This window comes from Amborella trichopoda, chromosome 9 (assembly GCF_054954075.1).
Source record: "Amborella trichopoda isolate Santa Cruz 75 chromosome 9, AtrichopodaSantaCruz75HAP2 v2.0, whole genome shotgun sequence".
In the NCBI taxonomy this organism is placed as follows: domain Eukaryota; kingdom Viridiplantae; phylum Streptophyta; class Magnoliopsida; order Amborellales; family Amborellaceae; genus Amborella; species Amborella trichopoda.
Genome location: NC_142344.1, coordinates 55,179,765 through 55,251,853, shown reverse-complemented (window position 1 = coordinate 55,251,853; position 72,089 = coordinate 55,179,765). Strand labels below are relative to the sequence as shown.

Here is a 72,089-nt window from a genome sequence, read left to right as displayed (position 1 = left end):
AGTTAGATTTTATTTTAAGGTGGGAGAAGTCTGTATCCCTAAAATATAAAATGCTCTATTTTATTGCAGGTAGTGGATTCATAAATTTTGTAATTTATTTTATGATACTCCGTATTTCTTATCTTTGATGCCATGCAACTGTTTTGGTTGATTTGTTTTTGCTAGAGGTGATGGATACCATGGGGATGTGATTATTGTGATATCATCTGGAGTAATTGATAATTGCTTTCATAATTTTATATGAAACTATTTTGAGGGTTAAATGGTGGCGCAAATTGTTATTAGTGTCAACTATTAATGCTGAATATCTTATAGCTTAGTGCATTGATGCTTGTTATTTAATTCTCGTGCTTACATCTTACTGGTTCAACACTTGTGGGGAGTATGTGGTTTCCTCGTCTCTGCAAGTATCTTCATGGCTTTGCTCTTTCCTTATATGCAATCACTAAATTTGAAGGACCATGAAGGGTGGTTTGTATGTGTTGACCATTGTTGGTGCTTTCTTAATCTCTTGCTCTACCTGCCTTGTTTATAGGCATTGTTTTTAATTGTTTTATAATTCCTTCTTGTCATGGCTTGAGTGCTAAAATTGTGCTGCTGCACTTTCTATAACTGGTTGAGTTGAGGTTCTTATTTGGTTTGAAAACTTAGATTGGAATTAGTGCCCAATATGTTGGGCTGCTGGCATGTGTTGTGCTAAATGATGGTACTTCGTTTGGAATAAAGGACTTGAAATGCATTTATAAATGGGACACATAAATGTGATTATCCTTTGTAATGATTTTTCTGATATCTAAATTTCATAGACACGGAGACCCAACCTTCAACTATACCTCCAATTTCACAACTTAGGAATAGTACCCACAAAAATTCTCAGTCGAGTACTCACCCAGTTTGTCCAACTTGTGCAGGAAAATACATCTTATGAATGGGGGCTATCCAACCATGCGGGGTTTGTTGATGATTGATGTCTTGTATTCTGAGAAAAAATATATGTCAAAGGTGGAGTCAAAGAGACGACTCCGGAGGGCCGTTAAAAGCTAGAAGGGCTTGAGGTCAAGAGGAATCGTCCTGTCAGGTCGACACGGTGGACTCGGCCCCTGCAGGGATTTGGGGGCGGCAGCCCCTGAAGGAAATTTTTGTATTCGTACATGTTGTATTTTGATAATTTGTGCCATCTATCTAGGACTCGATATATATTGTAGCGATGGGGGTTCTTTTTAGGGTTAAGGGAAAAATACAGTTTTCTTTGTAATCAGAGAGAACAGAGAGGTGTGAGGAAAAAAGCTATTGTAACTCTATTCTCCATTGACAGTAAAGAAGGTATCATCTCCCACGGACGTAAGCACATTGTCGAACCACGTATATTTTTGCGTTATGGTTGGTTGTCTCTATCTTTTGTGTTTGTCTTTTCGTGGATTGTTTTTAGGTTTTTCTACCGTGTTTCCTTGCTCCCTACATATTAGTTCGCTACCGTATAAGTAATTTCGCGACCGGCAATGGAGCACCTCACGATGCCTAAGAATTTTTTTAATAATATCCATTTATCTCTGAGAAATACTGTGGAGTGAAGTTTTAGGTTATGGAAATCACGCTTTTCAATTCTAAAGAAGCAATTTCAATACCTATTTAACACACAAGTCAAAATAGCACTTGCAACAATTGTTTTGCACAACTTTATTATGATGATGGGAGGAGTGGATGGTGTAGATGAGCTGCAATTTCGAGAAAGAATTTTTGAGATCATAACTAGTGAGGTAGATGACGGTGATCCAGTAGCAACTCAAAATAATGAGGACCTTGTCGAAGGAGTACAACTGCGAGATCAAATTGCATCCCAATTATGGCACGACCATGTGAATCACTAAAAAAAAATGTATATTCATTGCAAATAAAGTCTCTCATTATCTTTGTACAGTTGATAAACATATATTGGTGATATGTGACCTTAATAGCCCATTTGATTAATAGTTAGTAACAAAGTATTTTGTAGAATGGTTTACCATGGAATTTGGGATATTAAATCTATGTGTTCCTCTTAATTTGGAATATATGATGCATGAAATTAATATTGCTATTAACAAATGAAGCAAATATTTCCTCATACTTTAACCCAATCTCTCATGTATGGATTCTAGTTCCTTTTCTCTAAAGCCTAAACAAATCCAATTTGATGCGTATACCATCAACTTACAAATCCAATTGACCCTAAGAATTATATTTTGTATATAAGGAGCTTGGATAGAATAGGTTTTTTTGATAGAATTAATTAGAAAACATAAATAATAATATAATGAAATCTTTATAAAACATTATTAACTTTCAAATCCATTCTTCTTGCTTGATCTATGGTGGACGACCCATTCTTCCATGTATAGATTAAATTGGTTAATTATAAAGTCTTCAGGTTTGATAACTTCTAGGTGGTACCAAATACAAGTTTCCAGGTTCCGTTTAAATTTTAGACTAGTTAACAAATATAATACCTTTCAATACTAGGAGCTAGAACATTCAGCTTCATAGGGAGAAGGAACTTCCAAGTTCCAAATAACAACCAACTTCCCGTTGTCAAACAAACTCTTAACTATTTGTGTACTTCGCAAGTATGCGATATCAATGTTTGTGTTTCTTTGGTACATGAGAATAGTGATTACCCTTAACAATCAGGAGGGGGCAAGGGACCCAGACCCAACTCGGGACTCGAGGGGTAGACCCGATTTGGGTTTAGGTATGGGTCCAAAAATTGGACCCGGTGGGTCAACATTTTACACTTGAACACTATTTGGGTCAGGGACTGTATTCAGGTCTAGTAATATTTTTCGAGTCCCAATTTATGAAATATACTTAAATATAGTGAAATATACAAATATTTTTATTTTTGAATAAGATCCGATCGGGTTTGAGTCCCACACTATCTTTTCGAGTCCAAGTCCCGTGACATTTTCTCGATCCAAATCTGGGTCCAATCGGACCCGTAGCCATCCCTAACTATTAGATATAAAATTGGGTGGCCGGTGGTGTTCCATCGATACTCAGAAAATTTTCTCACACTTTGTGCAGAGAAATGACCCACCCCATTTTCGAATTATACATGTGAGGACTTGACATTTTTGTCGCTTTAAATGTAAGAAAATTTTGGAATTTCAAAAATCATTTATATTGTCCATCAAGTACAAGGAAACGTTTTTGTGTGCACACAATGTGCTTTCAACCACTTAATCCTGTCTCTACATATTCAGCTAAGAAAGGTATATGTTTCCATGAGAGAAATGGACACTTATTTGTTGGGACCTTAATAAATTTTTGTATCAACTCGTCCTAGCAACCAATCTAAATAGAAAATTAAAATATGTATCTTAAAGTTGCCTAAAAAAATAAGGAAAAAGTTTATATAAGGTGTAAACCTTGTACTGTACGAGTACGGTGCACCTAAAAAACCCATTAGAGAAGGTTGTTCCTATCTTGGAAAACCCTCAGATCGATCATCTCTACCTCAAGATTCATAGATATGAAAAAAAAGAGGGATTTCTAATCCTAATAATAGTTCATCTTCTAACATATTATTTGGACCGTCAATTTTCAAGTGTTTATGGATCTGCTTGATTGTCACTATTTCTAAAACTTGTAAATTTCATAATTTGGGGCAACAATAGATTTTCATATCAACGCAAAGCTTTGCAATACCAAAAATATATAAAGTTGCACCTTATACAAACCTCACCCAAAAAAATGACCTTCTAAGATTAGACCTAGGCTGGAGATCCTCTCCTAGATGCTTTGGAAGCCTATACTTTGATATTAAAGTTAAAAAAGAGAGAGGGGATTGGAGAAAGAAAGGAGCTAGAGAGAGAGAGCATATGAGAGAGAGAGAAAATGACATTGTTAGGGATTGATGAGTTAGCCAGACAAAAACGAGTTAAAGAACCAAAAAAAAAAAGGGTGTGATTACAAAGAGAGATGAGTTGGAGAAATAATGGGTGTAGAGAAAGAAGGCCACATGCCTAAAAAAAAGATTTAAAGAAAAAAAGGCATGGTTTCTAAAAAGGGCATGATCAAAGGAGTGAGAGAAAGAACCCGCCGCACAATCATCACAAACGTCCATCTTTAAGGTGAACACCCACAAACTATCCAATGGATAGGAAAATATTCCAACAAAAATGTTTTGGATTTTTATTTTATTAAATTTTGTTTTTTATATTCATAATCATCATAGTTTAGTCCATGGATCACTACAAATTTGGATCCAAGACCAATACAAATAATGGGTGGGATCCCGCATGAAAATAGTATGAGATGGGGGGACTCATAAAAACTGGGTCCATTAAATAAAGGAGATTGAGGGCGAGAAAGGAGCTAGGGTGCTTAGTGGGTTTAACTTTCAATGGCAAAAAAATTATGCTTTTTTTTTTTCAAAATTAAAAAAATAAAAAAAATCTTCCAAGAAAAAAGTCATTGTATAATATAACGATAAATACGTTTTTAAAAAGAATAAAATAAACTTAAGTTACGAAAATAACCAACACCTCTCCTTGTTCTAAGTTCAAAATCAAGAACAAGATTTTTCAAATAAAAATACATGTTTAGGGTTTGGAATCTAAAATAAGTAAGGTATCTCAGATAATTTAAGTGAGACAAATTACCAAATATGCTTACTTGTTGAAGATAACAAACCTAGACTTACATTTATGGGCATTTTTTAGCCAAAGTCTCTAGTAGGTGCTTAAATGAAAGGATTCTTAGAAAGTAAATTCTACTTAACAATTTTTTGATTTAATTGTTTCTTTGTGTTTATTTGGTTAATGATAGTTTTGAAAACCAAAAAAGTTTCAATATCTCTACTTAAAAACTCCCTTTGTCTAGATTATTATTATTACTATTATTATTATTATTGCCTTTTTGTCATCACTACAGGCAATTCGTGTTCAGATTATTCTCCACAGTTTAGGAAATGGGATTGGGGCATTGGTGGTTAAGGGGATAAATGCCTCAACATTATGTTTCACCTTCCATTTCCATCATTAACAATCAATAATAATAATAATAATAATAATAATAATAATAATAATAATAATAATAATAATAATAATAATAATAATAATAATATATTTTCCACGGATCTTCAAAATTTTATTTAAGAGCGCCAAAACCGTGAACTGTATATTCAATGGCCAAAATGCCCATTATTGAATGTGAGAATTTGTGGGCAATTTCTTTTCTATCTAATTCACCCATTATTTATGAGCACACAGGGGGTTGCAGTGCTCATTAATATTTCCCAACAACGGGTACCACAAAATAACACAAGCCATTGCTAAGGTTCAAAGATCCAACAAAGTTTTCCTAGTTTTAGGTGGTGTATTAAATGGCCCAACCAAACCAACATTCAATGTGGCTTCTTTTTTGCTTTTTTTTTTTTCTTTTTTTTTTTCAATTATGGTATTTTTCCAATCAAGGCTAATAATTTAAGGACGGGGTTTCTATGAGTCAGCCGAGTCATATTGTGCATATGCAGGCCCCCACTTAAACCTATCTTTGAAATGGATTTTTAATCCAAAGTTTTAGAGCTTCATGATCTAGGTTAAGATGATCATGAATATGAAAAATAAAAAAAATTTCAGTATATATAGTGTGATTTTTTGTTGGAAAATTTCGAAACCGTCTAATTTCATTTTAGCCTTGTGAGCTTTTTACAATGTCCATCTTAGAGATCGATGTTAATGAGTTAGCAAGCTCTTGCACCCCACTTGCTCATGAATGACTTTTCCATAATTTAATCCCCATATTCTAATTATTTTGAAAAAAAAAAAATTGAAAAAGAAACCAAACATTTATGGGCTCAACCATACCAACATTCAATACAGGTTCCCTTTTTTTCTTTCTTTTTTTAGTGGTATTTTTCCAAGGAAAATGGTTTGATAGGGTTGCAGCTCTATCAAAATAAGTAAAGCCTCACTTCATAAGTAAGTGAAAAGTGCATTGGAAAACCTTTGCATTGATCATCTCGGCTTGAACATTACAATTGTAAAAAAATTAAGATTTTAAGCTTTACAAATAGTGTATAGTGTAATAAATTATCTAGACGGTTCATTTCACCATAAAAATAAGTGTTCACATTTTAATTTTATTGTTGATGTTAAAAATTGATTTTAGAGCCATCATGGAGATTTTCGTTGCCAAGAATATTTTTCAGATGAAGATTTAAGGTGAGGCTTTATTTTGATTTCATAAAGCCCAGGCTTTATAAAAACTTCATCATTTTCTATAAAAAATACTTTATAAAAGGCTTTGTAGAAGACTAATCATTTAATCTCCATTATTCCAATTATTTAAAAAAAAGAAGAAAAGAAACAAAACTATTTCAAGCTATAAAGCAGGCAAACCCAGTGTTCTCTCTCTCATGAGCTGTGCATTTCATGTTCTCTTGGGGAGGAGCTCTCTTTCTGAGGCCCCTTTCGTAGGTTTCGGAAAACATTTCGCCGAAATTATTGCTCATACGGGGAGAGGGGATCATTCTACGTGTGTGAGCCCATAAAATTTCGCGAATTTCGGCTTATATAAACCGCTATTTTCAGTGAAATTTTCAGTGCTGGCGTTTGTGACAAGCAATGGCCTTTTGGGGGGGAGCGTTGCTCTTTGTTTTGGTCCCTTGGCTTTGTTTTCAAGGAGTTAGCTGCTTACAACGAGGTAAGCATGAGTATTATAACTTTTTTTTATTTTTTTTAAGAGCGATTTTGTGGCTTCAATTATGTGGGTAATTTGAGGATTTGAGGGAAATTAAGGGTGTGTTAGTCAGTTATTAAGGTTAAGATTGTAAAGCAATAGGCACCAATTGTGATGATAAATTAGGGAATTTTGATGAGATTAGTGGCAGTGTAGTTATTTTGTAGTGTTAAAGACTTGAAATTTTTGTGAATTTTATTTGGGTGGCTGAACTAGTCAAGCATCTGGTTCAGTTAAAATTGGTACGATTGCTCATTGAATTGGTTTGGCCGAAATTTTTTTTGTAAAAAAAAAAAGTGGGAAGAACAATTTTGAAAAATGTAGAATATTATACTAAAAAGTTGATGAATGTTATTTAGTGAGTCTTCTAATGAATTTTTATTTTGAATTAGACAGGCTAAAACATTAGTTAACTAGTTAGACGAGCCCCTCGGTCTAGTCTTGGTAACATTTATGGCCCTCGTCTATCGATAAATGGCAGATGAGGGTAATTTAGCCACTTCTTAAAAGTTTGAGAATTTCATTCCCACCGACACCACTTCAATATACTTTAAAAAACCTAAACTCTGCAACTATTTGAAAGAACGGGTAGCGGTTTGTCTTCCCCACTAAATAACCAAAAAAAAAAAACTTATATTTTTAACTTTTAATTGGATCTCCAAAAATTTAAATAATTATGTCCTTTCTTTAGAAAACCAGGTTCAGTTTATGGGAAATAAAATTAGTGTATATTTTGAAAAAGACCCGGTTTCTATGTGATCAAGCCCGCATATGTATAAATGCGGGCTTATTAATAAATCTATTTTTGAGATGGATTTTTTGACTTAATTTTTAAGGATATGTAATCTCTAACCTAGAGATCATGAATATGAAAAAATAAATAAATTTTATAAACTAAAAATAATAGTTCTAGTAAGAAAATATTTGTACAGTTAGTTTCTATTGTTTTTAGATGAAACACCTACTTGTATCCATCTTTAAGACAGATGCTTTACACCTTTTGGACCGCACATGTAGTCATGCGGTCCTGCCCGCATGAAAAGATTTTCCTTTTGAAAAACAGTCATATTTTCAACATTCATACAACTATGAACACTGAGGAGGCAATTTCCCGTATTGGCCCTACACATTTATATTATTTTCTCTCTGTGGCTAGGTAACATTTATTCATGTTGAAAGTAACACAGGCCATCCAGAGAAGGGTAGTTTAGTCATAAAGTAAAATTCATTGTCTAGAGAGTACTCAACTTGGAAATAGGCATTTGGATTCTTACAAACTTATAACAATAGGTCAAATTGGACCATATGCTTTTCCATAGTCACTTTTATTCAAGAAAATTTTTCAAATTACTAACAAGATGAACTATTTAATAATTTACCTTTTTAGGATTATTCCAGACATGTGGTGTTTTATGGGATATTTGAAATTAAATCAAAAGATGTGGATAAAGTGTTAAATTGTTAATATTTCATAGGGAATGTGATTAATTTCTTTTTAAAAAATTACCGAGCTGACAAGGAAACGCTCAAGTCAGCGTTGAGGGGGAGCTAGGGAATCCTAGCCATGAAAACCCGAAATTGCCTCACTCTATTGGTTCATTACTCTTTTTTTGTTTTTTGGTTAGATATTGTCTTATCACTTGAGAATCGCCTAAGCTGGACCAGCACGTCAAACTTTGACATTAGGACCTAATTCTGGCTTTTAAATGATTTCTTCTCATCAGAAGGAAAAAAAAAAAATACCAATAGATTTTATTTTTATTTTTATTATCTTGTCAATACTGTTTTTCTTGGTGGCAACCCACAATCACATTTGTTTCATAGTGAGGCGTCAAATACTCTTCCAATTTCAGAGCCCTGTCTCTCTCTCTCTCTTTCAAAAATAGATCGTGAAGAGGTGACTCATTTTTACATGGACTCATAAAAACTGTCTTAATTATATAGACAACATAAGAAATGGTGTAATCTGATGCTTTTTCGTCACTCAATCAATAAAAGTTCTTAACCTTATATATATAAATTACAACATAAAAAATATGTAGGGGTATTTTGGTCATTTATGTCGAACTGTCGACCACGATTTCTTGATACTAACTATGAATCATGCTCGCAGCCCCGAGCTACACTTTTGTTCACGAGGCCACAAGAGCTCCTCCATTGTCGCACTATGACTACATAATCGTGGGCGGGGGCACCGCAGGGTGCCCTCTTGCAGCCACCCTGTCCCATTCTGCCAAAGTACTACTACTAGAGCGTGGGGGCTCACCATATGGCAACCCCAACATCACCAACCTAGCCACCTTTGCAGACACCTTGGCCGACCTCGCTCCGGACTCCCCTTCTCAGCGCTTCATTTCAGAAGATGGTGTCATAAGTGCCAGAGCCCGGGTTCTCGGTGGAGGAAGTTGCTTGAATGCAGGATTCTATACCAGAGCTAGTCCTAACTACGTGAGGGATGTCGGATGGGATGGACCGCTTGTAAACCAGTCATATCAGTGGGTCGAGCGCATCGTCGCCTTTAAGCCCCCAATGCTCCAATGGCAGAGCGCGGTGCGCGATGGATTGGTGGAAGTAGGGGTTGGTCCTTACAATGGCTTCACTTACGATCATATGTACGGGACCAAGGTTGGCGGCACCATCTTTGATGTGGACGGGCACCGGCACACCGCAGCCGACTTGCTCGAGTATGCGAACCCGACGGGGCTCACAGTGTTGTTGAGGGCGGTTGTTCATCGTGTGATGTTCAGGACCAAAGGTAGTGAGCCGGGCTTTGTTTTGTTTTCCTTTCTCTTTTTGTTCTACTTTTGGAGCCAAGCTTTATTTGTGGTTCATGGGAAGATAAATGAGCCATGTATTTTTTTTCAACAAAATTTCCTAATTACCATATAGGGAAGTTTGTGTAAGGTGCCCACCTTATATTATACAAGTAAGGGGTACCTTTTCAAAAAGATGCATTCCGGCATCGAAAACCACATGATGCTTTGAAAATCTATGTTACACCCTTATTATGAAATTTAAATTTTTAAAAAAAATCCAGATTGAGGAGATCTATAAATACTTCAAAATCTTCAAAATGGAAGATTGAGATAACTTGTTACAAAATAACTATTTCTAAGACTTGAAATTTTTGTTCTTTTATTTATATTATATCTCTTGAGGGCGAGATGATAAATCACAAAGTTTTTCAACTCTAGAACACTCTAATGTTTAAATTTTCGAAATACCCATCATATTGCAATTACTCTAACATCCTCGTATATTTCTTAAAATTCTCAAATAAGTGTGTGATTAGCGTGGAAGCCATATCTCCTCCCAGAAGGGGTTGCTTCCATGGAGAAGCATGGAAGCGCACACTTCCTTTTTTTTATGCTATTTTAGTTGGGGTGGCAGGACCTGGACCCAGACCCAACCCGACTAGGTTACTCATTTGGTCCTAGACCTAGGTCTAGAAATTAAAAAGAATAGTTATTTCTTGACATTTTGTATCTATATATTTTTATATATTTTATATTGGGTCCGGTCGGGTTGGGTCGAGTTGACTCCAATCTGAGCCGAGCCGTCTTGATAGGGTCCAAGCTAGATCCAGACCCTACCCGACCCGATAAAGGCCCAAGCGGGACCCAGACCTAACCCACTGGGTCCAACACATAGACCCAGACTCAGGACTAATTCGAGTCAACCAGCCGGGTTAACCCGACCCGATTGACGCCCCTATATTTTAGAAAGCCTAAAAATACAATTCCACCCATGGTTTCTGGTGGTGGAATAAACATTGATTGTTGAACTATTAAAACTGCGTGTGGCCAAATTTGCCCACATATAAATCCTTTTCCACTTTTTTTTTTAAAAAATGTTTTCCCATTTAATATTGCAATTACCAGAATACCTTCATGTATTTTATAAAATTCCCATATCATCCTTTGTGGGAAAATTACCATAATATCCTCATCTTCAACCCGAAGCAGGGAAATCCAAGCCTGTAGCCCATGGCGTGGTGTTCAGGGATGCCAATGGCTTTAAGCATAAAGCCTACCTCAACAAGGGATCGAAGAACGAGATCATCATCTCAGCCGGAGCTCTCGGGAGCCCTCAGTTGTTGATGCTTAGCGGCATCGGCCCACAAGATCAACTAAGATCGCTAGGCATCAAGGTTCTGATCAACCAGCCGATGGTGGGGCAAGGCATGTCCGATAACCCTATGAATGCCATATACGTACCATCCCCATTGCCGGTCGAAATCTCTCTTATACAGGTTGTGGGCATCACGCGTTTGGGAACGTACATTGAGGCTGCGAGCGGCTCGAATTTTGCATATTCGACCACTGGTGCTGAGCAAAGCCGTCCGCAACGCATGAACTTTGGCATGTTCTCGCCTCAGGTTGGTTACTATCGTGGTTTTTTTTGGGGGATTTGCAGTGATAATAGGAAAAAAAAGAAGCTCATTTATGTTTTGTTATGTTCTTTCTTATTTGGGAACTGAAATCCAAATACTAAGGGTGTCTAAAGGTTAAAGGTTTGACATTATCAGCTCATCATACAACCTTTTCTAAATTACAAATTTTAGGAGTTCAATGCCCATTATTTCGCCGATATTCCATAGTGGACATTGAACTGTCAAAATTAGCATAAAATGACTGAAAACATTGGGAAAATAGAGTATATATTATTCTCATTTTTCTGCATAGCCCAATAATGATTTTCATATTTGAAATCGGAAAATGTTTATACAAGACGACATCTTACTTGTAGAAGTAAGGTTGTAGAAATCTACTCCTTTCATTTTAGTTGGAGTTATAGATTCTACCTTCAAAAAAATATTAGAGATTTTTATTCTACCTGTCAAATCTACACCATTTAATTGAAATAGACATCGAGTAATGCTACACCTTGTGCAAACCGTACCCTTTGAAATTTGGCCTACATCCATTAATATGTTCTAATGACAAAATTATTCTCAAGCATTACTTGCATATATCACAAAAATATCAAACATCAGTCAATGTTCCTCCTTAATTTGCAGACAGGGCAATTAGGCATTGTTCCTCCGAAGCAACGCACTCCTGAGGCCATAGCCAAAGCAGTGGCCGCCATGGATAGCTTAGATGAAGGTGCTTTCAGGGGCGGCTTTATCCTTGAAAAGATCTTGGGCCCGGTCTCGAAAGGAGAACTAAGACTAAGGAATAGGAACCCATCAGACAACCCACAAGTGACCTTCAATTACTTCAAGGAGCCCGAGGACCTCAGGCGGTGCGTAAATGGGATACGAATAATCGAGAAAGTAATTAGTTCAAGAGCATTTTCAAAGTTCAAGTACCCGTACCTTAGCCCCAACACTCTCATCAACATGACTGCAAGTTTCCCTGTGAACTTGGTACCGCACCACAGTAACGACTCGACGTCTCTAGAGCAGTTTTGCAAGGATACAGTGATGACTATATGGCATTACCATGGAGGTTGTCATGTTAACCGGGTTGTGGACCGAGATTATCATGTGCTCGGTGTCGATGCGCTTAGGGTGATCGATGGCTCGACATTTAATTACTCTCCGGGGACCAATCCCCAAGCCACTGTTATGATGCTTGGGAGGTGAGCTAAGTATTTGCTTCTTTTTTCCACCCCATTTTGGGGTCATTCATGTGGGGATATAATGGTCTTAGAAAAATCTGGTATGGTTTTAGAAATGGAGGTATACTGTTTGTGTGTTTGTTTTGATTTTTTTTATCTTTTCTGGTAGTTATCGATTCCAAACCGGAACTAAGATTGCATTGACAAGAATTGTGGTCTTGGATTTGCATTCTTTAAATTTAAGTTTTGTTAAATGTCGTATGGTTTGAATTTGCATACTTTAAATTTAAGTTTTGTTTTTCTGATTTGTGCTCTTTGTTACATACAGGTACATGGGACTGAAGATTCAAAGAGAGAGATTGCATGCAAATGAGAGTGAAGATTTAAAGATGGAGAAGGGAGTATAAATGATGACATTTTATGCAATAAAATAATAATGGGCACTTAAAAAGTACATAAATTAATGTATCAATTGTGAAAATGTGCTCCTATTAGGCTAGTCATTGATGTAGATTGAACTCATGAATTTATTTTCTCTGAGTGCTTGGATTATTGGAAGGTACTATTCTTAGATCTCAAAGTTTTATGTTGTTTCTATGCATTTTTGTCCAATCTACCTTATGGCAATTTATTTGAGTGAAAATTTCTTACAAAATTTTAAGGCACACTCTTCGGAAATGACATGTAGAATATAAATTGGCAAAAAAAAAAAAATACACAGAAAAAGATCACGCAATTAATATTTTTTGTTCTACATAATATGGGTATTTATGGTTTTTTGTGTATTTCTACATGCTAAGGGGATAGTTGTGTCTGATATTTACCTAATCACTTCTTCTGAATCTTCTCTTGAAATCTTTATGCAGAAATGCTTGATGTCACCGACAATTCGACAACCTCCTCACCCTTTCTCCTTTTAAATGGTTTACAGACGTACATATCTGTTTCTATATAATATAGTTCTAAAACATTGACAAGTAATATGGGGTTGCAACATTGGCATGACTATAGTTATTTAATCATAAATAATAGTAATTTTAGATACAAATTGAGGTTAAGCATGGTTTAAGAAGTGAGGATCTTAAACTTTCCTTTAACCCGTCTCATGCTTAGGTAAAGGGGCCGCGTTGTGTTAGGTAGGCAGTTGATGTGAAATTTTACCAAAATTTATCATGAATCCTAAATTAATAATATGATGGACCAAGATTCGTGTAGCCGACTTCAATTAATTTGAAAAAACATGATGATTGAGGTTCAAACATTTCGATTTGAGTTCACTTATTCTATCATAAATGATTTATTAAGTTCGATTGAATGAAATTTGACCAATGAAGAGAAAAGCCGATTTGTTTGATAATTTTATTTCTTTTTATAGTGCAGGTTTTTTAACTAGTCGATCCAAAAGTGTTCATATAGATAGGGACGAGCGGTTACATGGTTTAACTTTTTGGTTAATCTAGAGAGAGAAAACATGAAATCTATATTTTAATCCTAAAGGAACCCCTACTGAGAAGATATGAGGAATGAGCCACTTTACAATGTAGCAGAATGACAAAAGTAAATGATAAATGAGTTAAAATAAATGGTAGGTTGGTTGATTGTAGGGGTGGGAACGGATCGGGTCAAGTCCAGGTCGACCCTGACCCTGACCTAGAATCCAACCAACTATTTCTAAGTTAGACCTAGAACCGACCTGAACCTCAGTTGGACCTAAGTCAATTGGACCTTGGTCTTGGATCCAGATCCAGCCCAACTCGGCTCAACATCAAGTGAACCCAAACCCAACTTGTCAGGTTCTTTGTTTGAGCCCAAACCCAGAGCCCGATCGGGTCAATCCATGGGTCCATTGGTCAAGACACATTTCCAACCCTAGTTGATTGTTGAGTATGTGTGAAATGAGAGAGAGAGAGAGAGAGATTGTGATGTAATGTAATGTGTGAGACCAGAAATGCGTGTGAGAGAGAATGTCTTCATATGAAGATGGAGGCCTTGTGCAATATTGCCTATGATATTACAAGGTGGTTACAATCACTTTTAGCCATTAGCTGTCAAATTAGATGGCTTGAGATGTGTCGTTAAGTTTTGGGGGATTTTAGAGAAATTATAAAAAAAACTCCAAAATGAGACTTTATAGACAACCTACCCCCAACAAAAAAATTTTTAGCAACTTGTACCCCAAATTGAGCTTTTCTAACAAATACCCCCGAGCAAAAAAAATCATATTTTTAGACAATAATGCCCATAGTGTCGGACAGCCTGTCAGACCGCATGCTTTCCAGAAGCAAAGTGCCGGACTGCCCCCATTTTGTGCCGAACTGCATGCTCAAAGTGTCAGACTGCCCCTATTTTGTGCTGGAATGCAATGTTTTCTAGAAGTAAAATGTCGGACTACCGAACTACATGCTCAAAGTGTCAGACTGCCCCTATTTTGTGCTGGAATGCAATGTTTTCTAGAAGTAAAATGTCGGACTACCTCTATTTTGTGCTAGACTGCATGCTTTCTTGAGGGTATTTTAATATTCATTTTATCTTTTTTATGACTCGGAGGGGGGGGGGGGGGGGGGGGGGGGGAGAGTTAAATTTAAAGTAAAAAGTGAAAAATTTAAAGTAAAAAGTGAAAATTTTTTGGTTGAGGATAAGTTGTATTCCTAGTTTCTTCATATCAAGGTTAAGGTCTTTTACAATATAGTATATCCGTTGTGTTGTTTAAAAAGTGAATGACATCGAGATTCGAGAGACCGAGAATGATAATATTCATGCCAAGTCACAAATCAGTTATCCATATTTTGGTAACACAAATTTATTATTGCGAAAAGATATTCTATTCTCGTTAGCATATCGATTTACTCTCATAGGTAAGTTAGATTCGTTTTGGAGTCTTCGATTTGTTGAGAAAAAATGAAGCAATTAGGTGTTTCGACGGATTCGGGGAAAGACTTTAGAATTTTTTTAAAAAATTAATATAAATAAATTAGATATTTATATCTAAAATATATAAAAATAGTGGAAAAAATAAAAATTATTTTTTAAAAAAATAAAAAAAAATTTATATAGATATTTCTTTGCTTCGGTCGAATCAGCCCGAAGCAGACCTGAATATGATCGAAGCAGCTCGACCGAAGCAGCAACACGTGGCTTTGCTTCGCTTTGGTCTAAGCCTAAAATCCGATCGACCGAAACGAAGCGAATTTGACAACATTTGATAAAACTCCACCGAGAATTAATTTTAGGATCCCAAAAGTTGGGATGTGACATCTTCAATAAGCATCTTCAATAACCTCAAGCTAATTGTACCCTCTACCATGTGATATTGAGATGGCGAGGTCCCAAGTGTTACAAATCTCGATTCAAACTCATGCTTTGGATAGGGATACTAAAAAAATGTAAAGGAAAAGGAATAGTTTTCTAAGAACATAAAAATGTCAGGAGATCAACATGAATCCTGTTGCATCATGCACCGAGTACCTCCAGCTTGGGGTCTGATCGGTGTGTGTGAGAGAGGTGTATCTCGGATTTAGAGAGGAAAAAACTATCAAAATAAGGCTTAGGCCTTTCCAAAAAAATAAAGCCTCACTCAAAACTCATCCAAAATGGTCTACTGTCTATGCACAAGCATTCACAAATCAACAATATCTATACATTTTCTGAGCGACAAAAATTTACAAAGAAGGTTAAAAATAGATTTTAGAGCGATCACAAAGATTTTATTTATGTCTAAAGTGTTTATGTATATGAGATTTCAATGTGAAAATTTATTTATTTATTTTTTTTGTGAGGCATGGGCCTTATAAAAATTGCATATTTTAAAAGCGAGAATTCTGCCGTCTTGGGAAAGGGGCTAGGGTCGTAGTGGTAACATCCCCATACCCATTTACCACATCGTAGTATCCATTCTCACTGCTAACATTTCCAATTAACACCTTCAAAATGTAACTCCCTAATCTATTGAAAAAATGGGTAGGGGCATTGAAATACCCAAAAAAAAAGAAAAAAAGGATTCTCTTGTCATACCCAAAAAAAAAAAGGGAATTCTCCCGTCTTAGAGAAAGGTAGCCCGGTCAAGTTTGGTAAAAATTTCACAAGTTTTTCTCTCTAAAATTAGATATAGGTTCTCTCTAAAATTTTAATATACTTACTCTCTCTAAAATCTAAAATTTGAGATAGTTTCATTCTTTAAAAATTTTAAGATAGTTTCTCTCTTCGAAAATTTTAAATATTCTCTCTTTAAAATTTAATTAGTTTCTCTCTCTAAAATTCTAAGATATTTTCTCTTTCTAAAATTTAGAATTTGATATAGTTTCATTTTTTGAAAATTTTGAAAAAATTTATACCTCTTAAAATATTTAAGTATTTTATCTCTCTAAAGTTTGATATAGTTTCCCTCTATAAAAATTTAAGATATTCTCTCTTTAAAATTTAAAATTTGAAATGGTTTCTCTCTTTAATGTGTCGGGTGTTTTGATGGAATTAATTATATTTGATAAAATGGGCATATTCAATGTATGAAATTAATGTCACAAAAATACTTTCCCTACTCAAATAATCGGTGCTATTTTCACATGAATTCGTTCAATTTGTGTGGTAAAATTTTTTCCCACATCGAAAAGTTCGGGTGAGGTTTCAATGAGGCCTAGGCTTTATCAAAACCAAATAAAGCCTCACCACAAATCCTAGTCCAGAATGAACTTTATGCAACAAAAATCTCCATAACTCTAAAATTAAATTTCACATTGAAATTCAAAACTTAAAAAATAGTACAGATATTACGAATCTATGAACATTTATTTTCAGGGTGAAATAGCCGATCTAGATGATTTATTGTAAGATACACTATTTTCAGAGTTTAAAATCTTATTTTTTTTTGCATCCATGATGTTCAAAGATATAAAGCTTTTTAAAAAATCGGACAATGATTTCATGCAACCGTTGTATAATAATTTGATGCAACAATTTTAAAAAATTATCTTATGGCCATTTGTTTGATTCAAAATTTAAAATATATTCTCTTTTTATTTTAATGAATAATTATAAAAAAAATAAATTGAAAATACCATCTCAAAAATAATTTTTTAGCCCAATTAAAATAAAGCTAAAGTTGCATCAAGTTATTTTCTATAACATTTAGAAGAATGATTTTAGGAGACCCTCTCGCATTTATATGTGGGTAGGATTTCAAGAATTACCATTAAATTTGTCATATAGCTAAAAAAAAAATTTATTATAAATTAAATTTAATGGTGATCGTTTGGATCGTACACATGCGCGCGTGGAAGGGTTTCACAGGATAATTACTCTAAATATAATCTCGTACAAATATTTCCATGCCTACCAAACCTGCCCTCTGAGAGAAGTTTCCCGATTTTAGAGTGAAGGTGGCGTTCGGGTTTTCAGGGAGGGAGATTTCTAATTGAGAGAGAGAGAGAGAGAGGGTCGTTTTCTGGTTTTCCATAGCGCGATGGTGTCCGATCTGATAGAGAGAGAGGTGTTTTGGCCTTAGAGAGAGAGAGAGGTCTTTGTAAAGTTGAGAGAGAAAGAGAGGTCTTTGTAAAATTGAGAGAGAAAGAGAGAGGTCTTTGTAAAATTGAGAGAGAAAGAGAGAGGTCTTTGTAAAATTCTTCAGAGCTCGAGTGGGTCTTGTTTGTTATAGCATTGAGAGAGAGAGAGAGAGAGAGAGAGAGAGAGAGAGAGAGAGAGAGAGAGAGATGGAAAGTAGTGTGAGAAACATCCTGGAGCAGGAGGAGCTGAAGTGGGTTTTTGTTGGGGGCAAAGGGGGAGTTGGGAAAACGACATGCAGTTCAGTTCTCTCTATTCTTCTCTCTAGGGTTCGATCCTCTGTTCTCATCATCTCCACTGACCCTGCTCATAACCTCAGCGACGCCTTTCAACAAAGATTTACAAAGTCACCCACTCTTGTCCATGGCTTCTCCAATCTCTATGCAATGGTACTATGAATTCTTACTGAGCTGGATCTCTATTGGGCTATGACCTCTGATTGCCTTCTCTTTTTTTGTACTAAAAGCCCATTGAAATTGGATGTAAATTCTTGAGTTTGTGGTTAAATTTAGTTGGGTTTTGGCCTCTAAAATTGGATGAGAACTCTGAAAATTTTAATGGAACTAATATTTTTGTAGTGGGTTTGGAGTTTGGACATTTACTTTCTTTCTGTTTTATTTTTCTTTAAATAAAAATTGAAAAAATTGGATGAAAGCTCTCAATTTGTGATTAAACTAATATTTTTCCATGTTGGATTTAGGCTCTTAATTGCTTGTTTTATTTATTTATTTGCAACTTTTCCCATTATAATTTGATGAGAAGTCTGAAGTTTGTGGTTAACCTGGGGTGATATATATTCATGGGGGATATAATAATGAATTTCTGGTTATATGTATGCTGAAGAGTTGCTTTAATTGCGTAATTCGTAGAAGGGTTTTGTTCAATTTTCTGTTCTCTTTTTTGGTTTTTATTGCAATTTTTTTATCATACACCTTTTTTTCTTGGATTCCTTATCCCCCTTATTTTTGTTTCTTATTCAGTTTCTCTTTCAGTATTATCTTTATACTCTGTTTTCTTATATAGTTTCTCATGCATCCTGTTGCCTAGTTTACTTTAGTGGGCTATTTGAGTCTTTCATATTTGCTCATTTTGATTAAAATTCCCTGTTTTTTGTGTTATTACATTGTTAATAAATTATGCTTGGCACAACATTTTACTATAATGAAGATGATATCGAACTTAGCTTTGAAATAAGGCCTGCTCTCTTGAATTGTGCAGTTTTGATGTTTCTGATTGATTGTGTGATTGGTATCATTGGGGATTCAGGGGTTTGGTCGGGCTGACTATTCTTTTCCTTTAGCAGTTTTTGACTCGAGAAGTATATCCTACAGCATTGGCGTAGGGTATTAAAGGTACATCATGGGCGCATTTGCCATCTGTTACTGTTGATGGTGGTGGAGATTAACCATAGATGCCCATGATGAACACTCACCTGAATACGGTTAATCTCCATTGTCACTCACTGGGAGTGGACGGTGGATTGCGCCATGGTGTAGAAAACACCAACACAATTGGTGTTTGATGCTCCCTTTCAACTATGTCTTTTTTCCTTTCTAGCTGAAATCTGAATGGTCGTGATTGTGCAAAATGTATCTTTAGTTGTTTTTTTGGGTTCAAGATGTCTTTGATATTAGAAAAGATTGCTTATTACTGGGGTTTGAATGCATAGGAAGTGGATCCCAATGTGGAGAAAGATGAGTTGCCCAATGTAGAAGGAATGGACAGCTTTATTTCTGAGTTAACAAATGCGATTCCCGGCATTGATGAGGCTATGAGCTTTGCTGAGATGCTTAAGTAAGTATTTATCTTTCTTGATTTACTCACATGCTTTGAATATGAATATTGCTAGAATCAGTTCTATGGAAATTATGGAGGTGTTCAAAGTTAGGGGTTTGCATGGTAGAGAACAAGTTAGATTTCACATGTTGAATTTTGAGTAACAATGGTATTGGCATTGTGTTTTCCCTGCAGTCTTCTTGTACTTATTTTCCTTTGTAAGACCATGTAGGCCTTCCTATCTTGGATTCAGTTACATGCCTAACTTCATAACCGAGTGTTCCTTAGGTTTTTTTGTTGAAAATTTGTTACTGAAGTTGATTCTATTCTAATTTTGGCACTAGGTTGGAGTCATCATAAGAACATTACATTTTAAATGCATTCCGTGTTGTCAATGTTAAAAAATTCGGCCGCCTGACCGCCTAGGCGAAATTTTTTAAAAAACGCCTAGGTGCAGTCTTTGCGGGGGCATTATGCGTTTTTGCCTCTGGGCGCTTGCCTAGGCGCCGCCCCGTGACCACTTTCGACCAGCGGAAAAAAACCCTTGGGTGAGGGTAAGACATGTAATCCCCCCCCCTAAAAAGGGGGGAAAAAGGGTTTTAGGGGATATTCTAAACCCCTAATAGAAAATTTGTGGCCTTTAAGGTGAGAAAAACCTCTCAAAAACCACTCTTTTGGGATTTATTGAAAGATCGATAAATTTTTTATTTTTTCAATTTCTTCCCAAAACGAAGGCAATAGTTCGTGGGTGGATTTGGGGCTTCAATAGACGAGGTTTGCACCAATTTAAAGAATTATCATATTTGAAAGAGTGTTTTGATTTTATTTTGCTACAACATATTATGTTATGAATCATGCATTTTTTCTTATACATTTTTTTTTCTTTTACGGTATATTTACATGTTTGTAGTTAAAAAATTGATTTTTTTGGTGATTTATTGATTTTTTTCTCATTTGGACAATGAAATTGAGCATATATCGTATTCTTTTATGAATAATTGATTCCTTTTTTGTACAATGTGTCTTATTTTGATATTCTATTTTTTTTGTTTGAGTTTATTTGATAAATAATTGATTATGTGATATCTTAATGGGTTAAGTCTTATGTGAAAGTGAAACTAAAGTCTTAAAATGTCTTATATATTCAGTTATTCATTTAAGCCTTATTGTAAAGTAATAGTTAGTGTCTCATGTTTGGGGTGGGGGTTTGATTTTGGTGAGGGCACCCTGTCCCTGGGGCAGCCGCCTGAATGCCTAGGCGGCCAGGCATCCAAACCTCGTAGGCGCCTAAATCCATTTGTTTGAACATTGCGTGTTGTACAGAGGACTTGAGAATGTTACGGCATTATGAAAATATTACATTTATTTTCATTTCGATAATTGTGGATCTTACATTATCTTCCTTAAAAGAAGAAAAAAGAAAAAAAAAAATAGGGATCTCACATTTCTGTACTTCGTCTTGGAGTACATTTTAAGATACTCTGTAATGTTCACTTCAACCAGCACCCAATTTGCTGAACGACAAACATATAAACCAATATAATGACACACTTTAATTGTTTGGCAACTAATAAAAATAGATTTTTTTTGACAAAAACTAATAAAATTAGATTTGCTTGAGATATTTAACTCTCCTATTGAAAACACGATACTTCACCTGGTATTTTTGGTCCAGCATGTCTTTTCTCTACATGAGCTCTTGAGAATCGGTTTGAGCCTGTTGGAGCATTTTTCTCTTCTAACTTTTTTATTTTTTAAGCCACTTCAAGGGCCTTAATAGGCCTTGTCTATGGTGGATCCATGTAGATTGGCTTTGAGCATTCCTGTGCCCCTTGGAGTCATGGTGTTTGGATCAATGTTATTAAGTCGGGAATGGAAGTTGAACTAATGGGGCACCAGTTCATTGGATAGACCAGTTTAAAATTAGGAAAATACAAATAAATGAAAAATAGAGAAAATAGGAAAAATAACCTGAATATATAGAAAAATAAGAAAAATTCATGAAATTGTTAGGAACAAAAATATATGCAAAATATAAAAAATAAAAGTTGGTCAAAAGAGGTTTGATCCGGCTGGTGCACACCAGTTGAACCGGTCTAAGCTAGCGGTTTAGACCTGTTCAAATCGGTTTGATTGGTTCATACTGTGCAATGCCCAGCTGGTTTGGGACTGCTGAACCGACCTGGTTAGCTAGTTTCCAGTCTGAACTGGCTGGTCTTTTCTGGTCTTAATACCATGGGTTTGGATGGCTTTCCTGCAGAGGTGTGATCCTTACTGTTGATCATCATCAGAGGAGAGGTTTTTCAATAACCAATATGTGCATCATGTGCTGCATTGAAGCTGAAATAGGCATATCATCTTCTGGCTTTTGTCAGGTTGTTGGTAAGGTTTTGGCCTTCTTCCTCCATTTATTTGGTTTCTTATGGATTAGGCCATGATCAATTGCTTCACTTTGGATTCGGTGTGGCTCTTGGTCTATCAATGAGAGAGACATATTCTATGAAGGATCGATGTACTCGGAATCTTGCTGGGGCTTTGGAATGAGAGAAATAGGAGGATCTTCCAAGAATTAAGGATAGATGGCAGGATTCATATGGAAAGAATATGGGGCCGAATCATTTTTGTGAATATATCAAGGCCAGAATTTAGAGGCATGAGCTTTCTAGATATTCTGAGAGAATGGAGACTGGTGGTTCCAGTATCATACAGAACATAAAACATTGGTTGACACTGAAGACAAGATGGATAATGGTGAACTTTGATGGGAGTTCCTGGGGTAATCCTAGTCCGGGGGGGTTATTGGAGATATTCACAGAGATGACAAGGGGTACACCTTGCCGTTCTATGCTCGGCAACTGGGTATATGTTACTCTTCTAATGCTTAAGCTAGGGCCCTTGTCTAAGCTTTGTGAATATAGAAGGGAGGTTCCATTAATTTTCAAGGTAATTGCCTCAATGCCATCATATAGGTGTGGGTGGAGCCCTCCCTTTTGTTAATTATCTATGATTTTTAAGGAAATTTCTGGTCCAGTTAGGGAGAGAGAGGTATGTTGTTTTGTCATGTTTTCTGAGATGCCTAATGGAGATGCAAATACATTGTCAAAGAGTAGTATAAATCGAGATGTAACACTTATTACTAGGGACTAGACCTGTCATTGAGATGTGACCTTGGCATTGTCATAATGCTGGTCTCAATTTGTATTTCTAAAACTTCAACAAAATGAATCAAACAAGAGCTATGTGAAAATAGCACATGTTTTGATCATTTATGAGTTGCATATTACATGTCGCACATAGAGATAGAGCTGGGTGGGCGAAGTGGAGATGTGAGACCAGCTTTGCTTTATGGGGCAGAATGTTGGGCGGACAAAAAACACTATACCACAAAATGAGTGTAGCGGAGATGAAGATGTAGCAAGGCAATAACGGATAGAATCCGAAATGAATCCATTTGGGAAAGTTTAGGTGTGGCACCAATAGGCGATAAAATGAGAAAGAGTAGACTTAGGTGGACTGGCCATATGTGGTGTCGACCTAGTACAACACATGTTAGGAGGTGCGAGTTAGTTCAAGTGGAAGACTTGAAAAGGGAAAGGGGTAGGGGGGTAGGGGCCCAAAAGGACGTGGTTGGAGTCCAAAAAGATATAGGGCCTAATGGCCTCACTGAGGGTATGGTCTTAAATAGAGCAGAATCGTGGACAAGGATTCGTGTAGCCGATCCCAATTAATTGGGAAAAGGCTATGATGATCATGATATTACATGTAACATCGAGTTCCACGTGCCACACAACTGTAAATCCCTGTGTATCTCAATTAAAGTTAAACTTGATAAAATATTGCATCTCTTGCTGCTTCCAATAAAATATTGGTCATGGCGAAGTTCATAACATGCAGAAGTTCTCATAACCTGAAATCTGTGTAGTTCTTCATTTGGAATATTCAAATAGACTTTTCCTATGTTCCTTGTTTTAGTTTATGAAATGGATGTATTACATATAGAAGATAAAGTAGTTTATGCATCAGGGGTGCAGGACATATGACTGCATTTGCATCCCTCGAGGCATCAAGATGGATGTGGGGTTGTAGTATTTCCATAAAAAGGAAAAATCAATGGTTTGAAATGTTTTTCACAAAATTATCAATTTTACTTTTTAAAATTTACTTTTTTTACACATTCGTGTTCTCCATGTTAGATATTATGTATACCTAAAAAATTAGGTCCAAAATCTATCTCAAAAATGGATTATGAAGAAGGGATGCATATCTATATATGAGTCCTAGGATTCATTAAAACCGTGTCCTATATAGAATATCTTATTTATTTTGACTTATGAGTATACAGTTCTATGCACTAATGATTTTATTTTTTCTTCTTTGTGAGTCAATTTGTTTGAGAACACAATAACTTTTGAATAAATTTTTATTAATAGGGAAAAAGGATCCTTATTGGAACATATGAGCAGTGATTGATTATTAGAGATGATATTGTCATATTATTCTGAAAATCTGGGGTTGGTCTGCTGGTTTGATGTTGGCTTTGATAGATGCTTATCAGTGGCGCAAAACTTGCCGCGATCCACTCAGGCCCAAGTGAGTCACTCGGACCTGGCAGGGTGCTGAGTCTGAGTGAAAAAGCCTTGGGAACCGGTCAAGTCTCACTGGTTTCCAAGGTTTTTTTGTTATTTTGTCTAGAGATTTGTCCCAGTCTGACTCTCTGACCACAGTCCTACCCAGTTCCACAGCTACGTCCGAGCTTAAAAACACTTGTGCTTATCAATAAAAATGAAAAAGATCTTATTGTGTGCTTGTTACATTTTTCTTATGTTTCTCTATTATTGGTTTTTATGTTATCTGCTATCTCCATTATTCTGGTTCTTATTGAGACTACCATCCTTTCTTCTACAGATTAGTACAAACAATGGATTATTCAGTTATAGTGTTTGATACTGCGCCTACGGGGCATACACTGCGTTTGTTGCAATTTCCATCTACCTTGGAGAAAGGACTTGCGAAGATGATGAGCTTGAAAAACAAATTTGGAGGCCTCATAAACCAGGTAGTGCTTAGATTTCATGTTCAGTTTACTTTCTTCTTCTTCTTTTCACTGCCCTCAAAGAACAAGAAGTGAAAATTTTCCCTTTGTTAGCTTTTTATTCATTTTATCAGTAGCATAGGATTGAAACGAGCAACTGTGTGTGTGAATTGAGAGCCCCAAGTCCATGAACCAAGTATTGATTGTTTATTGGTTGTTGCTAGTGAATGGTTTTTCTTTGGGGTCTATCATCTTGGCATTAAATTTATAAATCTGTGTTGGGTGGCAAAATGAGTTCTCCATGTTCTTGATAATGCAAAATAGTAATGCAGGAATAGATATTCTACTTTTTTCATGTCTCATAATGACCAAATCTTTTTGCTTGAAAAAATGACTTCATTCTAAGTTTTGTGTTGTTTTAGATGGGTATGGATTTTCAATTTCTTTTTGTAAATTCTGAGAACAAGAAAGAGCTTTCACTCACTATTCCATTGAAGGTTCTCTTGTTATGGAGAAGTTCTCATTTGCTATGGGTGAATTTGAAGCATATGAACTATTGGATTAGTGATACTATGTGATTGAACATCAAATAACTTTTTATTAATGAAACTTGTAAATATAACTCCGATCCGATCCATATGCTTTCATCTTTTTGCTATAAATGAGAATGATGGTGATCGGGTGATGGTACTTTCTTTCTTCATAACACTGCCATGATCGAGATGATGAAGGGCTGGTGGGCAGGACAAGGGAATGCCTTCCAGGCATCTGAGGATTGGAATAGGATTCACTTGGATGTGGAGTGGAAGGAGTACAGGTTTTGATAATGATAAGAGTGGAAGGAATACCAATTGAGTACATTGTCATAGATATCCAGGAATGGTGTTTTTAAACTCAAGACGGCTTAAGTAGCTGTCATGGTGGCATGTGTTCCATGCTTGGAGGTGTCACCGGTTCGATTCTTACACTCTCCGTGCTTGGACGCCAGGCCCCCCTCTCTCTCTCTCTCATGTGGTGAAAGGTATTCTAAAAAAAACTCAAGTGTGCCGGACCAGTTAATATAGGTGGTTTGCTTAGGGATTGATTAGGGCATATATGGTCTTTTGGAGTCCATAGGGATCAATGATTTGACCATAGCTGTGACAGGGGCTCTCCTTGATGACGTATAGATTCTCTTAGGGGTGTAAACTGGTCGGGTGGGCTCGTGTCTAGTCCGACGTGGACGCGGACGTGGATGCTGACACCAATGCCAACCCGACAAGGTGAATGGCTAGACTCGGACTCTGTCTGGTCCAGGTTGATCGCATTGGGGTAGGCTCAGGTTTGGATAAATTATAAAAATTTAAAAATATATTTATATATTTTATAAACTTACATAGAATATTTTGGGTTGGCTCGGGCTTGACTTGGATCCGATCCGGTAAGGTCTAGGATGGACCTGCACCCGACTCAACCTGATTATGGGGTCCAAAGTTCTACACCTAGATCCAACTTACTTGTTCGAGAATTTGGATTGCAATCCCTAACTCATTTGCTTCCCTCTTAGACTAGAAAGCAATGTAACTTAGACGTGTGTTGGTTCTTAGCACATTTGACACACTACGGACATGATCTACATATCTGATACTTTAACAACTTCTTTTTTAGGGTCCCAATAGTAGTACTTAATTTCACTTAGTATTACCTCCTTGTAAATGATGTATGGAATTATAAATGTCTCACACCTGAAAGGCTTGTTTAGGGGTTTGGCATTTCTGATGTGTTTCTTTGACCCCTTAGCCAATTTACCTTATCACCATGCATTTGGCTTTGTGTCACTCCCTGACGTGGGACCTACACTTCATCAAAATGTGTTGGGAGAGGTGTATTTCGATTAATTTCTTATAACGTACTTTATTTTTCTTTGATAAATAAGCCAGCATTCGTTGACGTTTCCCCAGAATTTTACGCATACCTCTTTGGGATAAAAAGTTTCTTTTTGTGCAGTTCCAAATGTGAAGTAAGTTGTAAGTCAATTATTCCTTGCATCATAGGTGTTGCTGCGTCTTGAGATCCTAATTGCCATGGATCCGCAGCATCACAAGGAGCGATTGTGAGGAATAGTCATTCTAGAAAACTCATTTGGGATGTATCGTCATTCAACACTCCTCACAGGTGTCTATATTTCATACACTGGTCTCCGATCATGGCAACCAAAAATGGCTCTACCAAGAATTGATTCCTTGGCCTCTTGAGTTAAAACAGTAACGTCCACCACTATGCTAAGCTTTTGCGATTAAGTATTGATAGATTTATTGTATACAGATTTTGGGCATTGTTTCGCTCATAGAGTAGAAAATTATTCAAGAACTGAGAATAACAAAAATGTTAAGGGCCCGGTTTCTATGCGGCTAACCCCGCATATGTAGAAATGCAGGCTACTTTATAAATCTATTTTTGAGATGGATAATAGTTACCGGGATCTCCTCCATTGCGTGGCGATCCCTTGCAAAACCTCAATTCTCTCGATCTTGGAGTGGATCTCGTCTGAAACTCAATTTAGTGTTTTGGGATCTCCCGCCATCTTATAAGGTAGCAAGTTCCTTACAATTTAATTTCGCGTTTCTGAACATTGCAGGATTTAGTTCCCTAGTCTTGTGGTTCGCGCTCTAGAGTACATTGGGATCTAGATTCCAAAATAACGGAACACAAGCATCGCCATATATGGCATCCAGATCCTACAATATGGGATCACTTTAAAGTTCTGTATTTATTTCATAGAAGGACTAAGCCTACATGTTATTGGTTAACAACGCCGGGAGCTACATTTTAAAGCCACGGACCCTTATTACCTACACGTGGTACTCGTGTTCTAAGAAAATGGAGCTCGCTCCTATAAAAGTTATTCCTCGCTCCATAATATTTTGGATCACTTTTAGTAATGCGCTCCTTGAGTTAAGAAACTGAAAAAAATCCATTGGGAATTTCGTTTCTTACATACAGGGTCTCGCACCTTTATATAATAATTTTTGATCCTATGTAATAAAGGAGCTCGATCCCCAACACACATGGACCTCAATCCTGACCTTTGAGTTTGTACGGGCATTGATCCCTAACACAAGAATCTTCAGTATAGCTTCGATCCGCCAATCCCACCCTCGATCTTGGAACTGTTCCCATACCCAACAACTATGAGATGGATTTTAAGATTTAATTTTTAAGGACATGTAATCTCTAACATGGAGATCATGAATTTGTAAAAATAAATAAATTTTAAAAACTAGAAATGATAATTCTAGTAAGAAAACATTTGGACCGTTAGTTTCCATTGTTTTTAGATGTAACACCTACTTGCATCCATCTTTAAGATGGATGCTTTACACTTTCTGGACCGCATATGTAGAAATGGGGTCTAGCCCGCATGAAACAATTTTCCAAATGTTAAAGCAACATTTAATTTAGAGCCTGCTTGATAACTGGAAGCTGGAACCTCCCTGGGATGTGGAAGCTCTTTCTCCATGGAAGCTACAATGAGTTCTGGAACTGACAAATACTGTTTAATAACTTGTTTGGAATTTAAGGAAGTCTGGAATTGAAGGAAGGTTGGGAACCTATGTTTGATTGAACCTTGAATTCTGGAGGTTTGGAGATTGGGAAATAAGCCAGTCATAACCGTTCCTTAAATTTTTCACTGATGCGAGGTTGATAATTTTTTATGAAGGACATTTTGAATTCATATGATCCTTAGTGTGTCTAACATATGCACTTCAGATCACTAAAAAAGAAGACAGATTGCATATATTTTTGCATGAAAATGAATATGAATATCTTCATATTTTATTGGTAAATTTTTCCCTTTGTTTCTTTTGTCCCATAGCCCATCCATAAAACAATACTCTTCTGTGAACATTGATATATGGTTAACTAATTTGCGGTCTCTCTCTCTCTCTCTGTTACCTTTCTATTTTGGAAACTTTGATTATGACGACCTGTCAATCTACTCACCCTCTGTCATGAAAAATAAAATACGACAAGTGATATGCATCTTCCTTGACATTTCAGGTTAATCAAATTTCAACTGAAATTGCTGATTATCAAATAAGTTCCGATATTCATCCATAATAAGCTACCGATCTCAAGAAGAGTACACCATCATAACCCTCTTCCAATTCTCCATTACATACACAGTACGAGCTATTCCAAATTAGTTCAAGAACATTCAACCATAACCTTCACGTTTCAAAATACTCAAACAATTAGGGGCTAAAGCCATAACCTGTCAATTGGCCATCACGTTTATTGAATTAGAACAAGTTCATAGTTTACCCCTTCCAATAAATAGCCTTACGAAGCTTTCATCACTCCAAGACCAGATCCACCCCCAAAACCTTGATAATGCATTACATAGATACAAAGTTCCCCTTGGTACTAGTTGAAATACTTTAATTCTTAACACATGATGAGAAGACCATAGTATAATTACAAAGGGTAAACACCTTGTACATGATACAATGGTCGGCATTTATTAGTTGCTTTGGTTGTGATCCATGTTCTTTTTTATAAGTATAGAAGTATTCTTCGTCTTGATCTCTAGTGCAAAAACCTTTAAATGATGCTCTACATTATCCGCTCGCTTGATCTCTACAATTCCTTAATGAAGTGTATATCCCAAGCCGTTTGCTCTTAAATACCCTGTAAAAATTTTTACGTGCCATTTCCTATTACACATGTGATGGAGGGAAAAATTATATTTATGTTTAATTTTTATTCAATTTTAAAGGATGTATATTTTGATTTTAGTTTTAGAGTTTAATTTTAGGGTTTTGTAGTTTCTAGGAATTATAGGTTTTTTAGTTTCTAGGAATACTAGGGACTTTTTAGATATTTTAATTAAAGTTAAGGAAATTAGTTTCAAGTTATACTTAACTTAGGACCTTTTGGTCATAAGTTAATTGTATGGACAAAAATTGTCCAAAACAATAATTTTTCAATATAAATAAGGGCATGGATGGGCTGGAGAGGCATTCTTGTATTCATCTTTAAGAAAAACAAGATTTTGTCTTGTAAAAGAAGCTTAAGGCTTGAGCCCTAGGTGGGAGAAAACCTTAGGGTTTCTTCAAAAGTGCTTGTGTCAAGGTGCTTTCGTGCTAAATATCTTATGTTTCATCAAGTTTTCCTACATCAAGTGGTATCAATGCCCATGATTACACGGAATTTACTGTAGCAAGCACATAAGTACTGTAGCAAGTACACAAAAGCTACTGTAGCAAGTCGGGGGAGTTACTGTAGCATCACTATTTTTGGTGCCCTAGGTCAACAACAAAAAGGGGAAGTTATAGTGGGGTCTAGAGTTTGTTGATTTTGGCCAAAGTTTTACCAAAATAACTTAGATTTTTCTGATTTCAGGAGTTTTTTGTTGATTGCTTGCCTAGGGTTTGTGATTTCGACGAACCCATAGCAGCGAGAAGGGGCCATAGAAGGGGGATTTTCGTAGATCCACTCCGTGATCCCATAGATGACAGAGTTGACAACTTGAAAGGCAAGTACAATAGCTGGCGTAATAATTCGTGAGCCTCAATAATGGGCAAGATGGTGATCTTTCAGCCCAAGAGGATCTCGAATACAAGTCTTTTCACTTTTGTGCTCTGCGTGGGGAGTCGAGTGTTGAGGATAACGACAGAAGGCCTAGATGTGGGGAACATCACTCTAGGGTTTTCGATTTAAAGGATGAGATTTTTTATTTTAAGACAGATTGCATGGAAAGTCAACAAATTGTAGATTGGAATTCACCACCAATCTTCGATATATACTTAGATAAACAATAAGATTTCTTAGGAGATTCGATCTATGATAAGGATCACGATGATGGTGAAGATATTTTGGAAGAGGGTGAAGTTGTTGGTTTAATCATTGATCTCAAAGATGCACTTGTGGTGTGTTCTAAGGCTGAGCTTGAGCAAATTCAGCAGGGTTACATGGCTGGAGTAATGCAAATTCAACAAGTTTATTTGATTAAAAATATTCTATCTAGATATAGTGACCCATTCCTTGAGGGTTTCTCAGTTCCAATGCATAAATATCGTGTTTTGATCACTGCAGTAACCCACAAGTCCCAGGATCACGTTTGCATTATTCGAGTTGAAAAATGTAATCGGATTGACGCTAATTCATCTTAGCACACTTCAAAACTCGAGGACTAGTTTTCTCCAACCAGGGGAGAATTATGGAGGGAAAAATTATACTTATTTTTAGTTTTTATTCAATTTTAAAGGATGTATATTTTGATTTTAGTTTTAGGGTTTAATTCTAGGGTTTTTAGTTTATAGGAATTCTGGGGACTTTTTAGATACTTTAGTTGAAGTAAGGGAGTTTAGTTTCAAGTTATACTTAAGTTATAACCTTTTGATCAAAAGTTAATTGTATGAACAATATTGTCTAAAATAATAATTTTTCAATATAAATAAGGGCATTGATGGGTTGGAGAGTCATTCATGTATTCCTCTTTAAGAAACGAAAGACTTTGTCTTACAAAAGAAGCCTAAGGCTTGAGCCCTAGGTGGGAGAAAACCTTAGGGTTTCTCCAACATTGCTTGTGTCAAGGTGTTTTCTTACTGAATTTCAATGTTTCATCAAGTTCTCTTGCATCAACATGTAAAGAAGGATTGGTGATAACTCTATAAAGCACCAATTCATGAATGTCATGAGAAATGATGCGTTGTGAACAATACTAAGTAAAATCTCCTCCTTGTTTCCACATATTTACATTCTTTGGCATATAAAAAATCCAAATTCAATCACAATTAATCCACCCAGCCCATTAAAATCAGGAAACAAATTCAATCCACATGCCATAGATCCCAACTCCAAATACCTTAAATATGGGTCTAATGTAATTTCATCCCGTGAAAAGGAGAAGCATTCAATCCACATGCCAAATAGGGAGTTTAAATACCAGAGAAATACAATATACATAAAGTAATATCGGTCCCATGTCATGCCCACCCATATTGTTTTTAGTTCAACAACATGGACACATCCAAAGAAAAGATTCCACACCAAGAACAAAAAGATTCCACAACAAGCACAATGTATTTCACAAACGAGCAATAAGGCCTCAATAACAAAGTAGAAGCATTGTGAAAACCTCCCCTTCTCTCAATCCAAACAAAGAGAAACCACAACCACCTCATAGTTTTCATCTCAAAAAACAGAAAGCTTAGAAGTCACAAGCACACCATATATCACAAACAACCATTGGGTATTGAAATAGTAGAACTTTAAGTACGAAGTTGTACTTGATAACGACTTCATAGAGCTTTTGCCTTCACAGCTTCTAAGATCTCAGGATCACAATGTTGGGCTTCATAGTGAGAAGGGTCCCAAAATGCTGCACAAAATAGAAGAGGAGTGGAATGGAAGTATTGCTTTGAATGTGAGACAGAGGGAGATAGGGAGAGAGAAAGATGGAGAGATATGCAAAGATAGAAAGAGCAGTGGAGAGAGAAAGAGTGGGGATCAGGGAAGTGAGAACAATGAAAGAGGGGAAAGGAGCAAGGATTAAGGGTTGTCAGGGAGAGAGACTTTGGATGTGAGAGAGGGAAAAAGAAAGATGGAGAGATTTGTAGGGGGAGAGGGTTGTGAATAGAAAACAAGAGAGGAGATAGAGAGAGAAAATGGAGAAGAGAAGAGAGAGAGAGTGGTGATCAGGGAAGAGAGAGGGGAAGAGTAGGGTGGCTAGGGCTCAGAGAGAGAGAAAGAGGAGAATAGAGAGGAAGATTCTAGGGCTGAGAGAGAGAGAGAGGGTGAGTGTGGAGATCAGTGATAGGGGAAGATAGAGTAAGGCAGGTTATGGTTTTTGGGGAACAGTAGGGTGGCTAGGGCTGAGAGAGAGAGAGAAAGAGGAGAAGAGAGAGGAAGATTCTAGGGCTGAGAGAGAGAGAGAAGGTGTGTGTGGAGATCAGTGATAGGGGAAGATAGAGTAAGGCAGGTTATGGTTTTTGGGGAAGAGATAAGTAGCTTTCATCGGGTTTGTTTTTTTTTTCCACTAGTTTTGCCACTTTTTTGGAGCCCCCACATTCTAGTATCTCGGCTTCCATTGGGTTGGGGTATGGAAGCTAGCTATTTGGGGCTTCTTTTGGGGGCAGTATTTCCATATGCTGCAGTACTGTAGCACTTCCCCGTGCCAACAGGGAAGTGTTCCTGTTTGGTGAAACTTGTGGCTACAGTCGAAATTTCCACCAAACAAGCACTCCCGTAGTTCGTCACATACATAGGTTTCCAAATTTTATGCATTTAAGTTAAACAAGATAACTATATCATATGTATACATGACACATTTTATAGTAAAGCATCCACGCGACGTGGATGCTCAATTGGTGCACAACACCCTCCAGGGGTTCAGGGAAGAAAATGGACGACCATAATTGCATTTAGTATTTTAATTTCAAATTTTCCCCACGTATTAGATTGACTTCAAATTTTGGAGGTTTGCACCATACTAGGCAGATCTAAAATAATCTAATAAATAATTCAAAAAATAAATTGAACAATATGCTCTTAAATGTTTCAAGGGTATTTTGGTGAAATGATTTTTTTTTTACAGATTCTTATTTTAAATTTTTAGGTCCGCTTGATTGAGAAGTGTCATCATCAGAGCCTTTTCCCCAATATTTGGGATCGGTTGTATAAATCTTGGTTCGTTATTCTGCTGTATCAAGGACCATACCCTTAGTGAGGCCATAAGTCCCCATATCTTTTTGCCTTACTTTCAACCATGTTCTTTTGGGCTTACCCCTCGCCCTTTTTGAGCCTTCTACTTGGACCAACTCGCACCTCCTAATAGGAGTTGTACTGGGTCTGCTGCACATGGCCAATCCACCTAAGTCTACTTTCTCCCAGTTTCTGTCTTTTGGAGCCATAGCTAAGTTCTTCCTAATGTATTCATTTAGAATTCTATCCCTTCTTGTCTTGCCACTTATCCATCTCAACATCCTCATCTCTGCTACAATCATCTTATGGGTATTGTTATTTCTTGACCGCCCAACATTTCGCCCTATAAAGTAAAACTGGTGTCACAACTGTCCTATAAAACGTCCCTTCAGCCTCATTGTCATTGATATGCAACGATCACATAAAACTCCAGTTGCACATCTCCACTTCGCCCATCCGGCTCTAATTCTTGATTGAGAAGTGTGCGAACGCCAAATTTCAAGTTAATCTAATTGGTATAAACAATCAAATTAAAGTACTAAATAAAATCGTGGTTGTCCATTTTATTCCTTTCTAATATGAATTGTTTTAGGGTGCTTGTTCACCATTTGTGTCCACATATTGTCAATACTATGCTCTCTTTCAAAATTAAGCTAGTAGTATTAATGATAGTTTTGGAAGCAAAGCTTATATATTACATTGAAATTGGACATTGAATATATGATATCTTCTATTCTTGCTTTTCTTTTAATTATTTAAGTTAGTAACTGTGGGTTGCCAATATATAAAAAGCGGTGGGCGGTGCCTAGGCGGCCAAGGGGGGGCTGGCTGTAGGGCATGATGTGAGTGCCTAGGCGGTGCCTCAGGCTTGGGTGCCCTAGCCTTAGAAATATGCATGCATATGTATATAGAACATGTTGTATGCATATATGTTATCTATTATATGTAATAAATTATATTTCTGTGTAATCAATTACATTAAAAATTTGAATAACGGGAAATATACAAAGTTTGAAAATAATTTGATAACTGTTAAATCACTTAACACATCTAACCCAACCAAAAAGACATTTTGAAAGATCTTAAATACAAAGAAATTTAACAAAAGCTCACTGACCTTTGTTGTATTACCTCTGATTCTCTATGTTTCAGATGAATCTTGAGCTTTAAATCATCCAAAATCTCCTCTTGTAACCTCTCTCAGTATTTCATGAACGATCTTCCAAAAAAGGTTTGATTTGATTTGATTTCTCAAAGATAATTGCTTTTCAATCTTAAAAAAGAAAATATGAATTTTTTTATTTCTTTTTCACAAAAAAGAGGAAAAAGTCTAGGGAGCAACAGGTGGGAGGGGGGCTGGGATAACCCCCAATGTCTTCTCCAAAGCCTCTTGCCCTTTATATGGGTGGAAGGATAAAAATGCTGCATTTTGGGCAACTGTGGTGGGAGTCTCTGCTGAGATGCTAGATGCCTGTGGTGCACTCTGAGGTGCGGTCTACGCACTTGGGGCGGGTGCTTTTTGACACATTGTGTGAGCCGTTAACCACAGACCACGTAGTAAACTTAAAGTCAAGATTAACTAATAAAAGACTGAAAGTAGGTCTTTTTTTTTTTTTCATTCTAAGAAAAAACTGAAAATAGGTTTTTAAATGTTCTTGTTAGCTAGAATATCAGTCACTAAGTTTCTCTTTGACATATGGAACATAATATAAGAAAACAGTCGATTATCTGTATATATTGTCTTTCTTTTTTTGTTAGAGAATGTACCACATTATCCTCATTCTCAAAAAATAAGTGTACCACATTATCCTTTATAAGGATGGGATCTAGATTAATTATACTTTATCAATTTTATTGCTCAAAGTAATTTTTTATTTATTCTCCAAATTTTCTTAGACTCATATACATGTGTGTGTTTGTGTAGGGGAGTGATTTAGGCAATGGTTTAATAGTAAAATAGTTAAACGACTCCTTCAAAAACCAAACATACATACATATCTGTGTGTGCGAGCGTGTTTGCACACGTGATCGTGCATGCATGCGTGTCTTCAGAGTGATTTCATGGCAAGGGTTTAATCATAATATAATTCAATGACTACTTCCAAGACCATGTGTGTGTGTGTGCGCGCCTTCAAAGTGATTTCATGGCAAGGGTTTAATCATAATATAATGCAATGACTTCTTCAAAGACCATGTTAGGGGCATTTGTTCACTAAAACATTTTGTACACACTCTCTTCACCATAAAGATCAATCTCAAAAAATTAAAAATTTTAAAAAGCACCAACAGGGAGGGCATTCAGTTAGATCAGGGCCATAAAGGGATTTTTTCGAACCCCAAATTTTGTTAATAACCTTATAATCTATAAAAGAACAATTTAGAAAAGAAAAAATTGATTTTGAGTCTTAAGGTCTAGATGTAAATATCCACCAAATGGATAGTTTGTACCAGTGTTTAAAAATTGCCGATCCGATCCGGAATTGGGCGATCGGGATCGGATATCGGTGATACCGCTCCGAATCCAAAAAAATAAAACGGGATCCAAACGGTTACATCTTTTTTGACTTTTTTTATTGAAACACTCGCTGCACGTTTGACTTTTTTATTGAAAAATCGCTGCACAGCACGGTAAGGTGCCTCAATAATGCCTCACTAGCTGTGTCATTGGCCCAAGCGCAAATATAACTCCTTTAAGTTATCTTGTCTCTGTTTTATAACCCCTTCCACCCCTTCACCTCCCGTACTTCCACGATGTGAGATATATATTACATAACAAATGAGCGGGATTCTCGCCTCCCCAACTCTCGCACTCTCTCTGTCCACCAAACTCTTTCACGCCAACATGGTCTCTCTCGCGATTTGGTCAATTGGACAACGCCTCCATAATTACCAAAAAAAAAAAAAAAAAAAAACTCCACCAAAACTCTCTCTAGAACCGGTGAAGTGTGTATAGCTATTTGAAAAGAAAAAAAATAGTACTAGCTCATAGGATATTAGAACAATAAAAAATAATATTAATACTAGTTTATTGACCATTAAAAAAAATTACTAGTTTATGAGGCATTTTAAGAGAAAAAAAATAACACTAGCCCAAACCACTTTAAAATCTATTTTAAAGTTGCGTTGTCAATTATCCCGTATTGCTAGTATGATAGTTATTTGTTTTTCTAATTTTGTTATAAAATAATTACAAATTTACGTTTCTAAATTCTATACTTTTATAGATATATTTATTTGTAAGGGTCACAATTTTGTTTATTACAATATTATAATTGATAATATACATTGATAACCAAATCTTGTATTTTATTTATTTATTTATTTACATTATAAATTATATAATGTATTATTTTTATAATAGCCGTAACTAATTTTTTTAAAAAATTAGATGATATTATCAGACAAATTTTAAATTTATTCATATAGGGAAAGAACTTCTCAATATTCGCATATTGATAAAAAAAATGAAAGTTTTTAATGTAGTACCCCCATTTTTTATTGGATTCTTAAAAAGCAACATTTATAATGATTTTTAATAATTTTTTTGGAATTTTTTGAAGGCCGAATTCGATAGATTTGACCAACTCCCGATCCAAAACGCCGATTCACCGATTCGGATGGGTTTTTGGGGTGCCCGATCCGGAGCACCGATCTGTTTTTTAAACCACTGTACATTGTTGGTTTGGGACTCCTCTGGACCTTTTTTCTTTGCATATCTGAAAGTGTAAGCTGACTTTTTCCTTTGCTCATATTTTCCCTTATAGCTAATCTAAGTAGGCTGTCTAATGTTGGAAGAAAAATATTTCCTTCATGTTTTGATAAAATTTATCGTTGTAATCTCTAGTAAAGAAGTGCTATTGATGGTAGATGAATGGCAGGTAACTAGGATGTTTGGTGTTGATGAAGAATTCGGTGAGGATGCAATCTTGGGAAAGCTTGAAGGCATGAAAGATGTGATTGAACAAGTCAACAGACAGTTCCGTAATCCAGTAAGATCAAAGCATTTCAATTCTTATATTTTTTTTTGTGACTAATAAAACCTTTTTAGTTATCAAAAGAAGATGAAACATTTGAACCAATGTCCCAGGACTCGCCTCGGCCAAGTTACTTTCCCCTTAGCCGAGTGAATTACAGGGGCGAGTCCAAGTAACTCGCCCAAGTCCAGTCCGAATAAAGAAAATAAAAAGAAAAACAAAATAAATAGTACAAATTATATGACATGCCCGTTTCTCAAAAAAAAAAAAATTATATGACATGCTCAATAATTACAACTACCTTGATTGGGCATCTTGGTTAGACGCCATGGTCCCTTAAGATGAGGTTGAGGGATCAACATACATCATCTGCATTATTTTCAACTGCTTTAAAAGAAAGGGCTGTATGTTCTCCTAAATAAATGACATGCCTCATTTCTTACAACTAGCTTAAACGGGTGTCTTGGTTAGACAGTGTGGCTCCTTTACATGAGGTTTGAGGGATCGAACCACAACATCTGGATTATTTTTGAACTCCGTAAAACATTATTTTCTTTGAAGGGACTCGAACCTCCAACATGAGGCTCAAAAGCGATCAATGCTAGCCAAAACACTTTCTGAGCATTCTCATATTAAAATAGACGTATTATTTATATTATAAAAAAGGGCTATATGTCCTCTAAAATTAAGGACGAGCCTAGAACGCTAGGCATTAAGAGAGGGCGGTGTTCTATTGGGTCGAACCTCCACCATGAGCCCAAGAACTTTAAATATTAACCAAGAACAGAACCTATCCGAACATTTTCAAATGAAATTGGACATAATATTATCTATATACTATACAATCATGAGTGTACAATGTACAAGGTAGAAACTCGCTTTGCAGTTGAATTATTTCCCTGCTCTTCTTCCTATCCTAGTCATCACATGATTTTGAGTGTCTTTTACAGGACTTGACAACCTTTGTTTGTGTTTGCATTCCGGAGTTTCTCTCACTATATGAGACAGAGAGGTTGGTGCAAGAGCTTGCGAAATTTGAGATTGACACCCACAATATCATCATTAATCAAGTCCTCTTTGATGAAGAAGGTAGATGTTATTTTTTAGTCCTTCACTGAAAGATGCATTAATCGGAAATATCCTTTGATGGTGCTTTTCTACTTTCCTTTTTTTGTATTTCTAGGAACATCATAAACAGTAGTCATAATTGGATTTCAATGAATAATCTGCATTGAATTGTATGGATAGACTTGAGTATTAATTGCAACCGAAACTTCATAATTGGATTTCAATGAATAAAGTGCATTGAATTGTATATATAGACTTGAGTATTAATTGCAACTGAAACTTTAACTTTCTCTGACAAGACTGTTTATTTAGTTTATAGCTATCTTTCTTCGTATGGTCTTTTAGATGCTTCTTTTGTTCTTTTGTCTTCGTGATAGGCTATTGGGTAGTTACAATTCGTCTCTCTTCTAAACTAACCGGCAGTCCGGCACAGACAACAAAAATAATATGTTCCACAAGGTTTCCAAAATCTGTCGTATTAGTATGTGATCATTTATTGCTATTTCTTGGAAATAACTGAACCAATCCTAGAAGGATTTAATGACCGAAACCTTGTTCCATTGACCTGCAACTTGTAACCATGTCTCTGATGTAATGCTTTATTTAGGTCATCATCTTCCAAAAATCTCTCTAAAGTAATAGTGATATTCTTTTTTGTGATTCCTTTTTTTATCATTTATTTTTAAGATTTGAATTTCTTTTCTACAATTTTCTCTACCAATTCCGGTACTCAATGTAGATAGGAGGGAGTATACCACGGTGTCTGTGTATAGTATATGAAGTTGCTCAATTGCTTTTGTAAAGCGAACCTCTATTCTGAAACTGGTGTTGCCTAATATAGAAAAGTAAATGGTTAAATGTATAGGAAATTAGATATGGGTGACGTGTTTTTTTAATGATTTCTAGATGTGATTTTCGAAAGAACTTAAGGGTATGGCTGCTACTTCTAATAGATGTTGAATCCAAGCTGTTGAAAGCGCGAATGAAGATGCAAAAGAAATATCTGGATCAATTCTATATGTTATATGAGGACTTCAACATCACTTTGCTACCCCTGCTTCCTGAGGAGGTAAGTAACCAGGGACCATATATTGTACTTGTTAAGGGTATTATACTATTGGTAACTCATACTCAAACGTCCACCATATATACTCATACCTAGATGGTAGACACGAGCAACAGTCCCCTCTTAAAAACAATGGCAGCCTTAAATAACTCATCTCCACTGTCTGTGGGTATTGTTTGTGAGTACCCAATACTAGTACAAAATGTCCCAAGTCTAGGCCTAGGACTGGTTAGAGAGAGAGAGAGAGAGAGAGAGAGAGAGCTAACTGAACTGAACTGAGGTCTATAGGTTTGTGGTGAAAGAGAGTGTTTGTGGTATGTGTTTTTGAGAGAGAGAGAGAGAGAGAGAGAGAGCTAACTGAACTGAGGTCTATAGGTTTGTGGTGAAAGAGAGTGTTTGTGGTATATGTTTTTGAGAGAGAGAGAGAGAGAGAGAGAGAGAGAGAGAGAGAGAGAGAGAGAGAGAGAGAGAGGGGCTTGACTGAAGATTGGTCATGTGGAGTGGAAGTTCTTGCATGTCCATGCATGTTTGTGTGTGAGAGAGAGAGAGAGAGAGGAGAGGGAGATAGAGAGAGAGTGGTGTGACTGAGGGTTGGTCATGTGGAGTGGAAGTTCTTGCACATGCTCATGTGTGTGTGCTCGTGTGTGTGTGCACGTGTGTGCATGTTTGAGAGAGAGAGCCTAACTAGAATTGGTGTTTCTCAGGTTTGTGGGGTTGAAGCACTAAAGAAATTTTCTGCACACGTCTTAACACCATATCAGCCGTCCACCACCCCCAAGGGGACTGTGGAAGAGCTGGTGAAAAGAATATCTACCCTCAGGTTGCAACTCAAAGAGGCTGAAACTGAGCTTGAAAGACTAAGGAAAGGCAAAGATAAGATCTGAGTCCAGTTTCTTCTTGCATCATTTTCTTGCAATTCTTTCAATTTTGAGTTCCACTTTTTTGTTCCCTTGTAACATGACATAATGGCCCATGCTGCATTGCTGCCTATTTATCAACCGAGTTTTCCAATCTCCTCTTTCTCTGCAAAATACTAGATTGTTTATCACATTGCTTTCTTACAAATGTTGAGTTTGAATGATACACTCCCAACCACCTAATTTTATAAATAAACTGTCTTATTATGAACTTTCCCTTTGTTTAGCAAAAAAAAAAAAAGATGAATTTAACTTGTAAATTGTGGGACCTGAAATGAGAAATGATGACATGAACCCATTGTTTAAGGTTAGAACATTAAAATTCGTACATGTTAAACATGCACCATTTTGGCATAAAACCAGTTGTATGGATGACTTAATTAGGCACTTACAAGATGAGGTACCGCGATGTATGTTGTTCATATGATATAGTTTTGATCGATAAGTCCCAAAATGGTGTCAACACAAAGTTACAACTTTGGAAGGATGCTCTAAAGGTTTTAAAATTATCTGGACTAAGATAAAGTATATAGAATGCAAGTTTAATAATAATAGGAGTACGGACGATGAAATAGTTAAGATTGACGGTTGGGAAATATAAAAAAGAGTGCATTTCAATATCTTGGATCAATAATCCATGAAAATGGAGAGACTAAGGAAGACGTCGCACATAGAATTAGAGCTGGAGGGATGAAATGAAGATGTGCAATCACAATTTTATATGATCGCTGCATACCAATGAAGTTGAAGGGTAAGTTTTATAAAACAACTGTGAAACTAGGCTTTGCTCTATGGGGCGGAATATTGGGCGGTCAAAAAACAATATACCCATAGAATGAGTTTAGCGGAGATAAGGATGTTGAGATGGATGAGTGGCAAGACAAGAATGGATAGAATTCACAATGAATAAATTTGGGAAAGTTTAGGTGTGGCACCAATAAGTGATGAGATGGACTAGATATAGGTGGACTGGCCAATCTGTAACGTAGACGCAATAAACTTGTTAGGAGGTGCGAGTTAGTTTAAGTTGAAGGCTACAAAGGGCAAGAGGTAGGTCCAAAAGGACATGGTTGGAAGTAATGAAAAAATATATGAAGACTTATAGCCTCATTGAAAGAATGATCCTTAATAGAGCAGAATGACGGATTCGGATTTGTGTAGTTGGCCTCAATTAATTGAGAAAAAGTTTTGACGATGATGATGAAAGGGTGAAGCTATTGACTCTTGTTATAACCTTTTTCGTTATTTCCCCTTAGATGATATCATCGTTATCTTTGTTAGTTTGACCTCCTTTAAAGCATGCACGATAAATGGTTGCTTGCCTCTTTTGTTAGATTTGAAGTTGGGTGATTGTGGCGGTGTCATTTTTCCACATAATGCCTAAGAGAATGTTTTTTGAACTTTGCATAGGGTGAATGATAGAACTGTAATCGATTGATTTCACATCTGATGGTTAGAGGTGATTGTGACTTATATCTAAAAAAATTGCTCAAATCTCCTCTGTGCCCTCTTTGGCACCTCTCTCTTATCTATTATTTTTTCTCTCTCACCTCATTTTTCTCCAATACAAAACGTGGGTTGACTATATAAATCCTAATTCGCTATTTTGTTCTATTAAAAGCCATATCTTTTGTGTATTGGCATATACCATTATCTTTGCTATATAATTGTAGCCTTTCTTTTTTATCAACTCCAATCCCATGTCAGCACATTGCTAGTACATAGGAAGCAAGCTATCACAACTATTAAGAGTAGAAGGACCTACAATTGTATTATTATGTTGGTAAAGATGCTAGTCTACACCTTCACACTATGTATTACAATGGGGCTCCTTACATTATGGACTGAATCACTCCATATAAGAGCCCCTGATGCAATCCTGTGATATCCAAAGGAATTGCCCATGATCTTCACTTGAAACGACCCAGTCTTATTGCACGTATTGAAGCTGAGATTTTGAGGGGATACAGTGATGTTGATGCCTTGTGGAGCCTCAACTTTGGCAGTATACACAGAGTCTTGATCATCAACATTTGTTACGGTGCGTTCGAATGTGGCTTCGAAAGGGCCATGGGTGTTGTTCACTGTGAGTTGTATGGTGGGGTAATTTAGGCCATCGGTTCCCTTTGCTTGAGGAAAACTCGAGCAGGGGGAGATGCTATTGTCCCAAGCTTTTCCCGGGCTGATTCCTAACCGGCACAGGTACGCTGAATAGTCTGTCTCGTTCATGTCGTACACGAGACCAGGATTTAGGGCTCCCACAGGGTTGATCATTCCAGCACCGTAGGCGAACTCAGCTTGGTGCTGGACTGATATTGCTGGAGTTGCTAGAACAAGATCAGTCATGTGATTAGTTACAATGTGGCATGAATGGAATCGGTGTCGGTGTCCACAGATGTCGATAATACGTAGTACTTTAGCCAATGCACGTAGACATAATTGTACTCTTAACTATTATATATAAATATTAGAGTTTTTGGTATATATAATATAATTTCCCTTTTAATGCTACATAATAAGTGGATGAAGAGGTGGTAGAGAAGAGGATGATATGCTATAATGGCTTGAGCACCTCAACAATATTTGAACATAAATGAAGCAAAATTTTTTATCTATGCTCAAGCCGTATTATTTCAATATTTTGTAAAATAAGATTGTGAATCAAGCTTGAGAAAGAGCCATATTGGTATCCAAAACTCAAAAGAGCTAATTTTCAAGTTTTTTTTTTTTTTTGAACTTCAAGTATGAATCAATTTTCAAGGAATTGATACGGGTATTTGTCAACATTCAATTCAATGTTTTGTGATGCACTTCGTTTAAGCTCCATTCCCTTTCCCTCCGCTATACTAACTTTCACTGTAAACCACATTTTCATTTAAATTTGAACAACTAACTCTTTAATGAAAAAGTTAATTGAAACGGTATTACCTAACTTACGGATGAAAATCTCATGTTTCAAAAAATATTCAGACCGAAGTATCATGATTTTGATCATTGTATTCTACAAGAGTAAAATCAAACCAAATTTAATGCAGAACTTAATGCAAATGAATTGGAAAAATATAGATAACTGGATGGGGTCCCAAGCCCAAGGTAGGCAACTCGCCAATTTCTCAAATGCACGCACCATTTTGCTTAGGGATGACAATGGACCCAGCTAAACTTGGGACTTGAATACTATTCGGGATTGGGTCTAGACCCGATCTGGGCCCGACCCAAATAATATGGGTAATGTGTAGGTATTCATAAATGTTGCTAATACATTTGTTTTTTTTTAGGTATTTTCAGTGGAATATGTGAGTATTCAAAGATGTTGTGGAATACTATAAATGTTGCCAATAATATAAGTATATAAGGTAAATGTTGCCAATAATATAAGTATATGATGGTTAAAAAAAGGGCAAGAAAAAAAAGAAAGACCAGATCCAGGACCCGACGAGTAGATCCGACTTCGGGTCCGGGTATGGGTCCAAATTTTTTGACCGAAAAGTTGGGTCTGGGGTCCAAATTTTGGACGCGAATAGTATTGGGTTTGGGTCTACGTTCCCGTCTACATCCACGTTCGGTTAGATCAATCCCATTACCAACCCTAATTTTTCTAAACTGAAACACATGTTGTGCCATACTTCATACTTACTGGTAGTGGTGATGGCTGATTTAATTGCAGCTGGTGACCAAGTAGAGTGAAAAGACTTAATGTAGGCTGCCACCCCACCAACATGGGGAGTTGCAAATGATGTGCCCGTACCAAAACTGAATGTGGGGCGGTTGTGAGAACTGAAAGTATCGTAGAGATAAGTCTTATAACTTGGAATGGCAAGCAATATATTTTCCCCCGGTGCGACAACATCTGGCTGCATCAAACAAAATAAACTTTTATTTGACTTCTTCTCATAGATTTTATTCAGATATTAAAGAAGAGCAAGAAAAGTTTATTTGTTTTGAAAATAATATCAAGAAAGAAAATGGTTAGATTACCTTGTTTGGGATTTTCAAGACAAATTTTGAAGTATCAAACACCACCTAAACTGATAAATTTATGACAAAGTCAAAGTCTAAGGAACTCTGATATTTTGACTAATTGGTAATTTGATCTTGAAAATCATTGCTATCATCAACGTGGTATTTTTCTATTAATTGAGGTCGGTTACGCGAATTTTGGTTCGTCATTTTACTCTGATACTTTGATAAATTGGTAATTTGATCTTGAAAATCATTGCTATCATCAACATGCATTTTTTTATTAATTGAAGTCGGTTACATAAATTTTGGTCCGTCATTTTACTTTATTAAAAACCATAACCTCAGTGAAACATTGTTCCAGAGTCGAGAGCATCAGAAATATAATATCATAAATCGAATGTATCAATTGTGCCTTGGTAACGCATCATGTTTCCAGCCATACAAATTTTCATAAACTTTTTGTACAACTTTATCACTGTAACAAAATAGAGATTTTTGGGGAGTCCCTAAATGAGTATGGGATAGTTGAGAGAGAGAAAGAGAGAAAGTGTGTGTGAGAAGAGATATTTAGGAATTGATATTAGGAACTTAAAGGGCATGAGAGAGAGAGAGTGTGTATTTAGCAAGGGGGAATTAAGAGCTTGTTGCAAATATACTCACAAGCTATACAATTTTTTTGGAAGTTTGAATGTATCCTAATTTAATTGAAATTGGTTTCTTAATTAGGATAATTTATAAGAAGACTTTTGTAAAGGTCTTAATTTTTGCTTGTTTTACTAGTCAAATTCCTTTTTGCTTCTAGGGCAAGTGTACTATATTCTTATGGGTGCGTAATTTATATTTATTCCGTTAGTCCCTATTTGGGAGGATGTTTTTAATTTGAAATTTTGAGAACCATCTAAAAATCACTGGTGGATTCATCTCATAGATAAAATTAAAATTGATTTTTTTAACACTTGGATCTCACACTCTGATAATTGGATAGTCTCTATTGTTGTAGACGTTATATATATTTTTTTAAAGTGTATAGAGAGTGCAATTAGGTTATATTTTATTTTTTGACGGTAACATGGTTGAAGAGCTTATATCCCCAAAATTAATCCTAGATGCTTTACCCGTGGGAGTAAATGGATAGGTGACTCCCAAAGGAGTATAATATTTTTTACTTCTAATTTTTGCCGGTTAGGATATACAACATGCACGTGTACGGATGATTTTATTCCTCTCCCAAAGTTTTTCTCTATAATTTCAATGCTATTTCCATAGAGCTTTATTTTCTCTCGGCTAATCTTAGTTATTCTCTTTTGTTTGATGGTTGTAATTTTTCATTTGTATTTAAATTTTTTTATGTTTTATCGGATTGTGTACTATAAGATCATTTACTTTTGGTATAAGAAATGCCTCTGGCTAGGCTTGGTGTAGGCTGACATGGCCTGTTTGGCAGCCCTATGTGTGATGCAATGTACTCCAATGCAAGAGACACACGTGCGTACGTCCAAACACACGAAGAGAGAGAGAGAGAGAGAGAGAGAGAGAGATTTGTAATCTCAATAAGGGCTAAGATTGTACCTTAAGCACTCCCCATCCTAAGCGATCCGGACCTCGACAAGATCCGGATGACACAATCGGGGCAACCCCACCGCCAATGATGCTTTCCGTTTGCAATATCTTTCCCACAGCAGACCTAATTGAAGCATATAACAATGTCCAATAAAAATTAAATAGGGCCATTATTTAATGGGTGTGATTTAAATAAAGCTGGGACCCCAAACAATCAAAGTAAAGCGCACCTTCAAATATTATTAAAAGATATTGTTTAAACACTAAAAATATTTGTGATGAGATGACCTAAAGATTTATTTTTATCTCTAATTATAAAATTTAAAGTGTAAAAAATAGTATAGATTGAGCATATCTATGAACACTTCAAATATTGAAAATTGACGGTCCGAAAATTTATTACAAGATGCGCTATTTTCAAGATTTGAAATTGATTTTTCTCATGCCCATGCATCTTGAGGTTGAGATGATCAATTTGAAGATTTTTGGGTATAGAAACAACCTCTTTTAGTGAAATTTTGAGGTGTGATTTAATTTGATTTTGTAAGGCCTTGCCCTTATCTAAACCTTGTCCTTATTTAGATTTCTTCCTACGGTCTTCTAATTCTATGTTACTAATATGCAAAGAAAGAATTATTTTAATTTGGAATTAATTTTTTTTATTAAGAAGAAGTGTAATCTAAAAGTATGACTTTGCAGAGTAATTGTGTGGTATCGGGTTGGTATTTTTTAAAATTGACACTTTTAAAGGTGCATCATGACTGAATTTATTCATGAACAAATCTCCTAATCAACTCTAGCTTAGATTTCCAACATGTAACCTACGAAAAGATTTTATTGTCTTCAAGGGTTTATTTTTTAGAGATTCATGATTAACTGATCTCCGTTGGACCTGAATGTGAGCTTTAGAGCAATGCCTGATACCATTTGTTCTTGTTGTATATATAACTATCATGTTGATATTATTGTTAGCTCACTTAAAAAAAGAACAAAAAAAGAGAGAGTTAAATAACACATACTTATTGGATTTCAAATATTGCAAGAGTATATTGGTGGTGGACCTATTGATTCCGATTTGTGGTCCATCAAACTCAGATAGTACGTAGGGATTCTCGACGAGATCAGGTGGTGGAACACTGTCGAACCAGATTGATCCAACGATGCCCTGGTGTGAACGCTTGAAGTACTGGCGCATCATACCGGCTTCCGGAGGAATTTTACATAATAAAATCTTACCCTCAGTCCTATCGGAATCCATGTAAAAATAACAAGTCCTAGAAACAAACAAGAATTAAAACAAGTTAGGATCTTCATGAAATAATTTTCATCCTCACACCATATTTGCTTAAGAAATTTTGAAATTTCATAAAGAGACAGGTGGTCTCGGCCGAGCAAATTAATACCCTGTTTGGACATCAACGTTTTGAGGATTAAGATTAGCAGAGTGTTGTGATTTGGGTGAGTAACTCGAAATCGTCCTATGTGCAAGGTCAAGTTAGGGCAAGTTCCATAGCCACTTGCCCAAAAGGAGTGAAAAAGTATATATATATATATAAAAAGAGAGAAAAGGTTAAAAAATAATTTGAAAAACACCACCATATTACTTGTTATTAGTTTGTTATATGATTTTGATAGTTTTTAAGGTGATTTGGGGAACTTTTATATTGTTTAAAAAAATTCAGAAATATTCAAGATCTGAATCAAAATTTTTAATAATCCATCTTTTGTAGAGTTTTTTCTGATGATTTCTATTGCCTCTTTTATGCTCTAAATAACTTGTAAACCCGCTGATTCAACCAGCCTAATCAGGCAAGTCCCAGCTAGTCCACAAAGTGTTAAAAAAAATAAAAAAATACAAAAAATATATTTAAAGCATGATTAAATAAAGCACATCCAAATGAAGTTGAAAAGTAGTAGAAAAAAGTGGGTTTTAAAAAATTGATTTGAGCTCAAGGTATTTTTAAAATTTTCTAAAAGAGATAGGAAAATGTAAAAATAAATATTCAGGGCAAAACACTTTCGAATTCTTCTCAAAATGATAAAAAAAATAATTCAAAAATACATTACAAACAAATCCCTTATTATTTGAGGTTTTATATACATTTTTAAAAAATATTTAAATACCCTTTGGACCCTCGAAACCGGATCGGCCAATGACCTATTTCAGTTTGACCAGCCGGTTCCAAATTGGATCGTCCGAGTTTGCGAACACTGGTCTGGTGGTTCATAGTTTCTTTCCGGAATCGGTAGCAAGAGTCCAAGTGAGTCTCTGCTAGTTATCATTGCAAGGAAAGAAAAGAGTATAACTAACCCTGCATTATCTCTGCATTCCTCATCCTTGAAGTCACATTGTGAGCTGTCCACACTCGTGATTAAAGGTGCGAAATTCTTCGGGGACTTGAACACATTTATGGCCCCCTCTCCCTGCACACACATTGCTCCACACATAAAAATGTTAGATTGCAGAGAAAGAGAGAGGGAAACACACATTGCTCGACACATAAAAGTTAGATTGCAGAGAGAGAGAGAGAGAGTAAGATTACTGCATTGTAACGATTTCAGTAGGATTATTGCATTGTAACGATTCAGTAATTCGTTTTTTCAAAAATAGAATCCAGTCTCATTTCGATTTTTGAAAAACAAAAAATAGGCGGAACTGTCATGTTTTAAAAGATAGTAAATACAGCAGATATATACCTAATTTCCCCTCTTTTTCTTTTTTTTCTTTTGAAGAGAGGATTTTATAAATTTTCGGACTTTTTTTTTTTTGGTAGAGGAGTTGAACTTATGATGTGGAGTTGAGACTGTCAACAACTGTGCAGATCAAGTCTAGGTTCGAATGCTTAGCCTGATTACTAGCAGTGAAATTCAAACTTAGACGAGTAGACTCAGAATCGTCGAAACCTGTCCAATTTTACAAGCCGAGCAAGAATCAAACCTATGGGAACCGGGCGACTCTTGCTTGCTCCTAATATTTAATAATTACTTCTTCAAGACTTGGTCGGGTTCCAACAAATTCGGCCGAGTCCAAGTTTGTGAGCTCGGGCACTGGAAAATCGCGAGTCCTGACTCAGGTCCTTTTTTAAAACTGTGGTGTGGAAAGGAAGATGATGAATAAGTGGGGGATTTACTTCGAGCTTTTGGCCATTGCCTAAAAGGAGAGTATTCTTCAGCTGTCGATCAGTATTTGTCATGCCCACTGTGAGAATCCATGGTGCACAATTGCGTACTGTCCCCAACCCCGGCCCATCATTCCCTGCGCCGGCCACTGAAAGGATACCCTTTTTCATCGCATGGAAGGTGCCGATACTCAGACCGCCATCAAAGGTGCCAGTCTCATCATCAACCACCAATGAAATTGATAGAATATCAACACCATCTGCTATGGCTTCATCCATGGCTTTGAGGATATCTGCTTCGTAACACTCGTTATCTGGTGCTCTCCAGCATACCTTGTACATTGCGATTCTAGCACCAGGGACAGCCCCTCGTGCTGTGCCATTAGCGATGCCAAATAAGTTCGCGTTGTCGACCCAGTTTCCAGCTGCGATCGAAGCCACAGAGGTGCCATGGCCTGCCAGGTCCATCGGCGAATACACATCTTCTGTAGTGGCATCACCTTCGTACTTTTTACCCTCCGGGAAGATTTTCGCCCCTACAACCTTGCTTCACAGCCAAATTTTTGAAAATAGTTCAAGGTGAGGGAGAAAGCCATGATGTGTCTATGTCTTTACTCAACTAAGTCGTAATAGTAGCAGAAAAATGTAGAAGCAGTAGAAAAATGTAGAATTAAGGTGCACCTCTAAAATCCTTCGAAAAAATGTAGAATTAAGGTGTACTTCTAAAATTTTTTTAAAAAATGTAGAATTAAGGTTCACCTCTAAAATCTTTCAAAAAAAAAAAAAAAAAAAAAAAAAAGAAGAAGTAGTTTTTTTGTTCGTAAAACTTCTAATTGATCATCTCAACATCAAGATATATATATATATATATATATATATATATATATATATAGATATAGAGAAAAAAGAGATCCCAAGTCGTAAAAATAATATATCTTCCAATATATTTTATGGACCATCCATTTTTCAAAATTTTCATACGTTTATGGTTTTGCTTGATTTGAACCATTTTGGGAGTTTAAAATTTAAAAATACAACTAACCGAGAGATTTTAAGATGTTAGAATTACTTGTTGCAGGTGAAGTTGGCAAAACAAGAACCTTTCCACTTTGCTGGGGGAGGGCCAAAATTATCTCCATTCAAACTTTCAACACTGGGGTCGATTCCTGAGAGACACTAATTCAAGTCAATCTAGAATCACAGATAAACAGTCTATTCTGCAACACACAAGATTGTTTTAAGCAATGATTATGTGGTCACGCTCAGCCGTGGTCTATTTACCTGAATCTATCACACCAATGATGATGTCACTTTCGGCCGCATGAACCCTTGGAGCACTCTTATTAAGGCCCACAAAATCCCAAGATCTAGTTATCAGAAGCTTATGCCGTCTATTTATGAATATTGAAACAACTCCTTTTGTAGCTGCCATCAAACACAGTATAATCACTTACGCGTTAGGCCTCTCTAAAAAGGCAAGAGGAAGGCTCAAAAGGACATATATAGAGGTAAGTAAAAAAGATGTGAAAACTTTTGGTCTTACCAAGAGTATGGCATAAAATTAGAGGAAGAAGATTCTTGTAGCTGATCTCAAATAATTGGTATAAAGTTTAGATGATTATGATGATGTTACTGTAGGACCATTGGCTTATGATATAAGAAGGTCACATTCATTCGTAACCATCGAATATGGAATCCAATGGCTTGGGGATGTGTCACAAAGCTCGATAAACTTTTTAGTGGACTTCGAGCTTGGTCAATAACATACCCTCAACCACGATTTTACATCGCATAAGTGGTTGTGACCTCCTTGCGTAAATAAACGGTCTTATCATATACTTTCCCTTTTCTTTATCATGTCCATAGAGGTATGGGTTTCAAAATTCTAATAAAATAAGGAAATGCTAGTATTTTAAACTTTTAAAAGAAAAAAGAAATAGATGATATGAGATAAACTTCTATGCACTTAGCACTCACCTGCGAGTCTGTTGGCCTCTGCTTCTGTAAGCATTGCAGAAAAGCCATTGAAACTCTTTGTGTATCTATATCTAATGGATGCCTTGGCTTCTTCATGGCTGCTCCACATTGTAAAAATAGGAATAATAAATCCACAAATTTGTGGGAGAGAATTTTACTTGAACACATAAGCTAAATTAGTGATTCGAAAATCAGAATAGGCCTTGGACCCAGTAGGGTCCAATTCTAATCCCTCGAGCTTGAGTTGGGCAATTTCCAAACCCCACCAAATTATATTTAAACAAAAAATATTTAAAAAATAGAAAATTGGGATACCCAAATGATTTTGGGGTTTTCAGCCTAAAATGGCCATCCTCCCATCTTAATTGGACTTTGGCAATATTAGAGGTGGCAATGGACCCGGATCCAACCTGGGATCCTAGCGGTAGACCCAATCCCGGTCAAAAAATTGTACCCGTCAGGTCAGGCCGGATCCAATTTTGATAAGTCGAGTCCAATTTTTGGACTTGAACACTATTTGGGTCAGGGTCCGATAATGTTTCTTGGGTCCTAAAATTTGAAGTAGATTTAAATATAGTAAAATACATAGCTATTTTAATTTTTATGTCAGGTCTTATCAAGTCTGGGTCCGATGAATCCGGGTCCAAACCCAACCTGACCCGCTGTCACCCCTGTGCAATTTTGAATCATTGGTCTGAGTATGCAAATGTAGGGGAATGCTTTCTTTACCTTCCCTTAATAGATGCCAAAGTATCATGGTGTATGTCCAGTATGCTTGTGGAATCATCAAGTTGAGGCACATCTCCCATGTAGATGATGTAATGCTGTAACAATTGCCAGACAACAATTATGGTATTCTCAACTTTGTCCTCTAATTTTAATTCTTTTTGGGTGTGGTTTACATAAGTTTGCAACCTTAAATAATGACGCATCTCCAAATTTTATCATCAGGGGTGATTTGATTTTGGTATCAAAGTTTCTTAGGATGTCTTAGAATCTATTTATATCTCTTGTTATAAAATTTTAAAGTTCAAAAATTGTTCAAATCAAGTAGATCTATAAATAAATACATGAAAATATTGAAAATGGACACTCTAGATAACGTGTTGCAAGATACACTATTTTGGGGGCTCTTAATCTTTTCTTTTCTTTTCTATTCACTTCCAGGTATCTGGATGTGGAGATGATCAATTAGAATGTTTTCCAACATTAAAACAATCTTTTTCGATGGATTTTTTGAGTTCTCCTAAATTCTACAATTTAAGGTTGCAGCCTTATACAAACGTTTTCGAGGCTGCAACCATTTCCCTTTTCTTCTCATACTTTGTCGCACACCACCAGCCAACAAGCAAGTAGTTGAAACCTTATAGTGCCACAAAAAATGGTCTTAAAGTGTACGATCTCAATATAGCCACAGGATTTCCTACTCCTACGGGTGTATACTATCTATTTACTACCTTAGGCAAAATATATACAATCTTTATCACCCATATACTAATCTCAGAAAAAATAAGTAGATAAAAATCTATGTACTGGGAAAAAAACTAGTGCCTTAAGATTCAATAGAGACTGCCCATTCTTTCAAGGGCTAGATCTAAGTCTTACAAAATTGAAAATTCAAGTTTTTTTCTTATATTCTTTGCGAAATTTTAGGCCAAACAAATCTTCCTAAGTAGGTTTTTTGAGTGAGTGAGTAGATGAACAATATGGTCCTGCGAGAGCACAGTATATGCGTGCGTGCCTCGATAAATGAAGTACATCAAAGACATCGTGCATGAGATGTGAAAGATCCCAACAGGCATAGGTAGAAGAAGGACATTAATGGATGTAGAAAGCATTGACTACAAAGAGACCGGACCATTAATCTATTGTACATGTAAGTCATAATCATTTTTATTAAAATTTTATCTTTGAAACTTTGAGTTTATTCAATGACCCACTTATAACCGCCCATTTAAAATTCAAGGGACAAGAATGATTGTGACTTCTATATACAGAAGATAATTGATCTCTTTGTAGACAATCCCTCTTTTCCATAGATGATTTTATCTTAGTCCGCCTAGGTACAAATTTTTAAGCTCTGTGTGACAAAACAGAATCTCAACATTCATATTTTTAAAAATTTGGATAATGCATTGACGACTTTTTCTATATGAATCAGATATTAACTTGATATATAACTTTTTAACCTACCTGCATTTTAGAATTTTTTACAATATGAAATATTTGACTACAGGAGCAAGCCGGCTAGAATTTGGCCCAAAGTACACCTCAAATTCCTAAAACATGATGGAGAAGTATTCTATTCACAAAGTAAACAAACGCCACTCTAAACCCAATTTGGAAAACCCAAAAAAAATTTGTTCCAACAGGGTCTTTTAACAACTAGATCATCCTTTGTGTTGCTTGCTTCTCGTGTTAAGCCCAACGAAAAAGGTTGCAGACATGGATACTTATTGTGTGAGTAAAGAAAGTGCTGGAATCAGGGTGAATATTCTTTAATGGTGAAATTACGGGTTCCTGTTACTTTCGATCATTAATGGCAGCATAAAAAAAATCCCATTAGAGCTACGTCTCTGAGCCAAGAGACGAGCAGAGCTCTATGCTGAAGAGATTTTGCAATTTCGCGATTTTCATCTGCAATTTTGATCTCTTTCTCTATCTCTGCCACCAAACTTGATCCCTCTCTAAAACTCTTTCTCTCGCTATCTTCCTCTTTTGTCTCTTTAAAACTCTTTCTCCCTCCTACCATTTTCTGGCAATTGGAAAATGCGTCCAATTTGCTAGAAAAGCGACCCACCTTGTGGGAGAGTGTATCTAAATTGCCTGAAAACTGACCAAAACTTGCTGGAAAATGGACCCTCACTGCGTGAAGTTTCAGGCTACTTGTTGGAAAACTACCCAACTAGCCGGAAAAGTCATCCACTTCCCCCCGGAAATGGATTTGCTGACGACAGAGGGAGAGAGAGAGAGCAAATTTCATCCCGTCAAGTGACCGAAAATAGAATGCCGCGTGATACAATTTTTAGTATCACGACACTTTCAAGTCGGAGCTGTATTTCTTGGGGATTGAGATATTAAGCAGTTATTAAGATATATTATATTACGATTTGATTTTATCAAATCAACATTTTATCAGCACTTGTTTATAAATTATTATTATTTTTTTTTCTTTTTTAGTCACGAAATTCCATTGAAATGCGAGATTGAAGTTATCGTCATACCATTTCAAAAAGATTTTCTAATAATAACATCATCACCGTTCCAAAAAGAATTTTTAATAAATACTTGTATCATTCTAAAGGCATCATCACACCATTTCCTATTTATTTCTAAAGTCATCAAAACGCCATTTCCTATTTATGTTGCATGCCTTTGACATTTGCATGAAATTACATGTTTTCTAACAAGATTAGATTTTGGTTTCAACATGTTAAATCATTGGAATAATATGATTGGAATAACATATTTTTATTGTGACAAGCCTTATTTTTATTTATTTTTTATAGAAGTCTTTCAAATGTCTTTATAAAATCCTTATGGTACAAGTTAAAAAATCGGAAGAAGTTTGATTAGGAAACTAGAAGGGAGACTAAAGAGTAGGGTTTATCCACCATGGATTTTTTTTTAAGCGGGGATAGATAACAGAGAGATGCGTTAAAGATTTCCCAAAAATTATCGTGAAGCACCTAATAGATATTTCACAGTGTAATCGAATCGATTTAGTAATTTTTGAGAAATCTCGAACAATATCTTTTCATTATACCCAAATAGATATTTCACAGTGTAATCGAATCGATTTAGTAATTTTTGAAAAATCTCGAATAATATCTTTTCATTATACCCAAACAGTCTAAAAAAACTCTGCTCTCAAAGATTACCGTAAAACGCGTAATAGATTTTTAACAGCATAATGGGTTTCGAAATTTACAGCGTAATTGGTTTAGTAATTTTTGAGAAATCTTGAGTAATTTCAAATAATCTCTTTCCATTATACACAGACAATTGAAAAAACTCAGCAGAGTTTTGGAACAATGGTATAGACGTACCCAATTTTGTATTTCGTCTTGGCAATATCAAAGATATACCTACCATTGCTGAGCTGCTTCTTTTCCGCTATGTAATTTTTTTATTTTTATTTTTAAATATTAACTCGGGACCTCTAGAAGAACAGATATTTAAACTTACCTTCATCTCTTCACCATTAACAAAGATGAACCCCAAGGTGAAGCACAGAAGAAGAAGTAATTTGAAGGCGAGGCCATGATTGTTAGCTTGAAGAAATCCTTGTAATTTGAAGGCGAGGCCATGATGGTTAGCTTGAAGAAATCCTTCAAGGGCCATGGTGATTGTTCCACCAAAACTCTCAGCAAGTGGAACCACAAACCTAGGGTTGACTCCATCCTTTTCTTATAGCCAAGGGAACCTCTTCTCCAACCTGGTATCTAATTTAATTTAGCTGAGATAGAGGACAACTATTTATGGAAAAAATTCAGTTTTTTCTAGTTCACAAGGTGTGTTCTTGTTCACCCATTTAAAATTTCGTAAAGGCGTGCATTTAGAGCCACAGAAAATTAACATCAACCGGTTGGATGTGGGCTGGAGGTTTTAGGTTATTGGCAAAAGGAATCCTTTTAAGATGAAACGATGGAGGTTTTTAAGTTTGTTGCCTTTTAAGATGAAACGATCAGTATGGGTTTAAGGCTCCATCTTTGAATTTTAAAAGAACCCATGTACCTGAACTGGAAAGAATAAAATTTTAATACAGATAAAAGGGGTATTTTTGTCTTCGTTTGTCTTTTTGTTTATTATTATTATTATTATTTATGAGATTTCATATATGAATAAATAGTACAAAAAGGTTATACCAAAAAAGAGGTTTTAGCGATCACCAACCATTGTTGGTGGGTACCCCCTTTATCGAGTGAATCTGCCTCCATATTATTTGATTAAAAGTTACCACTCTTCCATATCTATATCTATGAATCTTCAGCCCCTCAACTGCCATTGTCAATATATTGGATTTTAAGATAGTAACTGCAAAATGAAGTACCCGTTGAAAATCTTTCTATTCCTCTCCTTCCAAACATTCCATACAATGCTTGCCCACACAGATCTCCAAAATAAAGTACCGAGCTTACGGAGACCTGGTGAACTCCATTGTAGCGGAAGAGCACCCAAACTCGAGTCGAGGTGAATAAATAAATTCAGCAATTGCCTACTCCAATTCCATACCTTCAAGATCTTTTGTCATCTTCATGGATTTGAAAGAGGAAATTATAAAGAAGCCCCCGAAAATTGGAGTGCGATGGACCCAAGACTCACACAGAAGGTAGTAAATAGCTGAAAAACTTTCAACCTAAAAATTGTGTCATTGAAACATCATTTGCCCATGTTTACTGACGATTTGGTGATGTTGCATATGCTACTGTAAGAATAAACAGTCACCAAAGATATTGGTTCCAAATTCTGCAACACAACTCATTTTTCATCCAATTTCTAGCTTCGATTTCTCACAGATCTTACAGTGGCTTCAGCCGAAATTCGACGTAGTCGTTCTCCTTGACAAGATCGTCTGTCAAACTTCAGATTTTCTTTTTTTTGAATATAATCATCCGGAGGGATAAATCTACCGTATGCTCCTATGAGAACATGGTATACGCACTCTCATTAAAATCTAAAGTGGATAGCGTTTTAATGAATAATGGAAACCAAGGCATCAGATTGCCTTCTTTGCAAGGACAAATAACAAATAAAATAAAGAAAAAATGTATTGAGGGACCAAAAACAAATTTTAGAATTAAAAGATAGTCTATATTTTGGGAGATTTTACTTTGAGCTTCAAAAATTTTTGTGGCTTTCTTAGTGCTCCTTCGACTCCTCGTTCAAAAGCCCAACTTTTTGTTTTGTAAAAAACAAAAAAAATTACAAATTACATAAGCCTGCTACCTAAAACATCCTGGACCCCCTACTAAAATTTCTTCTCACCAAATACTCCCTTGTTGTTTTCCTTTGCATCGACCCCAAGTTAATATCCTATGTGTAGGATATTTCAGGTAGTGAGATTTATGTAATATTTCTAAAAAAACAAAAGAAAACAAAAAGAAAAAAATAAAAAAAACATAAAAGACTTCATGTTTCTTCATAAACAGAGGAACGCAAAAGAGAAGGAGATTCCACAAATGTAGTTATATGAGCTAAGGACAATCAGCAGATCCCATGGAGGTTCTCCGTAAAAAAATAAGCAGATCCCATGGAGGTTCATCCCATCTCTGATCCATTACTCGATGAATGAAGAAGTCACGAGTTACATTTCAACAAAAAAAAAACGAATATCAAAGAGAAATAGATTTTCACTATTTTACGCAATCTTAAAATCCTAAATCCAAAGACTCGTTAATTTGAAAATTTATATTTAAAATGAATATCGGGTTCATGGGATCTTGGACTTAAATGAAGTTCGTTTTATTTCAGCAATTAATGAAAGATTCAATTAGTGAAAAAACATATATGACTGTACTGATTACAAGAAAAGATGGCCGATCAACAATTCAAGTGACACAATCCCATAATCCATCTTTTCTTACTAGGATCTGCTTCAACTATTCGACCCAAGTTCCTATAAACTTGCTCTGTATTATTGCATTCAATCACCAGCATACGCTCTTTTCATAAAAGGCTATGATTTTATACAATGGTTGCATCATAATATAATGCAATGGTTTTTTAGACGTATGGTTACATTATACTATGATACAACCGTTGCATGAGAGAGACTTCCAACAACCCTAATACGAGAGGGTTAACAAACAACAATGATTTCTTGCAATCGTTGTATAGTAATATGATAGAATAACTTTAAAAAACCATCTTATGGCCATTTGTTTGATTCAAATTTTGAAATCTACACTTTTTTTATTCTAATGAACTATTACAAAAAAAAAAATGAAAACACAATCTAGAAAGTATTTTTTTAGCCCAATTAACATAGGCCGTTTATTTTGGTGAGATGCTTAGATCTAGGCCTTAGAAGGATTTTTTCATTTCCAATTTTTTTGGATGGCTTTATTATCATTAGATGAACAATGTTAAAAAATAAAAACATGATTTTGAGTTTATAAATGTAAGATATTGAAATTCACAAAATGTATGGTCTAGATTCATTTTTGGAGGGGACTCATTTTGACTATATCTATGGTTGAAATTGAACTTTTTTTTTTTTTTGGGAGGATTGATTATTGAGATGAAGAGAGTGTGCATACAAAATTTATGATTATACAAATATCACAAACATGGTTTTCTAGAAGTGTCGTTGCATTATACTATAATACAACTGTTGCATTGGATAATTGCTCATTAACAAATACTAATACATCCCAAAAATATCCTCTAACCCCATGAGAGAGAATATAAGAAGTATTCCATGTACATATAAAGTTTATAAACTATTGAGGGGCCTTTCTACTCTTTTCAAATCTTTTAGGGCCCGTTTGAATCCTTGAATTTTTCAATCCTGAAAAAGTCAATCCTAAAATTGAGATTTATTGGAATTGACACTTCCAGGAATCTGGTGTATCCTGTTTGCATCGCATCTGAGAGAAATTAATAAAATGCAAATTCCTTGTTTGGATTGCCTTCAATATCTTTTTTTTGGAAACGCAAATCCTTTCTCTCTCTCTCTAAAAATTTCGAGATAGTTTATCTCTCTAAAATTTTAATGCTCTCTTTCAAAAACTTAAAATTTGAAATAGTCTCTCGCTAAAAAAATTGAGATAGTTTCTCTCTCTAAATATTTATATATATCCTCTCTCTAAAATTTGATATAGTTTTTCTCTCTAAAATTTTGAAATACTTTCTCTCTCAAAAACTTAAAATTTGAAATAGCTTCTGTCTTTAAAAATTTTGAGATAGTTTCTCTCTGTAAACAATTTTAGATAGTTTCTCTGTCTAAAATATGATAAGTTCCTCTCTCTAAAATTTTAATGTACTTTCTTTATCTAAAACTTAAAATTTGAGATAGTTTCTTTCTAAAAATATTAAGATAAAATTAAAATAGTTTCTCTCTCGAAAAAATTTTAGGTACTTTCTCACTCTAAAATCTGACATAGTTACTCTCTCTAAAATTTTAAGATGTTTTCTCACCCTAAAACTTAAATTTTGAGATAGTTTATCTCTCTAAAATTTTAATATATTTTCTCTCAATAAAACATAAATTTTCATATAGTTTCTCTATCTAATTTTTTTTAAATAGTTTCTCCCTCTAAAAATTTTAGGCACTTTCTCTATCTAAATTTTGATATAGTTTATCTATCTAAGGGTTTAAGATATTTTATCTCTCTAAAATTTAAAATTTGAGATAGTTTTTGTTTCTAAAAATTTTTAGGTGGTTTCTCTATCTAAAATTTGATATAATTTCTAATCTCTAAAATTTTAATATGCTTTCCCTCTAAAACTTAAAATTTGAGATAATTTCTCTCTTTAAATGTCTTGTGGTACTTCTCTCTAAAAAAATTTACGGAATTCCTCTCTAAAATTTAATGTAGTTTCTCTCTCTAAAATTTTAAGATACACTCTCCTTAAAACCAAAGATTTGATATAGTTTTTCTCTCTAAAACTGTAAATTTGGTATAGTTTCTCTCTCTAAAAATTTGAGATAATATCTCTCTAAAAAATTCGCATATATTATCTCTCTAAAAAAATTTTTATGCTTTCTCTCTCTAAAATTTGATATAATTTTCCTCTCTAAAATTTTAATATGTTTTTCCTTTTTAAAATTTGAAATAGTTTTCTTCTATAGAAATTTAATACCATTTTGTTCTTCAACAACAAAAATGGGTCATTTCCAAGAAATGTCAATTCCACCTATTTTGGTCGAATTGAGATTTTCAAAATTTAAGTCTAAAATGAGCATTCAGGAATCCTACGAAAATCTCAATTCCAATGGAAATATCAATTCTAAGCGAACCAAACACGATCAACCCAAATTTTCTAAGAAAAATGACTCAGAGGAAATATGAATCCAGGGGACCAAACGGCCCTTAGGAACTTAATCTCTATCTTAAGATCGCTTCAAAATACTTGGAGCATTTAAGGAACACTTTCATAATAATAATGCTAAAACGTTTTCTATTCCTATGGGAGTATACTAGCCGTTTACTTCCTTCAGAAAAACTTAAGCTTGGAATATATTTGTGATCTCGAAGTTTGGGGATGTCATCTTTAGAACCCATGAACTAATCTCGATGAATTTTTTTTTAAAATCTCACTCTCTATATGGCTAAACAAAATGGCATCCCAAGATTGTATTGGAACCATCCAATTTTTAGGGGGAATAATCTCGATATTCAAGAGCTCAGTCCAATTTTCACTTTGAAAAATTTCTGAGTCAAAAAAAATTCTCCCAAGTGTTTTGCCCAAGGGAGAAAGTATACAGTATGATCCCGAGGGAGCATAGTATACACACTCTTAAATAAAAATGTGCTTCACACAAAACATACTAAAAGATCATTTACACATTTTTCAAACACCCAAAATGCCTTTTTATTTTCAAAATCAAACTTTTTTGTTTTTTGAATCATAATAGAAAATCATGATGGGCCATGTTAACAGGCAGTCCAAAGTTTATTTATTTGAGTAAGATTCATTTAACTGATACAGCCCCCAACCATCTCAATAGTTACAGAGAATTTGAAAATAACTGAAAAGAGATCTTTTTATTTTTAAGCACATTGTATCGTTCTAACACAATATTTACCCATACTGGTAATTATCAGTAGATACAAGGCCCTTTAAGAAAATTTGCCTTCAGGATATTTTTAAATAAAAGATCGAATACTTATGTTGCTTATTCAATACACATAGTAATGTACATAACAATATTTCAACACACCAAGAGTCTCAACACGGCAAGAGTTGCCTTTCTTTAGAAAGAGAAAATCAGTAAAAATAGTAGTGTGTAGACATCTTTTTATAAAAGTGGGATCTTAATTAGGGCAAATCTAGATCCGAATAGTATTCGAATCCAAAATTTGGACCATATGCTTACATGTGGGTTCCCATATCTACCCGTCAAGTCCCAGGTGTGGTCAGATTCATTGCCACCCTATCACTATGAGCTTTTTTTTTTTTCGCATTCTTTTTACCATCATATATCATATGATTATGAACTTCTTTTTTTTTTCAATAATGTTGTAAATGTTGCCAATATTGTGACTATATAAACACTTAGCATGAGTTGAAAGACACATGGTTGCCATTATGTACTTTATGATTGTAAGTACGGGTTAAGTCAGGTTGGATTAGGATTCAGACCCGAATAGTATTTGGGTTTAAAATTTGAACCCATATACTTGTTGGGTCCTGAGTCTAATCGGGACCAATGCCACCCCTAATCTCAATCCAATTTAAGAGAGAGAGAGTACATCTTTTCAAGTAATGGATTGTAACCAGTGTTTTAAAAAACGTCCAGTCGAACCGGACTCGCCCGGTTCGACTCGAAAATCGTAAAAAGGGGACCGAATCGCCTAAAAAATCGGAAATCGTTCGGTTCTAGAGAGAACCGGACCATTCTGTACAGTGAATCGCCGATTCACTGTACGGAATCGGCGAGTCCGAACAGTGAATCGGCGAGTCCCGTACGGATTTTTTTTTTTGTTGTAATCCATGATAGATGTTTTTGTAATACTTGATCGATTTTTTTGTAATCCATGATCGAATTGTTTTTGTTTTTTTGTAATTCATGATCGAATTTTTTGGTTTTTTGTAACCCATAATAGAATTTTTTGTAATCCATGATCGAAATGTTTGTTTTCTTTTCTTGTAATCCATGATCGATTTTTTTGTTTTTTTTTTGTTTTTTGTAACCCATGATAGAATTTTTTGTAATCCATGATCGAATGTTTTGTAATACATGATCGAAATGTTTGTTTTTTTTTGTAATCCATGATCGAAATGTTTGTTTTTTTTTTTGTAATCCATGATTGAATTTTTTAGTTTTTGCTTTTTTTGTAACCCATGATAGAGTTTTTTGTAATCCATGATTGAATTTTTTTGTAATCCATGATCGAACTGTTTTTTTCTTTTTTTGTAATCCACGATTGAATTTTTTATTTTTTTTTGTTTGTTTTTTTTTGTAATCCATGATCGAATTTTATGTAATCCATGATCGAATTTTATGTAATCCATGATTGAATTTTTTGAAAATTTGTGATTTTTTTTTTAATCTATGATCGAATTTTTTTTTGTAATCCATGATAGAATTTTTTGAAAATTTGTGATTTTTTTTTTAATCCATGATCGATTTTTTTGAAAATTTGTTATTTTTTTTTTTTAATCCATATTATTCAAAGAGAAAATGAGAGAGATGATGATTCTGAGGCCACCCTATCCCAGCCATATTATTCACATATCGAGTTCCAACAGCAACAGTGTAGGGATAAGCACGAAATACTGTAAATTAAATGCCGAATGGCGGTTCATGCAGGGAAAGAACATATCAATATTCGCATATTCATTCAAAAACATGAAAATTCTTAATGAAGTACCCTCATTTTTTATTGATTTCCTAAAAAACAATATTTATAATGAATTTTAATAATTTTTTCGAATTTTTTTTAAGCTTTATTCTGACCGATTCACCCGATTCCCGATCCGGATCGTCGATTCGCCGATCCTGATCGGTTTTTTGGAAGCCCAATCCGGGTCACCGATCCGTTTTTTAAACCATTGATTGTAACCGTTCGATGCCTTTGTATTGTTGTTTTCATGTGTTTTTGACTTTTGCACATCATGCCTCTTTATGCTTATGTTTGAGTACTATGTTCATATAGGGAAAATTGCAGCGACACGACGCGCTACTCTACCAAACCCAATCATGACGCGACATATGCAGGACCAGCAATGGGCCGTTTGGCCCGGCTCGATCAGCCCAACCACCTAGTGGTACATAAAAATGAGGGCATACCGCGCAGTGCATAGTGGTTTGGGGCATGATGAGTGTTTGCAAACTTGGCTGGTTCAACTTGGAACTGGATGGTTATATAGGAACTAGGTATTGGTTATTTCAATTTTGGCCGGTTTTGGTGATCTGGTCAGGTATTTTTAAAAAATTTAAAAAAATTATATAAAATTTCAAAAGATAGGGGATTTGTTTGTAATGTGTTTGTGAATGTTTTTATCAATTTGGCAAATATTGATAAGTGTTTTGATCATGAATACTTATTTTTATATCTCCCCTTTGTTTTTAAAATTTTTTAAAAATACTTCTAAGCACAAATTGATTTTTGAAAATCTATTTTTTATTAATTTTCAGCTTCATGTGAATGTGCTTTATTTAATTATGCTTTAAACAAAATATTCATTTTTTTTAGGTTTTTCTATATTTTTTATTTTTTAATGTTTTTTACCGGCCGAGGCTTGCCTAATTAGGCATGGTTTATATGCAATGAGAATGCAGTTGTCATATGCAAGCTCTAATGAGAATTGAAATGCATAATGTGGTTTATTTTTTAATGTGAATTGAAATGCATTATAATCAATTGACACTCCCGATCAAAATTTAATGCAACAACATTTTCCAAAGTGAAAGACAGAAGATCTTCAAGCTATAAGAGAGAGAAATGTGTGCTCGCCACTTGATTTTCTTTCTCCACTTATTTCTTCTGAAATAATTAGGATTTTGCATGAAAGAAATGTATCATAAATTTTAAATCTTTTGTAATATTCCTACTTATTAATAAAAAATAGATAGAGCCTAAATCCCCACAAATTTATCAAAAAAAAAAAAAAAAAAAAAAAAAAAAAAAAAAAAAAAAAAAAAAAAAAAAAAAGGAAGAACTAGAGAGAGATCTTGTAAGAGAGGGGGAGAGACGTTTAGCTCCTTGGGGTTTCTTGCCCTATCGAAAAGCCAAAGGTAAGCTCGAATATGACCAAGCATATCCCCATAGGAGAATATAACTCTCAAGAACTTACGACACGTGCAAGACACGTATGTCGACAAAAGGATTATCTTATCGTATGGACGCCTGAGATTTGAGAAGGCACAGCTGTTCATTGAAATCATGACCGTTGATTGATGTCATGGATGGAGAATCGCATTTTTGGGGTGAAAGTGACAGTGGCTTGGGAGCAGCAAAAGCAGCTTGGATATCCGAAAGTATAACCCTAGCATATGCCAGCAAGCGAAATTACCATATCAACCTTCGTTTATATCGTCAATGCCCTTGAATTTCTCGAATATCAAGCATGGTCTCTAACAAATTAACACTAAAAAAACAAAAAACTGGCCCATTGTCCCTAGGCAAAACACCAGCCTTAAACCCTTGAGATTGGTCCAAAGCTAGAGACCGTTCTTCTCAACTAGATTCACTATTAAAATTTAAAGTTTTTTTCACTTGATTTCCAAAAAAAAATGATTATCAAATGAAAATTTTAGTTGATTTTTATGTTCTAATTAAAATCGAAGTCTAAGTTCCTGTTTGGTAGTCATATCTCAAACATTACTTGTACGTGTCGTTATGGCAAATCTCTTTTTTTTATTGTTTATTTGTAGATCAATGGGGAATACAGGCCCATGTGTTTTTTTAAGAAATTATAAGTGGTTTTCAAATACATAAGTGGGAATCGAAATCTAGACCGTAGCTGAGGCTCAGGTGGTGGTACCACAATGACTTCAACCCCATTTTGGAAGAATTTTTAATAATTATATTCAATTTGATCAATTTCCAAACTTTTGGGGAGAGAAGAAACTAGATATTTTTCTTTTAATCATGAGGTTAACCCTGTGTTTGGCTGCAAATGAAAATGAATCTGCACCTTTTCTTCAAATGTCGATGGTCATCTACTGGATCTTCACACATCGTATTAAAATTATTACAGGGTTTAATTTCGTGATGATGCTGTAATTTTTTATCTCAAACTACCATCTACATCGCTGTTGAATAATTATACCTCTCTCTTCTATAACCAGCTCCACCTCTGCCACCACCTTCACTAACAAGTAGATTTCTTTCTCTTATCTTCATATAAGATTGAATTGGAGATGGATGAGTGGCAAGACAAAAAGGGATAAAATTTAAAATGTATACATTCAAAAAAATTTAAGTATGGCACCAATTGATGATAAGATGTGAGAGAGTAGACTTAGGTAGGTTCGTTATGTGTGGTGCAGACCCAATAATATATCTATTAAGAGTTGTGAGTTAGTTTAAGTGGAAGGCTCAAAAAGTACAAGGGATAAATGCCGAAAGACAGTTGGAAATAGAAAGAAAAAATATGGAGAATTATGGCCTCATTGAAGGTATGACCCTTAATAGAGCAGAGTGAGGGATCAGGAATTGTGTAGCCAACATCAATTAGTTGGGAAAAAGCTTTGACGACGATAATGATTGTTTTTCTTGAGTTTTTTTTGGATAAGTAAAAAAAAAAAAAAAAAACTCAAGAAATAAAATCCTACTCATCAGTAGAACAATCATCGTCGTCGTCAAAGCTACTTTATGAATAATGACGTGCGAAGCTAACATTCGGCCCCTAAGGTGCAATTTTAAAGGAGTGTTACCTTTACCTCCAAAACATACATCCAAAAAGGGCCCCCCAAGATATTACCAAAAAAAACTAAAAGGACAGATATTTCATGCAAGGCTATATATGATATTTCAAAGAAAGCCAATGCTGTTTTAACAATGACTTCCTTTTATATACCTGAGCTTCACATCGACTAGCCAATAAGCACCAGTAGAGCGAGAAAGGAAGACATCTCTCTACATTCAACGAGAAGTTAGAGAGAGAAAGAGAGAGAGGGAGGTTTTGTTAGAGCAAAGGCAGTTGGATTACTCTACTTTCTCTCTCTAGGTGGAGGTTGAAGTGCATGAAGGCAAAGGGTTTAATGGGCAAACCAGTTTCAGGGCTTCTCTCCATTGGCAGACTTGCAAACAAAATAATTCAGACACTCACATTCTACCTGCATTGCCTGCCAAAGGAGAGTTGCCCTGTAACTGGCTTCTGTCCCAACGCTTCTCTCTCTCTCTGCCCCATTGTTTCTCTCTCTAGAACTCTCTCTCTCTCTTTTCTTTTCGTTCCAACTTTTTCAAGGTAAGCAATACTAATGATTGTTTATTTATTTCACATATTGTTTCTTTTTTTTTTAACAGACCCTGAACTCACTGCTTGGATGTGCAGCAAGGTATTTTTTTATTATAAAACGAGGAGAAAGAGGGAGAGAGTGGGAGTTTTCTTGGTGTAAGAGATTACTTTTGAATTTTTTATTTATGGAGAGAGAAAGAGTTGATTTGAGAGAGACAGAAGGGAGAGTTTATTTGAGAGAGTTTTCTTTGTCTAAGAGATTATTTTTGAATTTTTTTATTTATGCAGAGAGAGAGAGAGATTTTTAAGAGATTATGTCTAAATTTCTTTGTTTATGGTCTTTACGTATCACATTGAAGATACAAAACCTAAAATGGCTTGAACATGGGCAATGAAGCAGCCTTCCAAAAGAACTTAGGAGCTTGCAAAACGTATCTATGAAGCCTTAAAGAAGTACTTATGTCATGGATGGATGTTATCTCATGCTAATTGAGCTAAAGAATCGTTGTTGATAAGTGAATCGCTTGGTCTATCCTAAAATATTTAAGAGAAGCTTATCAAATTACTGGTAAAAGATTAATGATTTAACACTTTTCAAAATACTTATAAAATAACATATAGTTTTGAGTAGGAATAGTTGGAAAACTTTTATCAGCATCGTCAAAGCCTTTTTCCAATTAATTGAGGTCGGCTATACGAATCATGATCCACCATTTTACTCTATTAAAGGTCATACCCTCAGTGAGACCATAAATCTTTATATATTTTCTTACTACTTCTAACTATGTCCTGTTGGATCTCTCAAACTTGCTTTTTTTTAACCTTCCACTTGAACTGACTCACATTTCCTAACAAGTATTGTACTTGTCTACATTGTACATAGCTATCATACCTAAGTTTACTATTTCTCATCTTATTGCCTATTGGTGCAACGCCTAAATTTTTTTGAATATATACATTTCGAATTATATTCTTTCTTGTCTTGTCACTAATCCCTCTCACCATCTTCATCTCCATTACAATCTTCATATGGGTATATTGATTTTTTATCGTCCAACATTCCGCTCCATAAAGCAAAGCTAGTCTCACAACTATTATATAAAACTTGATCTTCAACTTCTTTGATATGCAATGATCACATAAAATTCTGGTTGAATAGTTTCAAAAGGCTAAATTGTTAAATAGCTTATCTCTTGTGGGTATTTTAATAGATTTCTCAAGAATTAATAATGAAAACTTGGAAATTGACATGATTTAGTGGGTTCTTGCGATTTGATTATGAACTCAGCAACCTTGGCAAGGTAGAGTCTGACTTGCCGGCTTTTCAAACACTAGTCTTTATTAATATATATGTATTATTACTAATATGCATGATGATTTATGATGCTAAGGTCACAATTGTGCAATGTTGCCAGATTCGTTTCAGGATCTTCTTCGATTTGATGAGAAAAATGAATCAATTCGATACTTCGGACGATTCAGGGAAAGACTTCAGATTTTTTTTTGTTATTTTAATATCAATAGATTAGATATTTATATATAGAATTATATAAAAATAATAAAAAAATAATTTTTTTCTAAAAAAATACTTTTATATATTATATCTTTGCTTGGGCCAAAGAGGCCGAATCTTCAGCCCGAACCAGACCCAAATCTAATCGACGCGTCAATACCAATTTATTAAAATAATGACAATTTTAAAATAAAAATTTCAAAAAAATAAAAAAATAGAAAATTATGTTATATTGATATTTCTTTTTTTGGGCTGAAGACGTTGAAGCTTCAGCCGAACCTGCTCGAAGCAGACCCAAATTTGACCGAAGTAGCAGCACCAATCTTCACTTGGATTCGGTCTACGCCTAAAATCTAAAAGGCTTCCCGCCTCTTCGGCCAAAGTGAAGCGAATTTGATAACACTATCATTGTAAACTTAATCCATTGCATCATTTGGAGTAGATGACATTGGTGATTAATTAACGCAAAGATAATCAAAATTTTATCATTCTATGCGTGAATGTGACTGTCCTAGTACAGGTCACATTATGAGATCAGAGGGGACTTTCTGTGACATTGCTACAAGCTAAGGAGAAACGTGTATATAGTAACGCGTGAAGGGCATAAATCGTGCTCCTGCCAGAGCAAACTATACATTTGTTCCATTTCCGAAACACCTATTTAAGGAGATATTTTTTGCTTCCTGAAAATTTTCATATTATCTTTTGATTCACCTTGTGAACTATTTCAAAAGACAATAAAAGATGATTATGCACTCTTGAAAAACAAGATCTGTCCACTAAATGGATGGTCTAGAGTCAATGTAGGTGCAGATCTTCAAAGTATTTTTGAGCTCCAGATTAACTCTCTTGTTTTCTAGATTGATATTAGAGATGAATATACATGACTTGGAAGTTTTTTGTTTTTTTTTTCTGTTTTTGAAATCAGTTACTATGAAGATGACTTGGAAGTTTTGGGGTGAAACAAATTCTCATGGTGTTTCTAAAAACTTACACTTTTGCAAATTAAACTTTCAAGATGGAGAGATTTTGAGGAGACATTCTTGATGAGGGTCTCAGCATTTATAACAATAGTGCTATTTTATACTTGGAATGTCAAGGGCTTGTTTGAAGCCACCTCTTCCACCAATTTCAGAAGCTGCAGCTTCCATGGGGTAGCATGGAAGCTGTACTTCATAAATTTATATCATGATTTCCAAAACAATGTAATGCTTTTCATTTAACAAATACGGGAAGTGCAACAGAAGTGGAAGCTGAGACTTCTGCAAGCCACGGTTTCCACTAATCAAACTCGCCCTAAATTAACATTCTGGTTTTGGATTTGACTTTGGATCTATAATATGACTATTTGGTCTTATGTCCACAATATGATTATTTGGTCCTAAAAAAAAAATAAAATCAAGTGAGTCATGTCATGATCCTTATTATTCATTTAAGATCCTTCTGTAAACATTCCTATCAGGTTGGTTTGGGTGCTTTCTTCCTCCTAACCCAGGAACTCCCTATTAGCTTACATGGGGTTGTCCAATTGACCTTCTTGAATCCCATCGCTTTAAGTTTATGAAGTGATTAGATGGTCCACACCGACCACATACATGGATGGTCTAGCCCCCCGACCACATGGTTAAGGTTTTTTTTTTTTTTGTACGGTTAATATCGAAGGGGTTTGAAACCTCTTGTAATATTAATCAATTGGTCAAAAGATAACAAATTACACGTGGTAGTATGCTTTTAAGTTTTTATATCAATCAGGTACTTCCTAGACAATATGAAAAATTCTCAATTTACCCTCTTCACTGTTGGGATGCCAAATATTTGGCATTCTTTTATTCCCAAACAAACTCCTTGGACGGGTAATTTTCTTAAGTGGGGGATGGGTTCAATTGCTAGGTACCTGAAACCTCTTAGAAATCTTATGTGAGCAGAATTCTCACACTTACCAGAATGAGGTTGGGATTGGGGTCGAGGTAGTACCATTTGTATCCCATTTAAGGTCTAAGCTTCCATTGTCACCTAACACATTAAAAAAAAAAGGGTAGGGGCTCGTCATCTCTACTGAATTACCAAAAAAAAAGTATCACAACATTCAAGAAATTTTATTTTAGATTTTGTATCCAATAAATAGTTAATCCCCAATCGTCTGATTTCACATCCAATAGTCAATAATGATTGCGACCTCTTTGTATAAAAAAATAAATAGTTTCTATGAGACCATTTATTTTTGGTACAATGAGGTCACAATTTTTTCTTGTTATTAGAAGTGTTACAATATTTAAAAAACTTTATTTTGAACTTTGTGTCTAATTATGGCTAATCCTCAACCACCGGATTTTACATCCAATGGTCAATAATGATGGTATCTTTCAATCAACGACACACGTGTTGGTAACCATGTAAAACTATCTCCGACTATTCTCCAATAACAACGTAAGGCCATCACCTTCACCTTATCCTTCCACACAATGTTAACGAAACAAGGGGCATATTCTCACCACCTTCTCCTTCTCCATCGTCAAAATTTACTAAATTTTTCTATGTCGAGGTAGCACAATATTCCCATGATGGTCAAGAATTATATACAATGATACAGCTTTGGGAAAGTCTCAGGGGTGGCAACGGGTCGGTCCCAGTCCAGCTCGAACAAGGACCCAGACCTGGGTGGACCCGGACATGGTGTGGGACCTGGACCCAAGCTTAGACCTGAATCTGAACCCGACCAAACCCAAATGGAAATGGTTCGGGTCCAAGATATGAATCTATACCCGAATAGTGTTCAGGTCCACATTTTGGACCCAAACCTAACCCATTGGGTCCACGTTTTTTACCAATATCTAGACCCGGATCGAGACTACCCCGCTGGTCTCAGGTCAGGTCTTGGTCCATTGTCACCCCTAGAAAGTTTGTTGTCCACCCATTGGGTCCACGTTTTTTACCGATATCTAGACCTGGATCGAGACTACCCCTCAGGTCCCAGGTCAGGTCTTGGTCCATTGCCACCCCTAGAAAGTTTGTTGTCCACTTCTTCCTAGAGTTCAGATTAGATAGGGCCATATCCCAAAGTTAAAATCTAATTTTATTTTTAAATTTTTATTAAATATTATAGTTATGTGAAATTTAGAGTGTAAATTATTTTTATATAGAGAATCAAATAAATAATAATAATAAAATATTTTGAATAAAAAATGTCAAAATAATATTTTATTGAAAACATTTTTTATCTTTATTTATTTCCCCTTATAAAGTTAATCTACATCCTAAATCTTAGATAAATATAATAATAAAAAAAAAAACAAAGCTATTTTGTAGCCCTTGGATGTGGCTTAGTTCAATTTGAACTATTCCTTGACTTTTTCTTCACCCAAATGTCATATACTCTTCCACTCATATTATGTAAAACCAGATGCTAGGGGCGGGGCGTGCAAGTTTTATGTGAAAATTCTTAAATGAACTTTTTCATCTGGGTGTGGTTTACATATGGTCGAGGCCCTAACAATCAAAGTAAGGTGCACCTTCAAATAGTGTCGAAAGATGTTTTAAAATTAGAAATCTTTGTGATGGCCAAAAAAAACTTATTTTCACATCTAATTATAAAAATTAAAGCTTTAAAAATAGTGTCCTTTGAGCATATCTATGAGACTTAAAAACCTTGAAAATTGATTGTCCAAAAAACACATTATAAAATGTACTATTTTCAAGAATTGAAATCAATTTTTTTCGCACGTCCATATATCTTTAGGTCAAAAGGATCGATTTAAGGATTTTGGGTATCAAAACAACTTTTTCTAATAAATTTTTGAGGTTTGTATGAGGTTGAGGCTTTAAAGTAAGGCTGACCCCTAAATAGTGTGGAAATATGATTTTTTAAGCAGAAACAATCTTTGTGATGGCCTAAAATTGTATTTTATCTCTTAATTATAAAATTTAAAGCTTAAAAAATAGTGTGGATCAAGTAGATCTATAAAAGCTTGAAAATATTGAACATTAATGGCTAAGATAATGCATTACAAGAAGCATTATTTCCCAAACTTGAAATCCTTTTTTTTTTCTACGTCTACACATCTCGTGGTCGAGATAATCAATTCGAGGGTTTTTTAATGTCGAAATAATGAATTTTTTAGGTACACTTTAATTTGATTGTTAAGGGCCTCAACTTTATATAAACTTTTTCCATTTGTGGCCTTGAGTATAGAACTATAATGACTGGCAAATTTGTTTTTTGCCCTAACAATAGAATTAGAAGCTCCAAAAGTAATACAAATATGTAAACATTCGAAATAGATAGCCCAGAAAACATAGAATGTTATAAAATAAACCATTTTTTGGGGCATGAAAACCATTTCTTCTAAATCCAGTTTTATCAAAATCGTAATGATCAATCTGTAAGTTTTTTTTTTACACAAATTTTGTACGTTCTGAATGTGCATGAAGCTGTGGCCCTACTAAATTTTTTCACCTCAACTAATTTTGAAGCCCGCATAAAATCTCCATAAAAATTAGAACATTTTTGGGAAATTATCATA

At 35.4% G+C, this 72,089-nt stretch overlaps 3 protein-coding genes across 6 annotated transcripts; 2 read left to right on the top strand and 1 right to left on the bottom strand.

The window, feature by feature from the left end:
* The first annotated feature begins 6,397 nt into the window (after positions 1 to 6,397).
* On the top strand, positions 6,398 to 12,865 carry LOC18447796 (Glucose-methanol-choline (GMC) oxidoreductase family protein). Of its 2 annotated transcripts, none has more exons than XM_006857883.4 (5): positions 6,398 to 6,684; positions 8,834 to 9,475; positions 10,686 to 11,098; positions 11,741 to 12,306; positions 12,614 to 12,865. In XM_006857883.4, the coding sequence occupies exons 1-5, from the start codon at positions 6,606 to 6,608 to the stop codon at positions 12,690 to 12,692; spliced, it is 1,779 nt and encodes a 592-aa protein (XP_006857945.3). In that variant the 5' UTR covers positions 6,398 to 6,605; the 3' UTR covers positions 12,693 to 12,865. The 2 variants fall into 2 exon arrangements, with proteins under 2 accessions (XP_006857945.3, XP_088702147.1); XM_088846021.1 differs by having other exon boundaries at positions 10,683 to 11,098.
* Positions 12,866 to 17,466: 4,601 nt separating this feature from the next.
* Positions 17,467 to 40,570, top strand: LOC18447797 (P-loop containing nucleoside triphosphate hydrolases superfamily protein). 2 transcript variants are annotated; one of them, XM_088846020.1, is made up of 8 exons: positions 18,034 to 18,227; positions 19,508 to 19,632; positions 24,520 to 24,670; positions 36,895 to 37,058; positions 37,179 to 37,323; positions 38,259 to 38,397; positions 39,330 to 39,445; positions 40,147 to 40,570. In XM_088846020.1, the coding sequence occupies exons 1-8, from the start codon at positions 18,225 to 18,227 to the stop codon at positions 40,324 to 40,326; spliced, it is 1,023 nt and encodes a 340-aa protein (XP_088702146.1). In that variant the 5' UTR covers positions 18,034 to 18,224; the 3' UTR covers positions 40,327 to 40,570. The 2 variants fall into 2 exon arrangements, with proteins under 2 accessions (XP_088702145.1, XP_088702146.1); XM_088846019.1 differs by lacking the exon at positions 36,895 to 37,058 and having other exon boundaries at positions 17,467 to 18,227; positions 37,213 to 37,323.
* A 1,534-nt stretch (positions 40,571 to 42,104) lies between these two features.
* Positions 42,105 to 55,383, bottom strand: LOC18447799 (subtilisin-like protease SBT4.14). Of its 2 annotated transcripts, none has more exons than XM_020675799.2 (11): positions 55,167 to 55,383; positions 51,708 to 51,802; positions 50,979 to 51,076; positions 50,283 to 50,426; positions 50,071 to 50,167; positions 49,014 to 49,548; positions 48,194 to 48,306; positions 46,902 to 47,156; positions 45,892 to 46,006; positions 43,997 to 44,213; positions 42,105 to 42,686 (listed from the first exon to the last, which is right to left on the bottom strand). In XM_020675799.2, the coding sequence occupies exons 1-11, from the start codon at positions 55,320 to 55,322 to the stop codon at positions 42,157 to 42,159; spliced, it is 2,355 nt and encodes a 784-aa protein (XP_020531458.2). In that variant the 5' UTR covers positions 55,323 to 55,383; the 3' UTR covers positions 42,105 to 42,156. The 2 variants fall into 2 exon arrangements, with proteins under 2 accessions (XP_020531458.2, XP_020531459.2); XM_020675800.2 differs by having other exon boundaries at positions 46,944 to 47,156.
* Positions 55,384 to 72,089: the final 16,706 nt, after the last annotated feature.

Coding starts and splice junctions, on each gene's coding strand:
- LOC18447799 (XM_020675799.2), bottom strand. CDS start 55,322: ATGGCCCTTGAAGGATTTCTTCAAGCTAACCATCATGGCCTCGCCTTC. Junction 51,077..51,707: donor TTGGCATCTATTAAGGGAAG/GTAAAGAAAGCA, acceptor AATGTGGAGCAG/CCATGAAGAAGCCAAGGCAT. Junction 49,549..50,070: donor GCCAACTTCACCTGCAACAA/GTAATTCTAACA, acceptor TTGGCTGTGAAG/CAAGGTTGTAGGGGCGAAAA.
- LOC18447797 (XM_088846019.1), top strand. CDS start 17,988: ATGGAAAGTAGTGTGAGAAACATCCTGGAGCAGGAGGAGCTGAAGTGG. Junction 18,228..19,507: donor TCTCCAATCTCTATGCAATG/GTACTATGAATT, acceptor TTGAATGCATAG/GAAGTGGATCCCAATGTGGA. Junction 37,324..38,258: donor ACAGACAGTTCCGTAATCCA/GTAAGATCAAAG, acceptor TGTCTTTTACAG/GACTTGACAACCTTTGTTTG.
- LOC18447796 (XM_088846021.1), top strand. CDS start 6,606: ATGGCCTTTTGGGGGGGAGCGTTGCTCTTTGTTTTGGTCCCTTGGCTT. Junction 9,476..10,682: donor TGTGATGTTCAGGACCAAAG/GTAGTGAGCCGG, acceptor TTCAACCCGAAG/CAGGGAAATCCAAGCCTGTA. Junction 11,099..11,740: donor TTGGCATGTTCTCGCCTCAG/GTTGGTTACTAT, acceptor CTTAATTTGCAG/ACAGGGCAATTAGGCATTGT.